The sequence below is a fragment of the Anastrepha obliqua genome, chromosome 3, assembly GCF_027943255.1.
Source record: "Anastrepha obliqua isolate idAnaObli1 chromosome 3, idAnaObli1_1.0, whole genome shotgun sequence".
Taxonomy (NCBI): domain Eukaryota; kingdom Metazoa; phylum Arthropoda; class Insecta; order Diptera; family Tephritidae; genus Anastrepha; species Anastrepha obliqua.
Genome location: NC_072894.1, coordinates 93,501,396 through 93,573,484, shown reverse-complemented (window position 1 = coordinate 93,573,484; position 72,089 = coordinate 93,501,396). Strand labels below are relative to the sequence as shown.

General features: G+C 35.5%; 1 protein-coding gene across 1 annotated transcript; it reads right to left on the bottom strand.

Moving 5' to 3' along the window:
• Positions 1-50,975: 50,975 nt before the first annotated feature.
• Positions 50,976-71,393, bottom strand: LOC129242114 (protein lin-28 homolog). The gene is made up of 4 exons (XM_054878672.1): positions 71,186-71,393; positions 51,517-51,635; positions 51,141-51,434; positions 50,976-51,050 (listed from the first exon to the last, which is right to left on the bottom strand). Exons 1-4 carry the CDS (start codon positions 71,391-71,393, stop codon positions 50,976-50,978), a joined length of 696 nt encoding a protein of 231 aa, XP_054734647.1.
• Between the last annotated feature and the right edge of the window lie 696 nt (positions 71,394-72,089).

Sequence of the window (72,089 nt, the reverse complement as noted above, 5' to 3'; positions counted from 1 at the left end):
AGTCAGTGCTACAGCTATCGTTCGTCTGGTATTCTTAAACATATGCCTTTGCAAATAAACTAGACAAAACTTTTATTGCGAAATAAAATGTATAGAAATGCAAGAAGGAACAGATAAAATGCACTGACTTGTCATACACTTAGGAGCACATTTGTCATAAATTTTATGAGCTGCACATTTTTACTATGTGTGCATTATATACATATACATATACTCATATACTTCACTCTGCTTTTTTTATTGAAAATATTGTTTTAGTTTATATATGCTTTTGTGCGTTTGTGCCCCTATAAATGCGCAATAAAATATGCGCCAGCTGTCCTCACTATATTTCGCTTCGTTTGCATTGTTCGCAACCGCAGCGGCCTCGCAATTTGTCAACGGAAATCTCGTCTACTATATTATTTTTATACCCGCGCACATGTGCACACCAGTATAATAATTTTGTTCATATAACGGTTGCAATAAGTGTAGCCGATTTAGCTGTGCCTGTCCGTCCACCTGTACGTGTGCACGATGGATCAGGCAAAATTAATACATTATAATATATATTACCCTTTTTCCAAGGAAAAATTTGCGTTGAAAGTGGCCGAAACGTGATATTTCATTAAAAATTAAGCAAAATAACTTAATTTTACAAATGCCGAACGAAATGATGAAGGTAAGGTTTTTGAAATTGGGCGATGTCAAACCCATTTTCGGATAAATTCGTGTCATAACTTATAACTGTCATTGTCTGTGAGTTTGTTTGTTTCCAAATATTTACAGCCAGGCCTAATTAAATTGTGCGCGGGTATACAAAGTTCGCTCCGGCCTGAATTTAGCACTTCCTTACTTGTTCATTTCTATGTTTTTCTATTGCAGGTTTTTGTTGTATTTGGTTGCACATGTACCAGGGTTTATTTTTTAGTACGTACTTTGTTGGTTGACCTGCTTTTCACAGCGGTTTATTTTTGTTATTTTGTCTTAAATCATTATATTCCTTGAAGCTCTGCAAAAGTAATAAAAAGTAACTTTTGTTTACCTTGGACTTATTTAAATAAAAGCAGATTTATACGTACATAAATACATAAAATGCATGAAACTAAGATTTTCTGTATTTGTGTTTGTTCACAAACTTAAAAAAAAAATAGCATAATACTGTGAGATGGCCTCTGACAGTTAATAAACAATTGGTGTTGTGCTGGTATAACATTCGAGAGGATTCTAATTATATATTATTAAAATGCATACATCAATTGAATAAAAATTCTGAGATTTCAGTATAACAGACTCTTAAAAAGATTAAAGCTATTTAAGGGGTTACATGGGTCTCGTCGGGTAAAAAAATGCCTATTTTCAATATATTTTTTTTATGTAAAAAATTATTTATTTAATTCAAACTTTTTTCTGTCTTATAGACACATATTTAAAGAATAATTTCTGAAATTATCAAAAACAAAATTAAAACTCCTCCATTGTGACGTCATTTCCGGTGACCCCTCGAAAGAAAGGTGCGTCCGCGTTGTCAGCATAACTCTTGACAGGATCATCAAAAATGAAAAAACAAAAATAAGTGTTTTAGTTAAGACCATAAACTCGTGCTTGAAGGAAGGAAAGAAAAAAAAGTAAAAATTGAAATTTTTCCAAGCAAATGAAAATTTCAGTCAAATTTGCTTGACATTTTGTTTTTTTTTTAAATAGTTGTAATTGAAAAAAAAAACAAAATCCTTCATCCAAGCACGAGTAAATTGTATCTCGAACACCTGTGTGAAATTTCATCACGATCAGTTGAGTAGTTCGAGAACATTTGACAACCGACTTTGAAAACACGGTTACGAGAAAAAGGCTTGGAGCGCACACTTTTCAAAGACTGTATCTCCGAAACTATTATTCGGATCGACTTGAAAATTTAGAATAATATTCTTGAGGTGTTGTAAAAATTAATAAGCCAAAATAAAACGATTTTTGAACCCACGAAACCCATGTAACCCCTTAAAGAGAAAAGTATTCTTGCCTAAATGAGAAGAGGGAAAGAAAAATAAGTACGAGTACATACGTCAGTATGGAAGATACTAGTCGGCAGAGAAAGCGCCCATAAATTTACCTAATTATTTAGACTGACTAGACATTCAGCATGCAGTAAGCTGATTGACAGGTTCAAACTTTTTATAGATTTTTGTTACGAACCAGAAGAAGCATGAGAGGGTCTAACTTCCAATAGTGTAGACCTCTGAAAATATATACAGGGTGCGCCATCCTTTATGTCGGTATGTAAACGACTTCAACATACAGTTTGACGAGGTACATTTTAACCTCTCTGGCAGCGAGAATAAACAAAATAGCCGCATTTGGGGAACGGAGAACTGCTTGGGCCGGCATTTGCGCCAAAACCATCATTGGGCCATATTCTTACCGAGAAAACAAAACGGTCGATAGAAACCGATATAGATGGATATCGGCTCATTATGTCTGCCCGCAAATGCGTGAGAAAGGTTTACACGGTTACTGGTTTCAACAAGACGGTGCGCCATGCCACACTGCGAATTGAACAATTGAATTTCTTAAAAAACAAACTATTGACCTATAGAAACCTTTATTTGGACCTTCAGCGCTCCTCTGCATGTCTGTTTCTATATTGTAGTTGCCTAATTCACTAGCAGCAAATATGATTGACGTAGGATATAATTTGCAAAAATTATAAATCTTCCGATAGGGTGTGCTGTATGTTAGGCATTGTACGATAAGAAATAAATTATTCATCTAGATAGGAGCTCCCCACATCCCAAACTTTTAATTTATCTATCTTTTAGTTTATCGATCGATTGACAGTCTTTTTGTTATAAGAAGTTGGATTTTTAGGATTCACTACGCACTGAGTGACTCCAATAAACTTTTTTACTCATCAAATCCTTTTTGTGTACATCCTTAACGTTAGATGCATTCTTATTTAATAAAATAAATTGTTTTACAATTGCTGCATTTCTAGTTTCTCTCGAACAAGTTTGGCTTGCTCGATTAAATACTAGCACATGAACTTGAGTCTTTGCTGACTAGTGCAGCTTTTCATTCCAGCAACACTGTGGAAAAAAGCACTTAAATGTCTGTATTAACTTGCAAATCCAAACAACTCTGTTATACTTCATTAGATATATTTACTTATACATACACGCATACTTCGTATTAAATTCAGAACAAGGTGAAACTCCTTTACTTGGCTTCGAACTAGTAATATTGCGGTTGTTGCTGGACATTTTTCATATTATTTTCGCACAATAATAAACACAATCACAACGTTCACAATGCACTCCCATTTCCATGACCAGACAACATTTAGCTAAATTCAATTACAATCAGTAGTTATTTTAAACTAATAACAATAAGAAGCACAATAACATTCGCTGTCTGTAGTCTTCCAATAGCAGAGTTAATATTGCAGAGCTAATATTGCTCCCACTACGAATTTATCTTGCTTATTATATCTGTCGTCCCTGTCATGTTGCCTACACACACCTGCACAACAGTGTAATATTAAAGAAAGCTGAAGCCGCAAAGTTTGTGCTAAACTGTGAATGAATCTCTTTGCTATGTTGATGGGTGGGTGTATGTGAAAGAATAGGTTGGGAATATTCTAACGGAAGCGTACGCTGTTCAGCACAAGCATTGTCATGGCGTCTAACCTCTAGGCTAACAGATGCACACTCACACTCAAAGCGCTAGTGAACTGAAGCCTAGCCCTCTTTTTTATTCCGGGCTAAGGATTTGCAGCATTTTCTTAATACTTTCTCATCAGTATAGAGATATGTACCCAGCAGAAAACTGTAGCAGAATAGATGTGATTATAATTAATTTTATTTTATAATTATTTTTAATTATTTTTATTTTATAATTATTTTTAATTATTTTTATTTTATAATTATAATTATTTGGAAAGCTCTTACGAATAATACGTCTTTGAAGAAGAACAAAATAATTGTATCCTCCTAAGATATTTAACACCTGCTGTAGTTTTTCACCAAAAAACTTTACATGATTATTTGAATAAATAGAACACACACCGATAAAATGGAACGTATCTTCAACAACATTTAAATTGCAAATAGTACAAGTTGACCATGTAGCATTGGTAAAGGCTCTCGCATTAAGCTTTAATAAGCCGCCTCTAGCTCTAAAAATCAAGCTTGTAGGATAGAATACGCCGAGCCTCCAGAAAAATTGGACCTGGACGGTGTTGTCCATTTTGGTTCTTCTATTTATCTGAAACACAAAAACTGAAAGAAATTATTTATCAGTAAGACTGTAGCTATGTCCCGCTACTAGAATAAAAATAAAATTTGACAAAATGGAGCGGCTTTGAATTTGACACTTTAAAAATCGGGTATTTTTCAGTTTTTTAATTTAAAAAACACGAAATAATTGAAATAATAATATGATTCTAGTACCGGCGATAGCCATTAATGTTGTGAACAACATATTAAAATTTCAGACGATTCGGTTGAATAGTTTTTTTTTTTTGTTTTGACAACACCAGGCCGACTTTTTTCGGTTCAGTTTTGAGATAACTGAGTTTAAAATTTTGACCATTTAAATGCGACCATTGATGTCGCCGCGTGGCAAATCTGACTCTAAATGCTAAGACGGCTGTAGGATCGAAAATACTGGGCATATTCTTCCAAAAATTTCACAGTATACTCTTAAAGGCCTATACTTTCGAAGTATTAAAAAAAAAATTTTGAAAATTCTAGATCACCGGGAACCCTTAAGATACAAGGAAAAAAGGGTTGGACTCAGCGAAAAACCTTTTTGTTTTTAATAAAACCGATTTTTTTAAATTCTAGACCACCTTAAAATGCAAGGAAAAAGGGGTAGGACTCAGCAAAAAACCTTGCCGTACACCCTGTATAACAAGAAAAGGGTCAGAGGGTCTGGTTCTGTTATAGCGAATCTGATTTGCAGTGTCGGAATAAATAAGTCGTATAGTCTCAATTATATGGCTGGAAAGGCCGATACGTGATAGCTTACAAAAAAAGCATATTACGCGGAACTGTGTCATAGACATATGAAAAATCTACAAAGAACGCAAAAGTTTTCTTTTTTGCATTTTTGCAATTGAGCGGGACGATACTAGTCAGATTGAACAAATTATCAGCAGAAGAGTAATTCTTACGAAAACCTGCTTGAAATTCTCTAAAGACATTATTACATTCTATCCACGCATTTGTACGGTTTGACAAAATGCCAGCAAAAATTGCATAACTGGTATTAAGCAATGAAAGTCCGCGACAATTTGAAAGCAAGGAAAAATAAGTTTCCTTAAAAATATACGTAATAATGGGGTTAGAAATCTATTTCCTGAGGGAAATCACATTAAATAAACGCAGCACCTCAGTTAGAAAATACTCCGGGGTGTACTTGTAGAATTCGTAAGTAATCTGGTCTTTGTCAGGTTATTTTTGGCTTTGAGCCCTCTGAATACAACATTCAATTAGCGCATTTCAAACAATGAGTCGAGAAAGGGTCTAACACCATAGGCTGGACCCAATGCATACAAAGTTCATCATACATCATCTTTTCTTTATAACTAAGGCAGCCTATATAATTACCGATTTAATTTAAAATTACTGATCGTAAGCGGCCGCCGTAGCCGAATAGGTAGTTGCGTGACTACCATTTGAAAGTGCGTAAGTTCGAATCTCCGTGCATGAAACACCAAAAGGATAGAACAAATTTTTCCTAATAATGGTCGCCCTTGGCAGGCAATGGCAAACCTCAGAGTGTATTTCTGCCATGAAAAAGCTCCTCATACAAAATATCTGTCATTTGAAGTCGGCTTAAAACAGTAGGTCCCTCTATTTGTTGAACAACATCAAGACGCATGCCACAAATAGGAAGGGGAGCTCGGCCGAACACCCAAAAAGCGCCAATTATATATATATATACATATACATGTTAGGCCGGGTCGATTTGTGGGGAGGCAAAAAAATCGCCCATTGCTCTGTGAAAATCATATTCTAGGGATCAAAATAAGAAACTTTGCCGAATGAACCATACCTCTAAAACGAGTTCTGATGTCTCCCAATTTGGGTCGAACTTTTTAGTTTCTTTTCTCATGTAAAGGCCAAAAATGGTGATATTTTGAAATGATTGTATGGGGAACCCCCCAGAGGAGTGCCAAGGGGTCTGCCACTGGCATGGGTGGATCAGCCGTACAAAGTTAATGGGGGTCGGTCATACATTTGGACTCGATTGGAGCACTCTAAATGGGTCAAAGTGGGATTTTTCGTTACACGCAAATTGGGGACATCAGAATTCGTTTTAGAGGTATGGTTCCTTCGGCAACGTTTCTTATTTTGATTCCTAGAATATGATTTTCACAGAGCAATGAGCGATTTTTAAATCGACCCGCCCTAATATATGTATATTTTGTGCCTTAACAGCGTAACATATGAAATCGTCCATATACGTATGACGAAAGTGTCTCAACAAATTGACTCAAAAACTAATAACAATTTTATGTTTCATTAGTTATTGAAATGCAAGCTCTTCACAATCACCGTCTAAACCAAAATCTTAGTAAATTGTCTCCGCCTACAAGTTTTTGACTATAAGAGAAAAGGTGACGAACTTGCCCTAGTTTACTGTACCATAATAAAGGGTATTGGATTTACCCACTGGTTACAGATTTTTTACAAAAGTAGAATCTAATTCAAGCTGATCGTTATTGATAATTTCAATTAGTGCTATTAATATTTACAGTGTTGTTGTTAAATAATTAAATTATTAGGCGATACAAAATTTTGCCATGATCTAACAGAAAACCAAAAATACCGAACATAATTAGAAATGGTTAATTTTTGTGTTTGAAGGCGTTGTTAAATTAAACAATTAAAAAAAACCGAGATGAGAGATGGTGAAAGCCTGGAAAGAAACGTATAAAATACCTCAATTCCAAAAATGTCATTTATTTGTTTGCTTTGAGAATTACATATGGGCACTTGCTTTAGGAGATTATTCGTTTTACTGGGTATGAAAAATTGCACCTTTGCCTAAGCGCACTTTTGTGGTTTGTAGTTTTTTAATGCAATTCCTATATTAAATACCTATTTGAACTTCTTTACGTCCACTTGCCTCCAGTAGACTTTATTCCCTATGCTACTACATACAACATTTTTATTCCTTCACTTTGTTACAAATTTGCTATGACTTTACAGTCCTCAGATTTTTTTTCTTGTTTGTTGTTTGTCCACTTACATTTTCTATTCACATGTCTTGTTGTTGTATTTTCACATAACCTCAATTTGTACTAGCAGGTTAACTCAGAGTGGCAGCTATTTATAAACACATGTTCTCTTTAAAAACACATACATATTCATGTTCACATACACTATATGCGTGTGTGCGTGCACTGGACAGTCATTTTCTAATGCCTATCCCTTACAAACGTCTATGTACTTGTATGTGAACGTCCTTCTGAAAAATCCTCTGTTTACCCATAATCTCATTTTCATTAACATTTCCACCTTTTACGCTCCTAAATTGGAACAGTAAATGTAAGTAATTGTGTTTACGAGCTAGCCATTAGTTCACTAAAACCTTTATTGAATCAATTTCCTTAGCAGCATGCTGCTGGTAAATGTTGTCAATAGTTTTCAAGTCAGCCGCATGTTGGCTTGTGGTTAAGCTTCTGGTTTCTGGTTTCTGGTTAACTAATTGGAATCGTTTCAAAATATTTAGAGAAAAAGCTCAAGTTCTACGACTCGGCTAAGTTGAATAGAATAATAATAATAATACAGCTTAATAAAAATGACACTTTAACCGATGATGGACTGGCTGAGCTGCACAAAGTCGGCCACAAGGAGTTGAACAGGCGCATTGTACCAGCTGTATACGCAAATTCTATCGGGAAAGCATACTATAGGAATCCATATTAACAATAGCGATTTTAAGGTTTGGATTGGTAAGGTAAGGCAGAATTGTGTGGAACAATGAAATCCATCGTTAATATATTGATAGGCCCTTATTAATTGGCTTCTGTATATCCCAGGCTTTCACAATACATCATGTCTTGGAAAATACTCCGAATACTTAGAATGGCGTTGAACATGATCATCTCTATGAATGTTGAAACGGACCTCTCGGAACACACAGCATATGCAATTAAAATGCGATGCCTCTAACATACGCAAACGGCATTAAAACAAAATTTGTTTCTCTACCAGGGTCATCACTTCCAAGGCTAGCGAGCCCGCAGCTTTCGATTAATGTGGTTGTCTTTTTGGAACTGCTGATTGGGAAAGTTCGCATCCTTCTTTCACCGATTAAACTATTGTGCGGCATCAATGGAGGTTCTTCTAAAGCTCACACCTCTTCACATTCATATACAATCCCAAGCGATGAGAGCTCAGGCGTTCATAAAAATTGAAGGAAGTTTGATATTCTTGCTGAACTTGCTCCTAAGATTTCAATGCCGTGAGATATGATGCTACCGATGTTCAGATTTGTCAAATGCCTAAAGATTGAACTGACTTATCTTAAATTAGAAAAATTAACCAGAATATTATAACATACATAGTATACGGACGGATCCCTTACCGATGAAGGTATACGAGCAAGTGTGTGCAGATGAGGAAAAAAATTGTCCAAAGCGATAGGCCAGAATATAAATATATTTTAAGTGTAAGTTTATGCAAAAAAAGATGGGTTCACTTTACAACTATAATAACAGAAGTGGAGCTATGCTTACCGATACCCAGTGATAGGCTTGATAAACAAGCAAGACATTCTTTGGCTACGTATCCTATGGATTCCAGCGTACATAGGAATCACTGGGAACGAAATGGCAGATAAATAAGCCAGGAAAGAAGTGGTCTCCCTATTTATAGGTCTTAAGCCCTTTTATGGCTTACGAAAGGGTAACTTTTCCCCTCTTATACAGGAAGTAATAGAAAACCAAGAATAAACATGGGTTTAATGCAACCAAAATGAATGATAGGTAGATTAAACCTCAACCAATTTCAATATTGTATGAAATTAAATAAAAATAATTTTACACTTATCACAGGAACTCTATTAGTTTGTAGATTGAATCGTCATCTTACTAACCTGGGAATATACTCTAATGTGGTTTCCAGGTTTTGTAAGGACGAAGATGAGACTGCCAAGCAGTTGGCGGTATTTCGCCTCCACTGATGCGTAAACGAGACGAACACCTGGGTAAACACACAATATTTTTTCTGAGGAGGAAATAGAACTCAATAAATTAAGAAAAATATTAAAATTTATTGAGGAAGTTGGGCTGAGAGAAATACTCTGAATCCACTCATGATAATCAATATTAAATTGAGAAAAGAACGTTCTAATTTTTTTGGTGATTAAGCTACCACAAATAGGCGCAGGAGTATTTGTAGTGTGCGCCTTGATATTTTTCGACAAACCAAAAAAATATGGAAAACCCATTATTGCCAAATTCACTCAATTGCCGTCGACACGAATTTATTTTTGTTAAAAATTATAAAAGCATTGATAAGTCTTTTAAACTTAGAACTGACATATTATAGTTATTATTCTTGAAGCTCAAAGAAAATGTGTCATATTATAACAAAGAGTTGATCTGCAATTAATTACTGGTACTGTCGAAACTTTCGCGGTGGCCGCGTTGAGTGGCCTTTACTAAGTTTTCGCCAATTAACTTTTAATGCAATTCATGACTTGCGAGCGAGCGAAAAGTTTCATTTTAATAAAACTTGTGGAGTTCACGAGCAGAGGCAGTGACAAGCATTCTGTTAATCTTAATATTTTTTATAAAAATTCTGCAGAGGAAGAAAAGTAATTTTCATACTTTCTATGTTTGTATGCCAGTGACACCAAAGGCAGCATTAAAGACAATTACGAAGTTGGCTGAAGTGTAAAACTAAGAAAAAGAAATTTTTAATATGAAATTATGTATGTATTTGTGCGTACATAGGGACATTAGGGATATATTAGGCCTGAAAGAATTTTCAGTTTTTTAAACGCTTCTGGCAGACCTGCAGAAAGTTGGCTTTCCATTCCAGAAATAAGAGTGCGAAATACGATTCGCCTTATTGCATCCTAAGAATTGCGACCCCATTGTATAGTTGAGGAAAAACTCGAAATTTACCCTTTCCATTTTCACTTCGAAAAATGATATACGTACGTATGCAATTGTATGTTATTTTGGTTGCTGGTGTTTAGATTGATTTCAAAGCATCTTCACGACCTTCTGAGTAACATACCTATAACGCTATTAAGTGTAGCACCAGAAGACTTTCAGTGAGTGATAAGATGTGTATTTTTTATTATTTATTATTTAAATTACTATTACTAATATTTTACTTCAGTACTGCAGTTACAAATTAAAACACAAAACCTTTGATACATTAAGTTTGTTAATAGTTGTGTAGATATTCGTTTTCTTTCCCAAATTTGCTTACGTAAAAACGTTATTGCTATGACATTACAAAAAAAAAAAAGTGTTCATATATTGTACTATCGCTCCACCTTAATGTCTACTTGTACATATATAAAGAGTTATCTACAACTTGCGAGTTTACTCTCGCTTCACTTTGACAGCAACGGGAGTGTATAAGTATTTACTCCGGTTGGTTGAAATGTAAGAAAGCAAAATGAAATTTGTTTCTTTACTCAACATAATCTTACTCAACTTCTATACAATTCAATAATCCTCTAATAATTTTATACCATCTCTGTAATCATGTTCCGGAAGCTCTGCAAAATATTGCTCCACAGCTTTTTAAGGAATGTGGCATTAACTTTCCGAACAGCTCTTCTATATGGCGTTGGCAGCTGAGGTGCCTATGATATGAGTAATTTCTCGCTTAGTCAAACTTGGACTTCACAAACAATTTTATACACTTGTTCAATATATCATTATTTTTGCGTAAAATGTTTGCTAAAATGATTTGGAACTTGTTTATGGTCGATCTTTAACTCATAGACGATGCTACGACTACAGTATTCCGATCAACTTCAACGAAACCAAAATTGCACGTAATTAACTATTACAGTATCGACACTATAAACATCATTCACAATTTCAGCGGTCTGGCTTGCATTTTCGCCTTTATCAAAGAAAACGAATGAACGAATTTTCTCTTTGTTGATTTCCACGGTTAACATTCTCTAACTCACGACTAAATGGAACAAACATAAAATATAAAATTATTTAGTGTGAAATGTCGCCTTGACAACGAACATAAACTTTAATTTGTTTGACCGATACTTTACGATATATCGATCACTACGGCCATCTACCGAGATGATAATGGGTTTCTTTTTTCTCCAATTAATATTTGCACACAAAAGATTGTTTATTTTCTCACTAAATTGTCAAATTCGCCAAAAATTTTTAAATCAGCGGAAGACGCCACCTTCTCTATTCTATACATCGAGGTTTTTGACTAATATTGTTCGTGTTTTCAATTGAAGGATGCTCTATTCAAGTGGCGTGTAAATTTTTATTCCTTTTCTGGTCAAATAGGTGTCGCTTTCAATACTTTTCAACCAACCTGCAAAATGCACGCTTTGACTGCAAGTCTAGTGAGATGTAAATTAGATATAAGTTGCATAACAACAAAATTATATATTAAAATGAGATTAAGTTTACGAAACAGTTTTAACTTGATGCCTGTTTCTCCCAGCTTTTCTAGAATGTCTTGCGAAAAGCGCAGACAGTTTTGTTTGCTGCTGATAAGATTTTCGGAAAAATTCTTCGTAAAGAAATTCCATGTAAAGCAAATGTGTCGCTTTTCATGACATCAATGACCAGACAACGCACTTCTTGTCATACCAAGAAAATCGTTCGTCCAATTGTCCCTAGCTACAGGAGAAGACAAAGAATTGCTTAAATTGCAAAGAATACTACCTTACGCTAGTCGGTGCAAAAGTAGCAAACGAGGTACTAGCAAGACTTGGCACCAAGTTGAATATGAACATTCACAAGCCAGAAAGAATGAACAAACAAAAGAATTGTATTTATAATTAATAAAATTTCAGGCTGGTTAAAAATTTTCGATAATTTTCTTTATTTATTTCGGGGTATCATTTTCAGAACTCCATTCCATTAAAGGAGGAAAATCTTGCCAACTTACGGAAAATCACTCCAAGGAATGTAAGTTTTAGCAAATATAAAAAAATCGTATGCAATCAAGTTGCATGGGGTTGTAAAAATCGTCTTCATTTGAAATTTAATAAATGCTTTCCTATGTCTTTCTTTTAATTTCGTCCCTTAATAGCCATCACTTTATACTGGTAATTCATATCTAACTACTCATAACGAAAAGATCAATTGGTGTTGTTTTAGACTCGAAATTTTTATTCACAGCCATTTAAGTTACATATGGAGTTTCCTAATACGAACTTCTATACGAACTATTTTTCGAAAGTTTGGTTCAGACATTAATGAGACTTATCAGAGATTAATGATACTTTACAGATACTATATAAATATATTCCTTGTCGGTAAATGCAGTATTCATATCGAGACGATATTCCGACTGCCACGTTTGACTTTTGTTCGTTTTAGGTTAGGTTAGGTTGAAGCGGTTGTCCTGTGGGACACACTCAGGCTCATAGCGGCTTGATGCCGCGTGGGGAGCTAGTCCCTATATCTCCTAAAACCAGTGTGTGCTTTTCAAAAATTTTAAAATATCTCTGATTTCTGTGGAACTGAGATCTTCCAACTCATCAAAAAATTGTTCACCTAGAATAGTAAACCTGCGTCTGGATAGAGCAGGACAGTGGCACAGTAGGTGCGATATTGTCTCTTCCTCGTCCTCATCTAGACAACTTCTACAGAAGTCATGTGTTTGCACACCCATCTTTTGGGCGTGTCTACCTATTAGGCAGTGCCCCCTTATGACTGAGATCAATGTGACTGTGTTATTTTGGCTTAGCAGAGATTCTGTGCGTTTCATATTGAGAGAAGGCCACAATTGTCGGGTGATTTTGCAGGTGGCTTCATTGCGCCATCTTTCGTTTGTTTCTTTACAATTTCTTCAAGGATGAGTAGCTTATATGTTTGTAAGGGTATCCCTATGTCATTATCTATGTACTCATCAGTCAATTTAGTGCCGAGTCTCGCTAGTTCATCGGCTCTACAGTTACCCCCAATGTCGCGATGGCCAGGAACCCATGTTACCTTTAGGTGAAATGACTCAGCCATCTCGTTGAGAGATGTGCGGCATTTCATGGCTACCTTGGAGGTTGTCGACTGTTTTTTGAGGGATTTTATCGCCGCTTGGCTATCAGTGAAAATGTAGATATCATTTCCGGATATCGCATCACACTGTATCAGTGTCGCGGCTTTTATTATTGCCATCAGTTCAGCCTGAAAGACACTACAGTAGTCGGGGAGCCGAAAACTGAAGGAGATCCCCAGATGCTCGGAATATACACCTCCGCACACCCTGCCCTTGAGCTTTGAGCCATCTGTTTAGACATAGATGGACTCGCCCTGTATCACATCGTCCCGTTCCCACTTTTCTCTTGAGGGTAGGAGGGTCATAAGCAATGCAATGGCAAGTATAGGCGGGAGTGCATAGTCCACCAGTCCGGGAAGCCTCAAAGTGCCAGCCAGGATTTTACCGTGACCATAATCCGTGTTTGTCCCCTTATTTAGAGTGTTCAGCCTTATTGCCACACTGCGTGCGTTATATATTGCCTGCCTGCTCTGTCAGCGACTGTGAGCCCCCAATTTAGCTTCCTATCTAGTACAAGTCCTAGATATTTTGCCTTTTCTGTTACTCTAAGTGGTTCCCCTTCTAGGGATATTTGTTGAAGAGCAGGTGTTTTGTGTTTCCTACTAAACAGTATCAGATCCGTTTTTTCCGGATTTACTTCTAGTCCTCGACTGTTACACCAAAGTGATGATCTTTGTTGGAGATCGCATAATGTTGGAAGATGCTTCCCCGAGATTGCTATTACAAAATCATCGGCATATGGTATTATTTTACTCCTATTTTTTCAAGTTCTTGTAGAAGATTATTGATTTTATATTATTATTATATTAGGTTCCACAGAAGTGGAGATATTACCCCATCTTGGGGTGTACCCCTGATCGACAATTTTTTATGGATGCGTCACCCAAATTTACGTTTATCGTTCGCCCAGTTATCATTCGTTCTATAAACGAGACTAGTGCACTGCTTACTCCCATTTCCGTTAATGAAGTGGTAATTGCTTCCGGATATACATTATTGAAGGCACCTTCGATGTCTAGAAAGGCAGCGAGGGTATATTCTTTGTAGTGAAGTGATTTCTCGACTGTGTGAACTAGCTCATGGAGCGCTGTTTCCACTGATTTGCCTTTGCTGTATGCATGTTGGGAAGGTGATAGTTTGTCGCTAATCCTTCCTTTGATATGTACATCTAGCAACCGTTCTAAAGACTTTAACAAAAAGGATGATAGGCTAATTGGCCTGAAGCCCTTCGGTTTCGTATGTGTTGTTTTCCCTCCTTTGGGAATGAATACCACTTTTACTTCTACACATTTCTCGGGGATATAGATAAGACGTATCGCTGCCTCAAAAATTAAGGCGAGTGTAAGTGCAATCATATCTTTTGTGTGTTGCAAATCAGCGGGGATCATTCCATTAGGTCCCGGTTATTTGTAAGGCAAATTTTATATTATCCTCTGTTATAAAATCTCTTGGGGGATTCTCGTAGTGAACTATAGGGTGGGTTCTACCGTCTCCGTTGCAGAGACAACCTGGGAAGTGCGTCTGCATTAGTAATTCTAGTGTTTCTTCACTGCTGTTTGTTCAATTGTCATTCTTTTTTATGAGGTAGCTAGGGTTGCTGGGACTTGTTGATACTACTTTCTGGAGTCTACTGGTCTCCGAAACACTTTCTATCTTTTGACAGAAGTCTCCCCAAGACGCCGTTTTTGCTGTACATAATACTGTTATGGTTTATCGATCGTCCCTCGTATCTATTTATGAACACCAAAAACACTCAATAAGTTTAAATTAAATCAAATAAATCAGGCGTGCTGCTCTTATTTAGCAGCCGACTATATTTTTTTGTCATAAATAGGCTTTTCAGACATTTCACACTTTCTAAAAGTTAGTTCTCGCATTAATTTCCGGACATGTCACATCCACTTACACATCCACATTCATTGCCATCAGCAATGAATGCAGCGACAACTGCCATCTTTGTCTCTTTCATGTTGCTTTGATTATTCATGTTCCTCAGCAGCCAACTTTACATACGCACGAGTATATGTATGTATGTACACAGGAATTGCACTGTGAGAAGAATAAGCATACCTATACAATGCACATACATATCCTCATCTACATATCTATAAGGGGTGCCCTACTTAGCTGACATTTGAGTCGCTGCCCCATTTTCGTGAATGACATCGAATGGCAGCGCACGTATAGTTGGCATAACTTTAGGTGCACAATCACTCACGACATCTACTTTGGCATTTGCTTGCAACAATACTCGTATGTGTCATCCGATTTTACTTTTCCGCTTCCTACCTACATGCAAGTAAATATATTTGCAAACAATCTTAATATGCCTGGAGTGTTCAATTCTTGTAGAAATGTTTGTGTTTTTTATGGTGTGCAGGATTTTGCTGTTCTTGCTTGTTTCCAAATTCCTTCAATTTATTCTTTTAGCTACATTCTTTCTCAAAAAGATTCTCATAATTTTATTGTAATTTGTTTACATGCAAATGCCTGATTGAGTGATACAATAGAGTGGTTCACAATTAAGCCGACATTACTTCTCGCACTTGAAAATTACCATGACAACACGACAACTAAATTCATACATATAATATTTTGCCACAGTAACTTGTAAATGTCATAATTCCAGATCATTTGCATTTTATCTCAAATTTCACTAATAAACATACATAGATAATATTAAAATTATCGTTATATAATATTAGGTTTGAAAAGATCTAAGTAATGGAAAATTTCTTCATATTGAATGCCTGTAGTGTATTCACTCATGCAGGTTAGGGAGGCCAAACTATAACATTTTAACGTATTTTGGTATTGTAAATACTTGTAAAGTCTTCCAAAAGTAAACTTCAAGCAAAATAAAGTTGTGTTTCAAATTATATTCATTTAGTTGGAAAATATATAAATAAAAAATTTTAATTCCTTGAATTAATTTAGAGCTCATAATAAATCACAAATTAATACAAGCTATCAACTACACTTAGTTGAGAAAAAAGGCTGATGCCGCTATAGAAGAAATGCGCATGCGTCAAATCCCAGTGACCACGCGCTGTTTGGCGAGAAGCCTTCACTGTTGATTCTACGTTTCTCGCTTCTTACTTGCCAGTTTGGTGTTCCTATTGCCATAAATACAATTTAGCTTACACAATTACTAATTGGTTACTGAAAGTGTTTTGATTTTGCCCGTGAAAATTTCGGTATAAGGAGAATCTGGAAAAGCTTAACTTTAGAATGAATTTTATGAGTTTATAATATATAGATGCAGATGAGATAGTCTAGTTTTGTTCAAAGAAGGACTAAAAAAAAAGATGGCTCGCTTGTTCTTCAAAGTTTAAGAAGATAACAGCTGTTGTTTCTTGCAGCATTGGAAAAAAATTTAACTCAAATGTCGCAGAGGAAACTGGTAAATTAAATTAACCGCTAAAAGCCTTAAAAATCCAATTATTTCAATTCCTACTTGAATTGGCCCAGGAATATCAATCGCTATTCGATTTGAAAAAGGTGTTACCCCTAGAGCGTTTTTCGGAATGTCACACGCACACATGGACACACTTCTTTGTATTGTCAAGAAAAATGCTACAATATTATTATTTTTATTTTTAAATGTTTATTTGTTTAAGTGGTTAAAATACATGAAAACTCATTTTTTCAGTAAATAAGACGTAAATATATATGAAATAAAAATTGCTCTCTTCAAATTCATATAAACTAAAATAAATAAAGACACAAATGGTACTTGAAATATAAAAAACATGTCTAACCAATTTTATTCATTTGATACATAATAAAAGTCCCTGAAGAAATTTATTGGCCTATTAGAAATTCACACGAAAGCATCACATTTAGAGCATTTGCATCTGGTTTTGCATCTATCTTTATTTATTCGTGTGTTCCGGCCAATGTTGGTTTCTGTCGAATACTCTATAAGTAAATCAGTAAAAGTAGTCACTGGCTCTCTACAACATCAAATTCCCTAGAACCCTCATCGTTTTCAACATCTATATCCTGTATGTTCACCTCGTATGAACCAACTCGAAAGAGCTCTTCTAATAAAAAACTTTCATTGTTCTGAAGCGCATCTAATAAATTGTTAGCCAGGTCTTATTCGTCAGATTCATCTCCTTATTCAGAAATATCGGAATCGACGACAATTGTTAAAAGTTGTTCAATTTCATGATGATTTTGAACAGCGCTCGCGTGCAGTGGACATACTTTAACGCACCTACCCTAATATTGCTCGCAGGTTTTGAGATGTTTGCATTACATACATACGACACATGAACGAAGCGTACTTGCCAATCGCTACTTGACATTAGTCCCGCTTCTACATACATATGTGTGGTTTCTTTTCCCATATTTTATAAAACTTTTTAAAATTTTTTGTAAGTGATTTTTGAGACGCATGAAATATTTAATTTCAATCAATTTCAATGCAAAATTGTGAAGTTATTTTATGTTTGGCACCATCCTTTTATATATAACGTACAAAATCAAATTACTAATTTTTATTAGTTATTTTATGTATATTTTTTATATGTAATATTGAAGAATGAAGAATGAATTATCCATGAGGAGTTCCAAGGAGGATGGTTCCATATGTGGAAGTCCACGCAAGTGGGGAAAGTTACAGATCGCCATTCACTTGTTAGTGGTCAGAACGATTCTTTTGCATATGACTCAACCAGTTCACAACTCCCGCAATTAGCACAAGTATCCTCTGGGTAGTTTCCGAATACCCGTTCGGGAGTGAGCTAAAGTGAGAAGGCAAAGCATTCCAGGATAGCTGGTTGTGCGATGGGTTTGGAACCCGCCACTTAAAAATCCCCCCAATGAAAATATACACAAAGCCTCGAGTGAGAACTTCCAACACTGATAACGACCCCTGCAAACGAACTAAGGACTACGGGAAGATGCCTCTACCCGGCTGGCTGATGTCCTTGTGAGAGTAAAGGCTGACATCTCTGCCATTCAAGAGTTGCGATGAACGGGGCAAGGCAAGAAAACCATATGACCTTGCGACGTCTACTACACCTGCCATGTAAAGGAGCGCAAATTCGGTGTCGGATTTGTTGTGGGAGAGAGACTTCGTCGCCAAGTACTGTCGTTCACTCCGGTGGACGAGCGTCTCGCAATAATCCGCATTAAAGCGCTATTTTTAAACATCTCGCTCATTGACGCCCACGAATCGACGGAAGAGAAGGACGATGCGACCAAAGACTCCTTCTATGAGCGCATGTAACGTTCCTGTGAGCGCTGCCCCCGCCACGATATAAAAATCGTGCTTGGCGACTTCAACGCCAGGGTGGGCAAGGAGGGAATGTTTGGTCCCACAGTCGGAAAATTCAGCCTGCACAACGAAACATCCGTGGCTGGGTTTTCTTTGGATTTTTATTTAGTCTGTAAGAAAATAGGACACCAGTGTTGTGAATGGCTATACAATTTTTGAACAAAAGAATTTAAAGAAATGTTCGGCCAAAATGTAGCTTTATTTTTTCCGAAGCGCGCAGAGCTTTTATGACCGAGGCCTAAGGCGAAACCGAAGTTCCGACGTTCCTGAAAATAAGGAAAAATGTGCATTCTTTCACTTTTTCTGATACACCACTTGCATCCATCATATTGCATATTTTCAGCTCAAGTCAGAATGCGAATGCAATATAAAATGTGGAATGTGGAAGTCACATTCATATCTCTTTACACACATTTTTTCATCCGAATAGTTTACAAGTAAATACTTATAAATGCAATGCTATCACCATGACTTTTGTCACAAATACCGTTTTATAAGCCGTACAAGTAAAGTGTACTTGACATTTCTGCAATCATGGTCGTTGTTGTTGCTCAAGCTCTTTGCATAGCAGCCATTCTTGTCTTGGAAATGGGTCGTGAAATTTTGAGCACCTAAATATAGTACATATATATATTTCGCGTATACAAAGTAAAATTGTGCACGTACACTATTGTTAAAAATAGTACTATTTCCAACTTACACACAAAAAACTTATGACTGGACTGTGAAGGATTAAAAATTTATCATTATGATGACTATTAATGATTTGTACCTATCGCATAGCAAACAATAGTTTCCAATAACTTCGTTAGTATTCGAAATTATTTTGACTTGTATTAGTAAGCGATTTAAATGGTAAACTCTACTAATCATTATATACATATATATATAATTGGCGCGTACACTCTTTTTGGGTGTTTGGCCGAGCTTCTCCTCCTATGTGTGGTGTGCGTCTTGATGTTGTTCCACAAATGGAAATCGGCCGCCGTAGCCGAATGGGTTGGTGCGTGATTACCATTCAAAATTCACAGATAGAACGTTGGTTCGGATCTCGGTGAAACCAAAATTAATAAAAACATTTTTCTAATAGCGGTCGCCCCTCGGCAGGCAATGGCAAACCTCCGAGTGTACTTCTGCCATGAAAAAGCTTCTCATAATCATTACCAATTTATTTAATAAGGCAGGCTTAGATATCTTGTAAATTTCAATGCCCTACCTGCAACCGATTTCAGTGGTTTATCCAAATACAAGAGCGTAATTACTTAAGTACAAACTCGTATTTATTACTACTAGACATTTGTGTCCTAGTTTTTAAAATAAGTTTGAAATGTTAAAAAAAAATTACGAATCGAGACCATATGTTTTCAAAGTATACAGACCCACCCTTCAGCCCTTCCGCTACAATTAATAATGTAAAACAGTGGATGAAATAGGCATGAAATAACGGGTTTATGAGAAACACAAACTACTCTCTCCAGGTGGCCCTCAACCGTCTCAGAAGCGACAAAAGAAACACAAAATAGGCAATTTCGGGCAGCCTTCCGCGACTTTCGGCGAGCAAGTATATAACCCATTAGTAGTATACTCGTATAACGCCACTTGCAAACTTCTACTTAAAAACTTGCTGAGAGAAGATATTTCTTCTGTCATTGGACATTTCCTAGGTTGGGCGTGCCTTTCCGTAGCTGCCAAAAATGATCAGGTAAAATAAACGATTCGTTATATTCTCTGTTACTGCTCGTATTGTTCAAAAACAGGTACATCTGGATAACATTTTTAGGCACTATGAAATAGGTGTGGGATATTGAATTGAGAGAGGGAGGATAAATAGTTTAGCCAAATATATTATTAAAGGACAGGCTAATGAAAGGAAAATGCACAATGTGCCTTTTATACAATTTATTATTTCGAATGAGCAAAGTTATGGCGAAAATCATCAGCTGGATTACATCTACGTCTGTCACGCAATATGGGCAACTAATTAAATGTTACCGGGTAATTTTTATTTATTCAATGTATAAAATCGAATATTATGTGCACAGTAGTTTGGACGATCAAATTGCTATATGTATAAGTATGTATTTTCCCAGAAGGGTTAGATATAATGCACTAATAAGAAATGTAATAAACGTTGCATTATCATTGCCTCCTCAGTAGTAGCTAAAACTCGAATTGCATTATCGCCAATGCAAAAGTGAGTTTCATCCGGAAAGCAGGCAATGCCTCGCTTGTGAAACTAACGGATTTTAGGTTTATAAATCGCATCCTCTTTCCACTACAAAATTAGTTTGATGTGCATGTGACATGACATGTGTAATTAACAGATTTTGGGGCTGTAAACCTCATTTCAAAAGGAGTGTAAACGCCAATTTTATTGGGTTGGGGAATAAGTTTGTAGTCTTTTTATATTTTATTTTATTTTACAACGATTTGTTTGCTGTTTGGTGGTTTTGCTTTCTGCACTACAAAATATGTTAATTGCATTTTTGAGTTATTTAATTTATTATTAGTTTCGAGGCTTAAAAATAGTATACCCAGGAGGTAAAAATCAACATTTTCAACACCTGCTCTTCTTCATCGAGGTCAAAAAGCTGCCGAAGCAACCCGGGACATTTGCGACATGTATGGAGAAAGTGTCTTAGGTGAGTCTACAGCACGGAAATGATTTGGAAAGTTCGAAAATGATGACTTTGACGTCGATGACACGTCCCGCGGCGAAAGGCCTTCTGAGTTCGATGAAGAACGTCTCAAATCACTTTTGAAGGAGAACGGTCGCCAAACCAGTCGTGAATTGGCGGAAAAAATGAACTGCGATCTTCAGTAAAAACGCTACGAACTTATTCCTCAACCTAATATATATATAATGTGTCTCCAGGCTTAAGTGGCTCGTCTACATCCTCATGAAGAGTACCAACCCCTGTAGGTTCTTCGATATAGCAGAGCTGCTATATTCTTTAGACTAACATGCGGGTGTTGGACTTGGGGAACTAATATTTTTCAGGAATAAGCCGTTTCGGAAATGTTTTGTCATTCAAGTGCAAGAAGCACCATTTTTAGACATTTATGGTTCTAGTTAAAACTACTATTATCATCCTTCAAAATCTCGTTCGAATTTCTTATTCACTCATTCACAACATTTAACAAGAATTACAAAAAAAAATCAGTTAATCGTACTATGTATGTTATGTCTTTCGATCTCTTTCGATCAAAGTAACCAAGATACGAGTGCTTGTGTTACCCATTTTTAATTATCTTAGTGAAACGCTTTGTTACCAAGAAACATTTTTATCAAAAAAGTGGTTGGTAACTTAAGTGGTGTACTGTATTTTTCGGTATGCAATTTCAGGTAACATCGTATTACTTCACGGGGACATTTTGTGGCAGCTATTGTCAATAATAAAGAAATAAAAATAGAGAGAATCAAAACTGGAAGAAATAATTAAATAAATAAATCACTATTGAACGAAGCTACTTGCATAGCGAATGCAGAAATTACGGAATTTTTGACTGCCGTGACTAAAGCAATGATATGCTGCAAAGTAGGGCATCCATCCACCCGAGAAAGAAAATTAAAAGAACGTTTTGAAAATAATGTAAGTTCCATTATTTTTTTAATATATTTACGTATCGTTATATAGAGTATTCTTAAATTTGTAGTTCGATTACCTCGTTGAGAGTGAGCCACGCTTTATTTGAGTTTTAGTCATTTCCATTATTCACGCATTCCTTTATTAAAGGAAAGAATTGTGGTAATAAATCAAACAAGTCTAATCAAACACACTTTGTAGACAAATTTTAAAAAGTTTACAAATTTTTGCAGAATTTCTATTTGATCAAAATTTTTAAATTCATGAACAATCATTTTTCGTGGACGTTTAAATAGCAAATTCAATTTAAACAGCGATGAAAAATGTTGCTAGCATCATGTTGCCAACATGTTGAAGAGCTTTTTCTCAACATAAACAGAGCAGAACTTTTAAAATTTCCCTGCCAAGAATTTTATATGGATATTGACCGCTCATTTCGCGTGAAATGCTATGCTTTAATGTGGACTTAAAATATAAATTGAAATTTACTTAATTAAAAATTAAGTTTTACCAAAGGTTTAGGGATAATAAATTTTTGTTTAAATTTGGACTAAATTTTCCATGATAATAAAATTGGTTTCTTCATAACCACTGAAGAAACAGCGGTAATGCAATTTAGTGGCAGTGCAAAAATGTCCAACCCAGGTGCAGCACATAATGGCAAAGGGGCTGGCTTATATTGGAAGCGGGGGCTGTTATCGGCAATATCTTTATTATAACATGACTGCTTACCTAGTGAAATAATAAGCAAACGATGATTTAAACTACGAGTTGCGGATGACAGGGAAAACAAGTCTAAGAAATATTTTCCCGACATTACATTAAATTCACCATATTAAAAATGTACTTCACGCGATGTATTTGTATATTGGAAAAATAGAATATATGTCTAAAGGCATATGTTTCATTGATTAAGTACCTTAAAACCGTGAACTTCTCACCCCCTCCTCCTCTCAGCTTATGGTATGCAATAAGTATACTGGCGCACATGAAGGTCGATAGATTACAAGGTTTGGGTTTTTGGAATCAGAATTGTGAGTATGCTGCTACATCACCGGGAATTCGCCAACTCAATTCTGCCCGCTCATTTCACACGTTTTCACACACTCGTCTAATCTGTCGTTGTTCAGCGAGCAACGAAACAACAAGAGCGATTGCGGTTGCGTTGATTTTTTTCGTATATCACCAAAACTGTCTCAGTTTTTTTGCAACCTGGTTTATGCCAGCAAATCAGGTGATTCCTTCAAAACCGCTCATATCCAGTTAATTGTATGATGCCTGCCACACTTCTGCACTCTGTACAACGTGGGCATACACACCTTTTCTTAGGTGTTTGACCAATCTTCTTTTTCTATTTGTGATCTACGTTTTGTCAATGCCCCACAAAATGTAGGGGTCTACAATTTTATTCTGAATCTCCGACATTAGTTTTTATTAGAAGCTTTTTCAAGAAGTCAATGCAACCGCTATAAGAAGATAATTTTGTCAACACTCGTTATTTAGCCTCCACAATATGTATCGAACCCAAGACCAATCGAACGCTAGTCACGTACAAACCATTCGGCTACGACACTCAAATAAAATAAAATAAAATATAGAAATGAATATATGAATGTTCCAAAGCTGTAAATACTTATTCTTCAATTTCGGATATCGGCTTATTTAAGAAGTTAAAAGAGTAAGAAATAGGATATTTTTCACAGTACTGTAAGTGCTGCATACTTGCATAGAAGAAGGCAATCCCGTACAATGTATACATAGATAGTTTTAAGAATCAGTTTCTGATTTTTTTTTCTTTAATCTATTGTATGCTTGTATTATAGACAGGAGCTCTTGCTATTTTTATAATGCTACTAGCATTGCGGTATTGTTGTACGTTAAGTTATTGCTTTTTTAATATCACCATGACAGTTGCATTATTACATTTTCAGCATGATCCACATATGGGTCTCCCTCAACTAAAGCGTCGATATGCATATACGAGTGCATATAAATATATGAGTACTCTAAGCGAATGCATCTTTGCACACAGATTTATGTGTACGCTAGGCATTTATATACTTACATATATAGTATGATACATGTGTAGGTATACTCCATACAAGACACATATACTAAGTACAATACGTGCCTAGGTATACTGTATTACTAGGCCAATGATGTAATTCGCTCAATGTAGGTACGATGTGTGTTCAAAGAGTAAGGTGACTTTTCTAATTTCGCGGGCAACTTCAATTCGACTTTCGATTTTATTTTTACAGCTTAAACCAAATGGCTAAAACTATTTTGACAGATACAAGGGTGAGTCGTGTATTAGTGTGCTCAGCGATTTTCTGCTATCGAAAAAAAGTTATAAAAAATCGTGTATTTTTGCAAAAAATATCACCGTAATCTTGGCTCAACTACCGTACTCACCAGACTTGGACCCATACGAATTTGCTTGTTCTCAAAGCAGAAAATAGAGATAAACAGAAAATAGAGATAAAAGAAAATGAAAATTCCATCATGTCGGAAGCGCTCTTGCCATATCAAAGATCTTCTTGGTTCGAAGATTAGAAAAAGGATTGGTACAAATGCATTTTTCCTGATGGGGACCTTTAAGGAGACAAAATATAACCTAATAAGTAAATAAATATTTTTCGTTACTTTAATTTTTGAACACACGTACTAAGGTGCCATTTACCTTTTCCCATATTTTATATTCCAAGGGCGTTTTATATTTGGTTGCTTAAAAAGTGGCAACCTGGGCACTTACTCATATCGTATTTATACACAGTTAGCGACGTTACTTACCTGTACCATATGTCCCAAGTCGACGGTAGACCACGATGTTCTCAAAAAGTATTCAGAGCTGGCACGTCAAGGCACGCGTGCGGAACCTACTTCCTACTGAGGCACAAAAGAGCGTGAGACCGAAGTGCAAGCCTCAAATCAATCTATCTCTACTTATATTTCATTTATGTAGCTGGGAGTCAGTTGGATGTGTTTTCTCATCAGTTATAGGCGCCGACTTGCTATTCCTTTGTGTCTCGGCATCCAGCCAGCAACCACAAAGGCAAAGTAAGTGTATCTGTTTCTGCACTCCCGCACACATTAATGATTGTTAAGCTATCAATAGAGATATATACAAGTATTAACATGTCGGCTACTTCTCTTTGGTAGATCTCAGATTTTTACTTTTTACCGATAATATCAGGTCTGTCCATAAGTTCGTGTGTTTTTTAAAGGTGATTTTAAAATTAATAAAAAGATGCTTAAAGTATTTATTAATCAGTAATATATTTTCCTTCATTATTTACAATGTCTTCCCAACGTTTAGGCAAATTTTTAATTCCCTGCTCAAAAATGTGTTTGTCCTTGGAGCTTCGATATCCCTTTTTATAACTTCTTTTGAGGAGAAGTTCTTGTTACTCATATGGGATTGAAGTCCACAGAAAAAGTAATAATCACAAGGTGCAATAGCCGGAGACTATGGTGTATGCGGCATTAGCTCCCATCCGAGCTCGTTCAGCTTGCCTAATGTTTGCCTTACGGTATGAGGTCTTGCGTTGTCGTGGTGAAACAAAACTTTGCGTCTATTCACTAAAGACGGTCGATTTTTTTAAATGCCTCATTCAGGTTTGATAGCTAATGGGAATAATAATTAGCAGTTATCATCTGGTCCAGAAGTTCCAGAAGTTCATAATAAACAATACCGGCCATATCCCATCAAATAGACAGGAGAATCTTCTTGGGGTGAAGGCCATCTCGGGGTCGGTTCTGGTGTTTCACCTTTATCTAACCATTGGCGGCCGCCGTAGCCGAATGGGTTGGTGCGTGATTACCATTCGGAATTCACAGAGACGTCGTTGGTTCGAATCTCGGCGAAAGCAAAATTAATAAAAACATTTTTCTAATAGAGGTCGCCCCTCGGCAGGCAATGGCAAACCTCCGAGTGTATTTCTGCCATTAAAAAGCTCCTCATAAAAATATCTGCCGTTCGGAGTCGGCTTGAAACTGTAGGCCCCTCCATTTGTGGAACAACATCAAGACGCACACCACAAATAGGAGGAGGAGCTCGGCCAAACACCTAACAGAAGTGTACGCGCCAATTATTTTTTTATTTTTTTTAACCATTGGCGTTTACGGACAGGATTATTATATTTTCAAGCCGTTGCAGCAGCTGAGAACACACATTCACTATCTGCTGAAGGTTGGCGACGGAAAGTCTATGCGGAACCCATTTTCCCAGCTTTGAAACCTTTCCCAACTGAACGAGGTGCCTGTGAACTGTTACCTTACCTTACACTCCTGGTATTCTCTCCCTGAACAGTGTTTATTTCTGCAGCAGCAGTTGTTGCATTTTTACCACTTTTATAAAAAAAATAAAAATATGCCTCTTATACGAGTTCAAAGATTCCATTTTATTTTTTAACAACACGTGCTTCTTTCCGCGATTAAAATCACTTGTTGAATGCACAATATATTAAAGAAAATATAAATAGTTCCGTTATATTCCGCGAACAATTTTTGGTATGCAAAAATCATACAAAAGTGAAATTATGACCTGACTGACCTGATACCTCGAGCCTTGACGATAATGCTGTACTAAATTTGAAAACATTTCATATTTTCTATAGTGATTACTTAGAAGGAGATTTTGAAGAAGCTTAGAGTGAACTAAATCTTTGTAAAAAATAACAATAAGAAAACAATATGCAATATGGAGTCAGAGGAAAGGCGAGCAATAAATTTCAAAACCATTCAACTGTGCCGAAAATATCGTATACGCTGCTGAAAGCAGCTGTGTCCCCGATTTCTTTAAACTGCCTTATATCACTTTATGACTACATTAAATCCACTTGTTTTTGTCTTTTTTTTTAATATTTCGCCTTAATCAATGGAGAGGTAGTTTATTTAAGAAGTACGACGTTACATGGACTGTTGAACGGGGCACCACAAGTTTATATGTAAGTATCTATAGACACTAAAACTCCCACGGTGGACAAAGTTTGAAGAAAACGTGCTGAAAACAAGCGATAAGTCGAAATCAAATTATAGTTATTTTATTTGCTTGCGACTAAATATCTTTTGGTGGTTCTCGTTAAAAAAATGTTTTGTTTTTGGTTTTTTATAATTTTTTTTTTAGAACAAAGAACGGATTTTCCGCAAAACAATGTAGGTAAATATAGGAGCAATGCGATTTTCTGTGCATCGTTCAATACCTGTATTAGTTATCCGTAATATAAGATAGGAGGCGAACTGCCATATCCTAGATATTATCCATATAATTTTATAAAAAGCCGCATATGTGTATAAATGCATTACCCCATAAATATTTATTGGTCAATACTTTTCTTTGAACCTCAAATCGTTTACAAATGCATTAAGAGCTAAAACACAGTTTAATCGCCAACTATGAATCAAGTATTATAATTCCGCACAGATTTTCTTACATTCGGATTTGATGAGGTGCAATATTTAGCAAGTTATAGTAGATTACATTCAAATTACCTTCACTGGTACATACTCATATTGAGTTACAGATAGTCAATGTTTGTATAATGCTATATTTGTATTATATGCATTTATACATAAATTTTGACGGGCTCCTCCTTTAGATTTTGTTGTCGTTGTGGTGCATTCAAAACCGCTTGTTTATTCGCATTCTACTACATATTGCTTATGTATAAGTATATGGGAAAATTGTACGAGTTGTATTTTACATTTTAGTAATTTCTGCCAAGTATTTCAAAGCATTTGCCAACTATGCGACCTAATTTTTCACTTTACGATTCTTTTGTTTTTTATACCCATCCATTTAAACACAACGGTCTTTTAATTTGGTTAACATAACGGTTTTATGTACAATGACAGAGGAATCGGGCTGGATGTAGACCTATGTATGTACATATACATATCATATATAACCCTTTGGGCCGAGCTTCTACTCCTCTTTGTGGCATGCGTCTTGATGTTGTTCCACAAATGGAGGGGCCTACAGTTTTAAGCCGATTCCGAACGGTAGTTATTTTTTGTGAAATGCTTTTCGATGGCAGAAATACACTGGGAGGTTTGCCATTGCTTGCCGAGAATCCACCGCTAATAGAAAACCTTTTTTTTCATTTCGGTGTTTCACGGAGGTTCGAACCTACGTACTCCGAATTCCAAATGGTAGTTACGCACCAACCTATCCGGCTGCGGCTGCCATATATGTATATATACTAAAATACTTTGAGTAATGGGAGAAGTCGATTTAGCTAAGCGTATCCGCCCATGCATATGACAAATCGAACAGAAATTAATATATTTCAATGAAAATTGGTACATATGTTACTCCTTATCCTTATCTTTACCGATCAATAACCAATTCTGCTTCCCATATCTCTGTAATTTTCGAAAAAATGTACATATATCTTTTTTATAAATTATGCAAAATTACAAAAAGTTAGTAGAAGTTATAAATCCAAGAAAATAAATTTATTGCAAGCAAAATTTTGAAAAACGCCAGGTACTGCGCTGCCTTCAGGGTAAATGTATTTATATGTATTTCGATAAAGACATAATAAAACTCACCTCATTTAGAGCCAACATAAGTATTTTTGAGATAGGATTGAAACCACGAACTTACCTTATATTAGTAGTCCTTGTTAAGTTTTACAAAAATATGTCAACTTTTTCTCGAGTTACAGTGTGTAACATCAGTCGAACGGACAGAGAGTGTGCGGGGGCGAATTTAATCATTGTGTGTTGCTCGCATTTACCGAAAAGTGGTCGTTTCAGCACGCATTTTTCAAAATTGTACTTCTGTGGTTTTGCTTACTTCGGTTTTTAAGTAATTTTGCTTTGTTTATAATTCATATAGCTATTTGTTTTTCTTTTTTTGGAAAATCAATGCATTATGGGAAGTGGGTGTGGGGTAAATTTTGCAGGTTTTCAATGCCAAACTACATTAGATAAAAGGGAATTGTACCAAGTATTTATTCATTGCACTTTTGTTCAAGTTGCGGAAAGACGGACGAACGAATATTCTCTTACATGACTACAACGAATTCTATCCTCATTCTGAGCAGCTTCTTTTATATTATATTAGGTGTGTAACTTAGTTCCCGTTTTGTCAATAGATGTCGCCAGCAGTGTGTGCTAGTCGATTCTAACATCATAAACCAAGCTTAGACATATGGTAAACAAACTGTTTCGACTTTTGGTTTTGTGAAAATGTTTGATTTTGTGCCGAATAATCAACATTTGGGGGAAGTGTTGATTTTCCTCTTTCATTTGAAAAAAACAGCGGCTGAAGTGCATCTAGAGCTACAAAAAGTTTATCGAGATGCTGCTTTAAGTAAACAACGTGCCGAGATTGGTTCCTTCGCTTCAAAGACTGCACCTATATATAATACATTATGTCTTTATCTATCTTCTGAATCGAGATGATGCTGTTACATAGAACTGTTTCGTGAAGAAAATTATAATACCGTTGCACCCAAGTGCATACTATATGCAGTGGAGTGGAGTACCGTACCTCATTGCCAACCATGCCGCATTGTATGCATGTACGAACCATCTTATTTTAGTGGATCATTTCGTTTGAGGCGTGAAGCGAAAGCGTTTGAGTCCTGCGCCAATATTATCGAAAGTACTGTTCATGATACAAAGAAACAATAATTTCACTTACAATATATATAGAAATGTTTGAAGTTTAATAATTTGTTTATATTGCCAACAGCGTTGCCACATTGTTCATAGTTATAAATAAATTATACTAATTATACTAAATTTTAATTTCCAACTCTGAAGCACTTCGAAGAGTTAATAGCGAAAGAGTACTTCTAAGCTGCATTAAACGCAGAAAAATATATATGCACAAATTATAGGTATTTTTGAGTTAACCAGATACAGACATACTTTTTCAAATTTTGTAAATAATGTATAGATTTGTATTTTTACGTTTTGTTGTAAACATTCTTTTGTAACCATTTTATTGCATACATTTCATTTTTATGCATTGGATTTTATATATTTTATTTTATACAGAATCGCTTGCATTCGATTATGAATTGCAAATAAAGAAGAAGTATACCGCTATCAGCGAGATTGAAGACAGTGCAGACATCGGGGACATTCAATGCCTACACGTAGGGAACTCTACCTAAGCCGTAAACTATTTACAGTGAAGAAAGCTGAATGGGCGATCTCCACTTTTAATCCATTTAATTCGCCAGATGGTGATAACATAAAGTCGTGTCTACTTCGGCACGGCGTGAATGTATTAGCACCGGTCTTAACATATATTATATTTTCGAGATAAACCTGGAATGACGCAAAGTGCCTGAGAATAGGAGTAAAGCTATGGCAGCTTTCATTCCTAAATCTGTCAAAAAAGCCATACAGTTAACTTCTTTCCTGCTCAAATCTATGGAATTGATCAATACATTACAGACCATTATCGTAGGGATTCGCCTCTCCACGTTGATCAATACGCTTACCAGTCAGGCAACTCGACCGAGACTGCTACATATAGCCTTACGACTAAGATCAAAAAGGCGTTGGCTGGTAAAGAAATTGTTCTCTGTATATCAGTTGACATTACGGGGGCTTTTGGTAGTGCTTCTTTCAGTTTTACTGAGGAAGGAATGGTTAGGAAGAAAATATATAGACTAATCATAACCTGGGTTCTCAAAATGCTGAAGAATAAGACAATCATGTTTGAAACTGGGGCGAAACGATTTTGTATTATGTCAACCAAAGGATGCCCCAAGGAGATGTTTTATAACCGCTCCTTTGGCCTCTCTATGATCTCGGACACGAAGTTCAGGGTTTTGGTCAGGGGCAAGCCGATCGAATGCAACTAGCTCTCGACATTACGCAAGATTAGTGTCAAGAGAAAGAACTCTCGATAAATCCGGATAAAACATTCACCCGAAAAAGGAAGCTAGGTTTAGGGACCTTAAAGCTAGAGGGCGCAAACTTAACTCTAACCGAGGATATGAACTATCTGGGAGTAATCCTTGATAAAACCTTGATCTGGAGAAATCATTTATTGTAAATCACAAAAAAAGTTTTGGGAGCAACACACATGTGCCAAAGGCTTTACGATAAAGCATTGGGTATACGACCAAAGGTAATGGGATGGTCTTATAAGGGAATAATATAGCCAATGATCACCTAGGCATCTTCGGCATGGCGGCCAAAAGTAGACAAATTAAGACTCAAATGACACCTAACAAAGTACGGAGAATAGTCTGTCTGAACGTAACGGGACCAATGCAAGCTTGCCCCACAACGGCTTTAGGAATAGTCACTGGACACATTCGACTCCACCTTGTAGCCAAACGGTCGGCAGTTTTTGAACGTGTTTTAAGATTTCTTAATATATTTCACCCTAAAATAGGCAATCTTACAGGGCATATAAGTATTCTGGGTTCAATCCTGAACTCCCCGTGCCTGACGCTCTGTGACAAGATGTGAAGAAAACTAGAATTCTTAAAAGTGGTAATCAGTGATGGAGAAATAATGAAATATTATGAAAACAGAGCGCACAGGAGAGGTTTACTGATGGGCCCAAAATGAAAGATGGCAGTGCCGGGGCTCGAATTTTGGAACCACATTTCAAGAAGGCAATTGCAATGGAAACAACGACTTCTATTTTTCAGGTCGAGGTCCACGCCTTAGAACTATGTGCCAGGAAATGTCGTCAAACACATATAGACACATATGATGCCAATATCCACATTCTCTCTGAAAGTTAGCCAATCTTAAATCATTAATCAAAATTGGTATGGGAATATTTTCCTCGGAAGCGGATTTAAATATCCAAACCTCCTGGTAGAAATTAAGCCCACATCAGTTTTCGGATTTATTGATAGCCTGCAACTGTAAATGTAAATGCTTGTAAATGTGCAACTCGTTTTTTCTTTCTACTATTTTACAAAATTGAATTTGAGTTGAGTTGAAGATAGTCTGAAAAAAATTGATTACAATTTTCAATCAGATAGGTGATGAAGATAGTACCAAAAAAAGTTGAATGACTAAAATGCTTTCTAATGTCCTTAAGTGGAACTATCTATTTTATTCATCATGATGCTCTGGCTATTTATTTATTATCAGTATTTAGGATTAAATTATCAAAAGTAACTGCCACATTGTCATTACATTTAGTCCGAAAGTGCCCCTAAAAGCTGTTGAGGCAATAAATAAATTACGTAATAGTAAGAATTTCAAAGTATGAACATTGCAAGAGCTTAAATTAAATTTAGCAAAAATTGTATGCTTAAAAACTAAGTGCCCGTTATCAGTTGTCTCTTTCTTGAGTTTACTTTCTCAACAGGCTGGTAAAGTGGACTTAATTACCGTTTGGAGTAACTGGACGGATAAGGGCTTTGCTTGCACACTTCCGACTTCATTAGAGGAAACAGAATGAGATACAATACAGTGAGAGTTAAAAGTGAACGTGAATAATCATGAAGGAACAAATTAATTTTAGTTGAGGAAATATTGTATTTAAATTTTTGCATATGCAATTTGAATGGGTTACTAGATATAAGCCAAATTAAAAAAAAATGTACCTTTAAAAATAAGTTATACAAATTAACATCGGTAAGTTTGTATATATATATACAATTAGCACGTACACCATTTATTGGTGTTTGGCCGAGCTCCTCCTCCGCTTTGTGGCGTGCGTCTTGATTTTGTTCCACAAATGAAGAAACCTACAGTTTTAAGCCGACTCCGAACGGCAAATATATTTTATGAGGAGCTTTTTCATGGCAGAACTACACTCGGAAGTTTACCATTGCCTGCCGAGGGGCGACATTTTGCTGTTTCATGCACGGAGACTCGAACTTATGCACTCCTGAATGGTAGTCACGCGTCGCAGTATTACGTAAACATAATTATATGTACTGACCAGAATGGGAATAATATCCATCTGGTCCTTAAAAAACGTATGTCTGCTATCCCCATGTGCCATTTTCATCGCATACGGCATATCTGAGTATTTTCGCTATACTAGAAAGTGTAAAATGAAAAAAAATTGAATCCCACAGAGAAGCGAAAGTCATTCTCATATCTTTAATCGCTTTCCGAAAACCCTTGATACAGTTTTAATGAAGTTATCTTCGATACACTTGGACATATACTTCGATTATATTATTTTTTACATGCAGGTTTGTGTAAAAGCAGCAATTATACAAGTAAGAGTGCATGTTGCTTTTCAGATCAAAATTTCTGATTCGTGAAGGTACGCTTTATGTCCTTTTCGGTTTATAGTAAAATCTGATGAGATGAAACATCATGTAAAGCTAGTGATGACTTGATCTCGGCTTAATGGAGTTCTATTTGTCATATATGGTTTTGAAAAGGATAAACTAAGTTCTCGAAAAAATTTCAACTTTACAGGTAGTCGATTTTTGCGTTACTTATCAATTCTGGTTAGTAATATTGAAAATAATTAACGCATTAAAAGCAGACATGCGATAATATGAGCCCATGCGGCCATTGCCCATCTGTTAGTTTTCATTTTGCATTTTTTGTAAGTGATCTTCTCAACTGTGTCAACACACTCCATACTGAAATTATATGATTCAATAAATAAAAATATGTAAATATAAATTTCAGTTTTGAACAAACCATTAGTTTTGCTATTGTAATCTATTATTTTCGGCAGACCCGTTTAACCCCGACCCGGTGTCTTTAAAGTTGTGCAATCACTTTGTAATATTTTTCACATATCTTTTTTTCCAATGCATTGCCACATTGAGGCCCTTTAATTCATCCAAGATAGTACGTTCTCCCAGTTTGTCTCTTTTGATATAGCACCGACTAACTTTTTCGATGACGGCTGAAATTTCAACACGTAACAAGTTTCATACCAAACTATAATACATTTTTCTGGCTTCTGGTAAAAAAGCTATACATTTACTGCAACACATCAAATTCACACATCATAACATCGAAAATTTACTAAACACGTGCGGAGCGAAAAATGAAAGATACAAATATCCGATATCAATAACCAGACTTTTCCAAATCGGGTGGCACTTCTAAATCTACCACTTTGAGACTGAAATGACTATGACTGCCATACTATATAAGTAAAACTAATAGACATAATTGGCGCGTACACTTCTGTTAGGTGTTTGGCCGAGCTCCTCTTCCTGTTTGTGGTGTGCGTCTTGATTTTGTTCCACAAATGGAGGGAGCTACAGTTTTAAGTCGACTCCAAACGGCAGATGGTTTTTTATAGCAGAAATACACTTAACCAAAAAAAAAAGACTTGTTCTTTTATTTGATGTTCATGCACGGAAATTCGAACCTACACACGCCCGAATGCTAGTTACGCTCTAACCACATAGGCTACGGCGACTACTGCCATGCTATACCATATTTTAAAATGTTTAATGGGTCGCTATTATTCCCATCCCTGAAACCACGTTGCCCGAATACACTTCGCCAGATATTTCTTCCACAGATACTTCCCCACCAATATCAGATAAACTACAAGCATCGTTTTCACCGCTTTCATTGAGAAGAGTTCCTTTATCATCTTCTTTACTTCTTTTTACCTGTTATAGAATATGTATTTTATTCACTAATCAGTCAACTGGAGAATATTTTCCCACCAAAAAACATGTTTTTTCATATGTGTCGAAAACGGCGGGGTATCTAAAACCCATGCATATTATTTTTATCCAACCAAACGTACTTTAAATTGAAAAAATTAAAGGTTTGAGCTAAGTCAAAGAAATTGATTCTTTTCTGGCCAATGGCTTTAATCGTTTTCGACGCAAAAGCCAGATACAGATTTAGGATTTATTTCCCCAGAAGTAATAAGGTCTTATGAAAAGTCCGTGCAAAGTCAACGAGATATCACTATTGTCACGCATTGAGGTTATGTTTCGTTAGTAGCATCTCTTGGAACAACATACACCAAGTTTCAACAAGATCGGTATAATTATTCGTGCTTGGCATTCGTTGGAATCGGGGAAGTCGAGTGATTTTCCATCATGACAACGCACCAGCTCACGCTTCAGCCGTTGTGGTCGCAGAATTAATGGGAGTAGAGTTCCAACTTGTTTCACCTCCCCACTATTCTGTCGCGCCTTTCGGTCTACAATTTGTTTCCCAATTTGAAAATAAAAACTATTAACTATTACAAGGCAGACATGGCTGATTAGAAAAAGTACAGATTTGATTGGAAAGGTAAATTTTATAAATAAATAAATAGTAACCCACTTTACGTAGGGATGGAGAAATTAAGAACTTGAACACTAAGGAGAAAAAATTATTTGAGAGGTAAGGAGGTAAACCAACTTACTTGGCCCGTTACTGATCCATGGTACCATAAACTGTTTTGTTTTAAGAGCAAACACATTGATCTGGCTGACATTTATATCCTTAAGGCCAACAGTATCATTCCAGAACTATGAGCCAGAGTATCTAAACCTAATGGCATGCCACGATGGACAGTGGCTGGGAAAATGTGTGACAGATATCCTCCTCATAATTTTTAGCTTCTGCAATAGTCGAAATGAAGTACGTTCAATCTTTGAGCATGTTGACATAGGAGACAGTGGTCTGTGGCCAAATACACTAACATAGAGACGTTTCTCCTTTAATGAAGACATATTTGTGGAAAATAATTTGAGCATCTGTAGGATTATAAGTATTTCAACGATGAGAAAGGAACCGTAGGATGATAAGTGGAAACGAAATGAAATTTGCTTAAAACATTTATGGCAACAGCCACTGCCGCATCCTTCAACGCGCACAAAATGCCGCATGCCAGCATTCGCACCATTGTACATAGACTACACCAAGCATGGACTAGAGTAAATGGCATTCTCTAACCGAGGCAGTGGTACAATTCGTAGACCGTACATAGAGAGGCTGCACAAAGGCCGCTGAGAATGACTGAGTGGTTTTGTAACGGGCAAGCAAGAAAACACAGACAAATAAAACAAAAACACATTCGCTTTATTGTAAAGTGGAGTAGGAAGTTATACTTATAGTTGCGACGCCACTAAAGCGTAGACGAGTGGTAAGAAAAGTGAAAACTACAAAATGGCGGATGAGTGTTGAGTGTTTTCTTTGAAGATTTGAAAAAAGCGTTCACTACTTGAAAAGAAAGCAAACACTTAGTTTTGAAAAACGCACGGATATACAAATATATTAACCAATGCAACTGCACTTTTCTACTTCGCCATCGAATCACTTTCGATAAGTATGTAGTTTTTGAAGTAAATAAAATGCTGTAATCAAACTCGTATACACATACATATATTATAACATGCACATACATAAATTTTCTTTTTTGTATATATTTGAATATATGTACATATATATATATATGCCTTTTGTAAGGCCGGTTGACAGAGACTCACTTTGACCTCTCAGGTTGCAAAAAACACAACTTTTGAGCAAACGGAGATAATCAAGAAATTTAAAATTATTAATAGAAAAAGAAAGCTTCGAGTTTTTAATCTATTTTAGAATGATACGAAATAGAGGATTAGAGTTGAAATCATTAACCTCTTGAAATCTTTAATGAAGACCGAACTAAAATCTACATCACACAGCAACTTTTTGACAGTGCAGAAGAACCTGATGAATATCTTCTTTTGCTTCTCCAAATCCAGAAATTGCTTCTATTTACGAAGCTAAAAATGAGAAATGAGACCATAAATTGGACGCAAATCATAGGTTCAGAGCACGGCTCTTGAAACCAGGATATCCAAGCGGCTACATTCTTTTAAAGAGACAACATTCTCTCAAAGAGGACATTGAAACTCATCTAACTTCTACAGGGAAATAAAATTATTAAGGTAGATATTTTTGATGGTAAATGCAATTATAAAAATCAAAAATTCAATAAATTAAAGAAAGTACTTTTTTTGTACATAAGGAGGCAAATACTCTAAATATTGTTTATATATCTACAGAAATATGTGCTTGTATGATATATGTATATGACAATATGAAAATGTTTGTAGTAAACTTGAATGATAAAATTGGAATTCGAAGAATAAGTTAGAAATAGAGGAAAAAATTTCATTAATGCGAAATCCCAGATTAAAATCTTATATAAAACTTCACTCACATGATCTGAAATGTGAAAATGATAATCTGAATCCTAATTCAATTTTCGACGGTCACCCTACAAACGGATTAACTGCACAAGTTCCGAACGTTAGATGTCTTTTAAAACGCGTATTTTCATGGAAAAAATTTAGTTATTCTATTGAAATCAACGAAAATTAAGAGAAAGCTATAAGTTAAAAATTTGTTTGTTTCATTAATGAATTGGCTTATATAAAAAAATGGAAAAGTTGAATCTATAGTTTTAAAATAAATATTTTTTATTAATGAAGTGGATTCATTTTAATTCATAATCAATTCCTACATAATCATTTATTATACTCGTATGGATGTATATGCACTGCGACAAGGCCATGGTACATCAACATTTATACCAGTTTAAGTATTTTTCGTTTTAATTTAAAGAAACATTGCTTGTATCCAATTTTGCAGTTTATTAAATTTTATTACTAAAGTATAAGTTTGAAGTTGCTGAAAAATACCTCTGATTTTTTATAACCTTTTTTCCATATAAAAAAACGTGTGCATTACAGAAAATCTCTTTAAAAACTATGAAGTTGTGAAGAAAAGTTTATGGATCTTTTATACTTTTTGTATAAAGTTTGAAACTTGGATTTATTTGGTTTTTATTAAACAATTAGCTATATTATAAAAAAATAACGAAAATTGAAAAACAAAACAGATATATAGTCAGCACTGGTTAAAGTGTTGGTGTGCTATTGCTTCTCGTGGCTGTGCATACATATAAGTTGGTAGTCACATGCAATTTCACAATACAAAAAACAAATATTCATGGAATGGAGAACATTTAGTAAAGTGTAGCAAAAGTTGTATATGAAGTTGTTTTCATGGAGTTGAGATTTCCACTTTGTACGTGTAAACATACATACATACACATACAGGTGGATATGCACTGTGGGCAAAGAAAGCCCACAATGCAAGAGAAGTTGAGTGCGTGCATCCTCGTGCCGCACTTTCAACAATTCAGACATACGAATGTGTGCTTAAGCTCTTAAGTATTTTAAGTATTTCATAAAAGTTTAAGTGCAAATGTTCCTTATGGTGCATCTACTAACTTGGATATTTGCATAACAACATACATAGGTATGTAGTTGTATACTTATGTATATACTTATATGCAGTAAGCGTAAGTAAGTTAGCTTACTTTTATTTTTCCAACTGAATATCTCACATAATCTTATTAACAGTTATTTTAATGCCAGCCACATTCACACGTCAACAAACTGTAATGCTCACCCGCCTTCGTTTGGGTCACACACGAGAATAATCTTTTTGCAGCAGAACTGTACTGGATAACAGTCAATTACATGTTTTAGAATAACTTTGAACACTGAAAATCAACCGATGTAAAATCGGTTTAGAAATTGCAGTTCGCATGGTTTTGTTTTGGGTGTTCTGTTTTTGTTCGATTTCAATTAAATTCGGATTTGAGCTCGAACAGCTAATTCCTTCTTGCCAAACTCATATTAAAAGAGTCTGTTTACGTAGAGACCATTCTAATACTTTCAGTGCATACGATTCGTCTAAGGGTTTAACACATGGGCTGAAAAGTCCCGGGCCTAATACATACATAGATGCCACAGTTAGTACTAACCTTAAACAGACAGCGGTTAAAATTTCATGATATTCTATACTTAGTACAAGAGTTATTGTGTTAAGAGTGACGCTACTTTTGCTATTTACAAAATCATGGATCAAAAAGAATTTCGTGTTTTAATTTTACACTGCTTCATGATGAGGAAAAATACAGTGCAAGCGATGAAATGGCTTAAAAAGTGTTATGGGGATTCTGCTCAATCAGAAACAACAATAAAACGATATTTTTCTGACTTCAAACGTGGTTGTAGAAACACCGATGATGCGCAACGTAGTGGACGTCCAAATGAGGCGGTAATACCAGAAAACATCAAACGAATCATAAAAGTCGTTTTGAATGATCGAAAAGTGAAGTTGTGTGAGTTAGCTGACATCGCAAAAATATCAAAAGAACGGGTTGGTTTTATATTGCATGAGCATTTAACTATGAGCAAGCTCTGTTCCAAGTGGGTGCCACGTTTGCTCACTATTGACCAAAACGCACCTTGTCACAAGTCAATCAAAACAATGGCAAAACTACATGAATTGCGCTTTAAAATAAGGGGTTTTATTGATAGAAATTTAATAATATAGAAAGGCTTTCCGTACTAACACTTATTTCTAGTGTTTCATGTTTCGGCAGCCATAGCCGCCGAATGTATATATTTCATGTCGGTAGTGAGACCTACTTTTCTCTTCCATACTTAGTCTATTCCAACTGTTCTGCTCTGCCAACAATGAATTTGGTCATCGGACATTATCCCTTTCCTCTTTTGACGATACCACAGGCCCTTGCAACACATTATTCGTTGCTCATTAAAATGGACCTTAGGACCCACCTTCTGCTGATCTCGATTCCAAGTTGTTATGCGGAGGCAGCCCCTTCAGTCAAACCATATCATATACAAGGGCAATTCAAAATACATTGGTTATATTATTGTTTCTAAGGTAGCCCTTTGCCATACCGCTTTTAACCAAATCTGTATTGGATTTCATAAACTGGACTGAAGCTTGTTCTTGCTTGGAGTACTCGTGTTTCCCCAGAAATTTTTTTGAATAAATGATTGTGCTTATAAATTTGCAACTATTTTGAGAAAATTTTGTCATTGCAATAATTGCTATTTTAACCCTCGAGAACACGCGCCTCGTAAGATAGCACGGATTCTCGCGCATGAGCATTTTGCTCACTTCATGTAAGAATGTAACTTTTTAATGGATTACGATTTTTAAACATTTCATTTTTAACATAGTTATAATACCAAGTCATTTTTTTGCAATTATGTGTTTATTTAAGAAATTCACACTGTAAAATTATATAAATTCATTCAATCAAGACATAACCAAAAATTTTACATTCATACTTTAGTATATTAACAAAAAAAAACTCCTTGTAACAAAATAAATAAATAAAAGACGAAAATCAGTCTTCGGTAAGATTGACATTTACGTTGCTTTCGAAGCAAGATGGGCACATATACTTAACGTGTTCCGTGCAAAGTAATTTTTCACATAAAGTGCAACCGTTTTTCGAACATCTGTTTTTACTCCTGGGGCAAAGCTTGCAAAAGCCAGGTTGTAGGTGTTGGCTTTCAGGTTCTTTTGCTGGTACAATGCGATCCATAGTATTTCTTAAATCACGAGGTAAAGTTTTTATGGCCTGCCGATTAGAAATATGTGGCTTTATTAGCAGTGCAATTTCCTTTAGAAACGTGGGGTTAAATTGCCTGTATTTGATTTGTAAATAATTTGTAAGTAATGTCAATAAGCGTGAAAAAGAGGCGCATTGGCCACCTGCAGGTTATCCTGGAAACTGAATATGTGCCTTTCATTTGATCAACAGTGTCTACACCCCCTTTCGTCTGGTTGTAAAAGGTTATTACTTCGGGTTTGTTCTCAGATGTTTCATCATTAGCTTGGCCATCGGCATGAAGTAGTACAACTTTTTTCTTTTTTTTCACTGGAACGTAAGAGACAAGAACCTTATTTTCGGCAAATGCAGTCATTGTATGTGGTTGCGGCCTTCCTTTTGCTGAAATAAATTGAGGTGGAATTTCCTTTTTATTTTTTCGTATTGTACCCACAATGGTCGTTTCTATATTGTTTGTATAGTTCATCTGCTAAAGGTACTGAAGTAAAATAATTATCCAAGGTAATGTTTCTGCCACTATACAAAATTGGGGCAGCAACCCTTTTCACAACCCGAGGTTTTCAACAAAAAAGATAAATCAAGAAATACTTACATTGTTTCTCGCGCAATGAGCAAAATGCCGCTCTCAAAAATCAAGCGTCTGCCTGCACGTCCGATCGTGCACTAATCAAAAGAAATGCTCGTCAAAGTACGAAGCACAACTACTAGCGAAGGTACTCACCACAATTAGTGCCAGAATTACATAGAACATAAAAATTTCGCGAAATGAAAAATTGCTTGAGCAAAATGCTCATAGCGCGTGTTCTCGAGGGTTAATAAATCGTTTTATTGGAAGATAATCCCTTTCAAATGTTGGACGCAACTGCGCCGTAATTCGGCCATTCGAAAACACCAATTTTGAATGACTCACTGCAAGTCTTCGGTCGGTATCTCGTGAATGCTTCCAATATTTCAATTGATGCTGGTTTATACACAAAGCATTTAGACTTTACATTGCCCCACAAACAAAAGTCCAAAGGTGTAATATCACACGATCTTGGTGGTCAATCCACTGCTTCGATACGAGAGATAAATTGCTCACCAAAACGACGACGCAGGAAATCCGTTGTTTCACGGGCTGTACGGAAAGTATAGCTGTCTGGTTAGAATCAAATGTTACGGAGATCACGCGCTTCAATTTCCGGCATCAAAAAGTCATTTATTATGACGCGATAGCGTTCGCCATTCACTGTTATATTGGCACAAACCTCATCTTTGAAGAAATAGACCGCACCAAACGCTTGTTTTCAATGGATGTAATATAATGACTGTTCTTGAATGGCTGCGGGTTGCTCTTCAGCCCAAATATGGCAATTTTGATTATTGACGTAGCCTTTATGCTAAAAATGGGTCTCATCGCTGGACACCATAAGTTGGCCTGAGCGCGCGATGAACACTTTTCACTTTCATATACCGTAAATTTTCGTAATAAAATTGTACGATTTGTAAATTTGAATACTTAATTTATCAATTTTAATTCAGAATTAAGTGAAAATAAATGTTTCTGAATTAAAGCTACGTTGTTGTAACAGAATAGGAATTTTCATTTGCTACGCTACAAGCCAACCCGTTCGGTATAAGTAAATTTTACTGATGTGTATTTACACAGTCACATTCACTTTCTTACAATTAGATTCATACATACATAGGAACCCACTAACCGATATTTCCATTTTCATGAGTACATTCAGTGCAAACTCGTTTGTATTGGCAACCATGAAGTAGCAGTAAACCGCTGCTCGAAAATATATAACTATACTGTATATATGTATAAGTACATATACTTGTACAAGTATAATTGGCGTGAGCATCCTTCCTCGTGTATTCGACCGAACTTCTGCGTCAATTTTGTTGTGTGCGGCTTGAGTTTATACCGCACACGATAACTTGGATACACGCTTATTAGGTATATGCATATGCATATGTGCATATTACACATGATATTGCTACATACATGTCGACCAATACATACATTGTGTTACAGCTAAGATTATTTGGCTTCAATTTGCCTAGAAATGTTACCATTTGGGATGAATTCGATATATGTATGAACATTTCTGTAAATATTGTGAAAAATAACTTATAACCACCACGGTGGTATTTTGGTGGCAAAAATTTATTTTTCTATTATTGAATTTCAAAAATCTAAAAATCACAATTTTTCAGCCCCTAAGGATATATCTTGTTTCAGAAAAATTTTAGTGACATTACTAAAAGATTGTGAAATGAAAACAAATAAATTGTCTTATACATTTCAATAATACATTCCCTATATTAAAGATCTTGATTTTGTTCGTACATTTTCGATCAGCCCGGGCGTATGAGCAACGAGTACCCGCACGAAAATGTTCGAGCTCGAGTATATCCATGATTCAACTATTAAAGGTTTGTTTGTTCACTTGTGACCTTAGAGTTTTGAACCCCCTTACAAAAGTTTGCATTTTTTAAGTATAATTTTTGACTGAAATGGAAAAAACTACGAACGGTTTAAAACATATATTAAAATTAATATTTGAGTATAATAATTTATGGATAATGGAAATGGATATATGTACATATTTATGTGTATAAATAAATGTACGGTATAACAGAAGTTACAACAAATGGTTTGACTTAATCCAAAAATTAATTAGTCCTGCCATATTTTCTGTTAAGTCCGTTATAGATATGAAATTATAATACTTTTTTTAATGAAGTTAGTAATCATATAAATATTAAAATTTTTTTGTTTGTTTGTTTGCCTCCTTTATTAATTACACCTGCCGTATGACACTAAGTAATTCTTTCTACAGCTTGGATTTCATTAATGATTATCAATATTACATGTTGGTTAAGTTTTTGTGTGAGTTTACAAGTGTAGCTTTAAATTATTCTAGTTATCAGCTGAATTGGGGTTGGTAGCTTGAGTCCCCTGGAGTTTGCCCTTTTTTCTGATGGGAGTTGTCGCATGCCAGTATTTGTATGGTTCATTAAACGAGCAATATGGTTTGTGCTGCGTTTCCGGATGATTTCTGCTACTGTATCGATGTATGTTGAGGTCGCGATAAATATCTTCGTTTGGGACGTACCAAGGTGCATTGGTTATAGTTCTGAGCATTTTTGATTGTAGTCGTTGAATAATGTCAATGTTACTTTTACTAGCAGTTCCCCAGATTTCTATGCCGTATGCCTAGATTGGCACAATCACAGTTTTGTAATTATATAAGGGTTTTGTTTAGCAATGACAGTTTCGAGCGCCTGCCAAGTAGCCAGTATAGTTGTCGGAATCTGTTTTTTACCTCATTTCTTTTCAACGTGATATGTTCTTTCCAGAGAAGTTTAGAGTCAATAGTCATTCTAAGGTATAGTGCTTTGGTGTATATCGGGATTTGTGAATTGTTTGTAGTCAGATTCTTGTGTCCTACTTTTTTTGTTAGAATAAACTACATGAATTGTTTTGCCACTATTGATTTGTATACCCCAAGCATTAAACCATGTTAGTGATTTGTTCAAAATCTGTTGAAACTTGTTTGTTGCTGCTTCTAAGGTTTTATCAGTTGACAATAGGACGGTGTCATCTGCAAAAGTTGCTATCATGTCGATACTTGCAGGCAGGGGAATATCAGCTGTGTACAGCACATATAGTACAGGCCCTAGTACACTGTCCTGAGGTACACCGGCTTCCATGAGTTGAATGTTAGAGTATTTGTCTCTATATTTCACGTAAAAATATCTATTTGCTAAATAGCTTTGGGCCACACGCTGTCGAAAGCTTTCGCTACATCAAGATACAGAGCAACGCATGTACATATTTCATTTATCAATTTCTGACAATATTTTATTTCTTACTCTATGTACCTGCTCTATTGTTGAATGTTTTCTACGAAATCCGAATTGGTGTCGCGCCTGTAGTATGGAGTCAAGGCGGTCAAGTATAAGCTTCTTAAAAAGTTTGGATAATGGCGGTAATAAACTAATTGGTCTGCATGAAGAAGCTTAAGAGGCGTTCTTATTAGGTTTGGGTATTGCGATGATTTCAGCAACCTTCCAAGCCAGTGCAAAATATTTCATTCGTAATGCTGAGTTAAATATATTTCTTAAGTAGAGAGTGGCTTTGTCAAGTAACTCCTTTAGAATCCTTCCTGTGATTCCGTCATATCCTGGGGATTTATTTACGTCAATTTTTGTCTCAATTGCTATTCGTATTTCTTTCGAAGTTATTTTCTTGATTGGTATATTTATGTTATTTGTGAGGTGAGCATGAAATTCAGAATTGTCAACGTCTTGGTTATTATGTTGATTTGTTAATGTTTTTTTTAAATGATCAGCGAGTATTTTTGCTTTTTCTTTTGGTGTTTTCGCCAAAGAATTTGTCCTAGTCCTTAGAGGGGGTTGCTGCATAACTGCGTTGTCGATTTTTCTGCAGGCCTTCCATAGTGTATAGTTTGTAGCTCTAGTAGCTCCCAGTGATGAGAAAAATATTTCAAAGTTTTCCTCCTTGTCCACTTTTAATATATCTTTAATTTCTTTTGTTGCTATATTTAGCCTTTTTTTAATATCCGGTGAACGTGTATTGCCATTGGTACCTTAGTTTTCGTTTTTCTCTGATTTTTTCCAAGATCTTATGGGGTAATTTGTATTTGTTGTTACTCACCTTGATTATAGGTGTTGTTATGTTGTTGTTGCATACACTATACTGTCATTGAAGTATGCGATTGCGAAGTCAATTTCCTTTCCGCTCTTTAGGGGGACTTTAATGTTAGTGCTTTGCTCCATAATTTCACGAAAATAGTCCCAGTTCGTATAATTATTGTAAAATTTATGTGTCTTGTAGTTTAGGATAGGACTGGTTTCATAGCTTAATAACATTGGAGAATGATCAGATGAGAGGTCAAAGCTTGGAGTTATTTTCAGTAGCTCACTTTTAATATCTTTCGTAATGAAAAAGTCAATTAAAGCAGGTTGTTTCCGTATATCAGTTGGCCAATAAGTTGGTTCTCCGGAGCTTAAAAAGTTACTTTTATTTTCTATTATTGCATCGTAAAGATTTTTTCCTTTCGTGTTTTTTATTCTGAATCCCCATAAGGTATTCTTTGCATTGAAATCTCCGCCTGCAATAAAACGGCCTTCAGGAGTTTTAAGAAAGTCAAAGTATAGTGTCTTAGAATTTTTATGTTTAGGAGGGCAGTATATGGCAGAAAGAGTTAAATGTCCAACAAAGTCCTCAATTTGTATAGATGTCGCTTGCAAGTAGTCCTGTCTATAGTGGTTCACATCAATGCATTTAATATATTTGTTTATAATTACTGCCGTTCCACCATGTGCCTTGTCATCAGGGTGATTGGTGTGATAAATAGTATAGTTAGGAAGGTTTAAATAATTTCTATCTGTGAAATGTGTTTCAGATATTAGAGCTGCGTCTATGCTATTGTTTTTTAGGAATGTTTTTAGTTCCAGTGCATGTTGGCTTAGACCATTAGCGGTCCACAGGACAATTCTTAATTTATCTAGTTTGCTCATTAAATTTAGCGAAAAGTAACGTGATCATGTTTATCATTGCAGACATTTGTGAGATTAATTGTTTCATCATATCTTTCAACTCTGAAATTTCTTTGTTTTCCGTTATAGTTTCTCAAATAGATTGAGCATCATTTTTAGCGTTTACGGCTGTTATTTGGGCATAAGATAAATTTGGTGTGTTGAGTTGTCACATTGTCTAGTGTAGTTTGTGATGCAACTTTTTTTCTGTGTTTGTAATTGTGGTGGGATTTTTCTGTCTGAGACTTGGAAATTGCTGTATTTTTAATGATTTATAAATCATACAGCCCTTGTAATTGGCTGTGGGGTTTTTACTACAGAGAGCACATTTTTTTTCGTTAATGTCCTTTACTGGACATTCTACGGCTTTATGACTTCTAGCACATTTGACACACACAGGTGTTTTAAAAAAAATTTTTTGTATGACCGTATTTTTGGCAGTTTGTGCATTGAGGTAAAATGCGTTTTTGATGTCGAGGCTCAAATTTAATTTTGCAATGCAGTAGATGTGTAATAGTGTATATATCTTTGTTGTTGGGTTTGGCTTTTAATTCAAGTGTAAACAGTGGCAAAGGTGCTTTGGTAGTAGCGTGTAAGATATTATGAATATTTGTAACCTCATGTCCAAGTTCACCTAATTCTTTTACAATTTCATCTTTATATAATATTAAAATAAAAATTTAATTTTCATTCGAAATGGTAACCATTTACTTTTACACAAGCCTTCAAACGATTAGGCCCTTTCAGCTATTGCAGCACGCATGGTTTGTATGGATTTTGACGTCGCTGCTCGATCCAAAGAGGGTTTGAGATTCTCCAAATTTCAGGGAGGCCTTCGATAGGCCATGTTCTCCAATTTTGACTAAAAATTATAGTGCAATGGATTCAGATATAATTCTAGACGGCCAATCTTCTGCGGCTATGAACCCAGGAATATTATTTTCTAACTAGTGCCGGGTGGTTTTTGCCCGATAGGATGTAGCGAAATTTTGCTTCACCACGCCTTCTAAGACATCCTCTTGTTACACTTTTGCCCCGGCCTTAACCACTTTTTCGCAGAAAACTATTACGGGGCTGGATGATGGCCACGCTGAACCCTTCGAATAACATTTCTTGCGTCTTTTGAATTTTATCATGGCTGTTGACCGCGTGCCACCGGAAAAGCTGCTTGCATCTGTCGAGTCTAATTTTCTTCACGAGTAGCCTATATTAATTCAAATTAATAATAGTTAACTTAGAGGAAGTAATAACTAACTTGGAAGAACAAAATCATTGGCAGAACAAGTTCATCTTGTGCAGAAAGCAGTTACAACTATTCAAGTGTGCAGCGTGAGATTGGGCAACAAAAACAAAGAAAGCAAACTTTGAATATACTTGCACCTAACTTCATTACGCTTTAATCACGTGTGTTTGGAATTTTGACGTAAGTCACGATTATTCTTGCATTACTAACTACTTTCAATTATTCGTTATTAAATTTAAGGTCTTTCTTAATTTTTTCTAATTGTGTTCTGTAAATTTTTAATTAATTGATAAATTCTTGGGTTGATAACTATGCATTGACATCGGTGCTGGCATTTACGTGTTTTAGCTTTCTTTTCCAAACTTTCTTATATTCAAGCCTGAAAAGTATTCGATCCCGTCCTCATGGAGGCTATCCAATTCTTCTCTATGTTGTAGCGCGTTGGCAATTACTAGGACTTCCTTCAAAATTACCTCATTATCAGAAAGAAAGCTTTCTAAATTCTCCATTAATGTGTCACTTAGACGAGGTCATCCAGTTTTATCAGTTCGCAGCAAAACTTGAGGTGTCGTAAGCTACGATTAGTTAATACTGCCTATTGATAACTTATACATTTTTAAAGCAACTTTACCTAGTAAATATTTCCGCAACCTATAATTAAAATATATTCAGCTCGGATTATAAAAAGTGCAGATGGAAGCCAATTTCTTTTTAATATTTTAACTGAAACATATCAATGTATGCAAGTATGCATGTAAATGTATTGGAACTTTACGAAGACTTTGCGCAATTGTCCCTTAGAAAAACACATTTTATATAGTACATATAGTACATCATTGTTGGCTGGTCGGGTCGTCGCCTGCTGTGGTATATGCCTCGAATTGTCTCGGTTTCGTGCCTGTGTCCTCCATGCCCAAGATGACAGTAAACCTGCGTCTTCTTCTACACCGGACAACCTAGCAGTTATGACTGCAATTCGAACAAGCCCTGTTCATATACATATATTTCGTACCAATCATTAAAGTTTTTCCCTTACTGGTTACTGGCATAACTTTTCTCACGATCCTGTTAACTGCTATTATATGATGTTGTAGATTAGATCTAAGATTATAAAATATATGCTATATATATAAATATGAAGCTTTCATTTAATATATACAAATTTGTCTGGGTTGACACAGATAGAGACGGGCAGACGAACGGACGAAAATAAAAGCAACATTCATTTGAGGAATTCAGGTGGTGGTGGCGGTTGCAAATTGTTTCTTTTATTCAATATACTTACATTTAATTTCCTCGAGTTTTTGGGCCATAAAATATTACAATTCACGTACACTGGTGCAATACTATAACATAGTATAATACTTCTAATTTCAACAACCGCTCTTTTACCAAGATTTAATAAATCACATTTCTGTTCGATGATTTATTGATCACCCACGATGTAGAGAATGCATAGTTGTGCCGAACATCAAAATGTTAATCGGCTCTGCAAATTTGAAGGAACAGCTGATTTTCTAACATTAAAAGAGCTATGACAACGATTTATTTACAAAAAAGTTTAGAGATTTGTCGTATTTGAGACTGTGTTGGTTATACGACAAAATCAAAGCAGTCAATGCCCCTGTTAACTAGGTTCATAATGATGGCTGGGCAAATTGAATTGTTATAGTCTCGAATTTAAACCAACTTTGCTCCAACACTTCATTTGGTACATTTGGATGCTTTTCATGATTTAAAGTATTTTCACAAATAATCAATTAGATTCGTGTCTGAAAATGATAGAGTCTACTCTATTCTACTCTACTGGCCTTTCTGCAGCTAGTTTTTGACAACGTGCGCTGTGTGCTTAAGGCCTATATTATCCTTATGTACCTGCCAGATTTTATAAAGGACAGACAGCTTCAAATCGTTGATACCCACTGGCATGACATGAAGTTCATTTAATATGTTTTTTAGTTTGATAAGCAACCACATTCCTTGGTGCTTCACTTGTTGAATATATTACAATTACGAAATATCTCTCTTGCTTCAAAATAATGAAAATAGTTCTTTTTATACTTTGCACCCAATAATGAAAACACAGTAAAAAATAACGCAAATGGCTTAATCGATTATGAGTCGATAGAATTCTGCATTCACTTAAACCAATTTTTAAAAAACTTTTCCAACTCAGTGGAATCTCCAAAACGAGCTATTTAAAGGCTTCGGCAGCTCTTTCAGGCGTTCAAAAACGTTGATTCCGCATTTTTTTGTGATGTTCGAGAACAAAAAGGAGTTATTAGATGCCAAGTTAGAACTGTAAGGCGGATGACTCATTAATATAGGCCCTTATTATGAGCAACATTCCATCTTCGACTGTAGTCGAAAGTGCTGATCGAACGAGGTTTCATTTGGTATTATGGTGCTCATTCGTTGAAGAATAGGACTATTATGAATTTCGATCGCTCGACGCATTTACAATAGATAATTTTTTCTCGGCTGATACAGCAAATCAAAATAAAAGAAAAAGCGATTGTCTTGATATTCTTTGTGAACAACATTTTTAAAAGTGAAAAAAAAGTATTTTTTGTGAAAATGATTACAACGGGAGGTAATAGATACCCTGGAAAATTATATTTGCCAAAGATGGATACAATTTAGTAGTACAGAGGCTGAGCATTTTATAGCAAATACCGGATTCCAGGAATAATTGGATGTGTTGATGGCACGCATATTAAAATTGTCGCTCCCAGAAAAGAAGTTCAACATTTGTACTACAACAGGAAGGGATTCTACAACATTAATGCTATGATTGTAAGTAAACATTTGCATATATGTAAATATGAGTCATAAATTCTAAATACGAACAATGTAAATTTTAGGTTTGTGATCATATAATGAAAATAACTTATATAAATGCGAAAAATCCAGGAGCTACTCATGATTCTACGGCTTTCAATATGTCGCCGTTGAAAGCGCATTTAGAGGAGCAACATCTCAATGGACGTCGTAATACTTGACTCCTCGGTATGTAATAAACGCCAATTGAAATTCCGATTTTAATAATTTTTGTCTGTCTCAGGTGGTGTTGGATACGCTCTAAACCCATATTTAATGACGTAGTTCAGAAGCTTTGAGGAAGGGTATCCACAAAGGACATACAACAAACAACAGGCTAAGGCGAGAAGTATCATTGGGAGAACAATTGGAGTCTTTAAAAACCGATTTAGATGTTTGTTGCTGGTAAGAGCTCTCCACTATTCTCCGAAACAAGCAACACAACAATTGATCGATCGCTAATGTAAATACTTACTTACTTAAAATATGGATTTCATAATTAAGTAGACATTATTGAGGTAGTAAGTTGTGTAGTTTAATTTAAAATCTAAGTAGCTTCTCAATAATAAAAAATGGCAATGCGATTGTACCTTAAATTGCATGAAAATATTTGTACATGAATACTTATATGTATGTATTGTATATGCTTACATAAATAATGATTTTTTAAGTAAAATATTTTGGCCTTCAAGCTATTCCAAAATTAGTATGAACTATAAATAAAAAATGTCTTTTAAACTAATCGTGTATGAATTTTTTCAAAAAATACATCTTAAATATATGAAAAATGTAGTATTTTTTAGGTTTGTACTAAATATTCATCCGCCAAAGTTATGCAGGTAAATTTAAATGCAGAAAGTTTGCTTGAAATTTCCCAAGAGAAACGTTAGCGTAAATGTTTGCCACCTATTGCAATCCCACGGCCACTGCCCCCCGTTTCCCATTCTCACGTTGCTGCATCACCACTCTGGCTTTTATCGTCATGTGAAGTTCCCTCTGCTTCAGCAGTAGTAGTTAATCCCTTCAAAAAAGGCACAAATTGAAAACAAGTTATTAAATCTGGTATTCTAGTCTATCTGTATAGTATCTTTGCTATTCTTGATCCACTCACCAGCCGCATTGGACAATCGGCAAAGAAATGTGATTCGGATTTGCATATGTGGCAGCGTTTCGGTTGTGGCTCCTGCGGGCACAAAGATGCGATGTGGTTAGCGAATTTACCGCAATTATAGCAACGTACGCGCCGCCGTTTTTTTGTTCGCGGTCGAAAGGTACTACCAGTGCAGTCAAGTCCTTTGCTGCCGCTGACACGTGTCGCTTCCAGGCCTCGTTCAGTTAGTTGGCACTCAAATTCCACTTCCTCTTGCTCACCCAACGACCGAAAGCCGGCCATTTTTATGACACTCTGTGTCAAGTTAAGAAAATAAAGAAATCAGCATGAAGTTAAAACTAAACTATTGAAAGGCTTTGAAATGCATAAACTTTACCTGATGGACAAATACCTCCTGCCCGCCATCGTTTGGTGTAATGAAACCCCAACCTTTGGCTACATTGAACCATTTGCACTTGCCGTAACGCACGCAGCCAGTTTCCGCTAGGTTATCATCTGTTAAAAATAAGAACAATTTATTAAAAAATGACTACATATATTATTTAAAACGCGATTGAAGCTATAGTAATTAATACTGAACCTATCGACAATTATAAATTTTAAATGCAATGTTTAAAATACTTTATGGCAAATATGTTTGTATGAATATCTCAAGTTTCAACTGTAATCGTATTTCGATATTTACTCAGAATATTCGCAGGAGTAGTAAAATTAGCTAATGGGTAGTAAGAGACCAGCGTTGACAATAATAATAACATTGCGAGTTGTCGAGAATAATGCAAGTCTTACAACCCAAAGGAGAATCTCCCTTGCCAACAAATACTACTTTGAACCAAGTAAGCAAACGTGTTGGCGATTGCGAAAATCGCAGTCGATGGAATAATGGACTGAATGATCTTTACGGCGAAAGGACATAGTACGTGAATGAAGATCCAACTAAGTCATTCTGTCCAAATGAAAACAAATGCTTCACCTCCAAAAGTATTTGATGCGGTACAAGTTGGTGGCAGCAGAGGAACAGGCCTCCTTTGCATTGAAAAAAATCAGGTAGAGAAGAGCTTGGCTTGCAGGGCTTGGCATGGTGTTTCTTGTCACTATGAGCAGAGTTTAGTAAGCTATTATGGTACAAAAAAACTAAAAAATATTTTCAGTACCTCTTCCAGTGGCAAACGTAAGTAAATTTTAAAAAATTCAACTTAAAATCAGGCCTGAAAACGCGATCTGAACCTAAATAGAACTTCATTATAGGACAGCCCCTTTCGAAAAATAGAAAGCTAAAAGTTCAATGGTTAACTAAAACAAATTACTCCTAATAAATCAGTTATAATTCTAATAAGAACTTTTGTTACACACATTGTGTTTTCGTATCTAAAAAAGCAACTTGAAATATTTCCTCCTCGGCTTTTAACAAGGATAAGCATGTGGGATATCATAAAGATACGGCGATCCTCTTTGTGGAGTTTTCTCGCTCTAACTTCTTTACTAATTCGAACCTATTTATTGACAATTAGTCTATCTTCGAATTGGTCGTCGCTTTTGGTTCGTTCACTCTATCTACTTTGTAGGGGGCATCAAACCCTTGAAATCACCTAAAAAATTTCATGAGAGATAGTATTTCGGCTATTATTTTTGAACCTTGTTCTCCACTTCTTGAACATTTAAAATAATTTTTTATAATTTTTTTATCATCTGTTGAGTTTAAGTTTGCTGATTATAGACCGGTTTCGAAATTGCACGTCTTTATCAGAGGTAGATCAACAGTTACCAGTTTTTGTTGAAGATTTTTTTGCTGTCTTTCAAGAAGCTTAGGGAACTTCGATACAATATAAAGCAAGCAACAAAATAATCTCGACTTTAATTATATTTTCCTTGAGTGGGGATAGAGTCTTATCCTAGCGATGGGCATTGGGTAGTTTCGTTCGACTATATTTTACGATAAATAAACTAGAACAGCGTTGAACGAAGTGCATAAGCCTAAAAGGAGGCAAAGGCGAAAATAAAATAGGTTTACCCGAATGAATTAAGTTTAAGTTTTTTTTATACATGCACAGACTTTCTAAACAACCCTCGTACTAAAATTTAATGGGCTATAAAACTGCGTATCCAAACAGAACGAATTAAAAAACTACTCATTAGTTTTTATCTCCGCTCGCTGAACTTTAGTGAACCCTAGTTGTCTGACAAATGACGTCGTCAGCTATTAAATTTAAAACCTCTGCATTGTATTCCTTTCTTGCCTGGAGTTTTGCACATCGCCTTCTCAATAATACCGTAAACTGTACAACTATTTTGGTAAGATTAACTTCCAATGCTGACATACTTAACCTAGTTGCTTATCCATATTTTGTGTTGGATTCCAAACTACAATTATGTCAAATTTTGCCCTTTGACTGGAATCCTACCTGAGTTAAATGATGTTTCTGATTGGTGTGAGTTTTGTTCATTTGGCTAAGGAAATATATAAATATATACCAAAAAAAACGTATAAAATTTGCAGTATTCTTCACAGACGGCTCAAAACATGCAAACCAAACAAGCTTCAGTGTTATATAGAACGATAAAATATTAATTGCCAACATCCTTCCATATTACATCTCAAAAATTTTGCTACACAAACCATAGCTATTCTTGAAGGAATGCAATAGCTAGCCAAATACCTGGAAAATTTACAATTCGTTCCGATTTCTTAGCCTCATTACAAATGGTAAGCAACATAATCAATAATAATTATTATATAAATTCCATTAAAAACGGCTAAATACAATACAAATAAAAAATCGAACTTATATGGATACCAGCGCATGTGAAAATCAAGGACAACGAACTAGCAGATTTAGCAGCAAAAGAAGCTCAAACCGCCCCCTAACTATGTATGTACAAATGTCTCACAAATATAAAAAATTTGCTAGCCCATTGAAGCAACCAATCAATGAACAGACATTTGCGCATAATACTGGCATAACTAAAAGAAAAATATGAAAAACAATTAGACTACGACTCGGGCACACAAGACTAACACACGAATATCGAATAAAAAAATATGAATGTCTGCAAATACTGCAAAACTTCAGCTACAAGCAAAAAACATATCCTCGATGACTGTGCACATTTTATAAATAACAGGAAATAACTAAACAACAAAAAACGAGTACATCCGCTCTTTAACTACTCCAAAGACAATATGATTAAACTAATAAGCTATTTAAAATATTGTTATGTCATAAATTAAATTTAACTAGTACTCTACACATACACATACATATATATAAGACATATACAGAAGTTGACCATTGCTCAGTGTAGCTTAAGGCCACAGTAGTCAAAGTCAAAGTAGTTAAAGTAACAACCGCGCTGTTCTCTAGTTCTGCCTTTTCCAAACTGGCTAAAGAAGCAAAGTGAATGGGTCTGGTGGTGAATGAGGACAAAACGAAGTACCTTCTGTCATCAACAAACAGTCGGGGCACTCGCGTATTGGCACCTAAGTCACTGTTGACAGTCATAACGAGGTTGTAAGAGACATCGTTTATTTAGGAACCAGCATTAAGGGGGGAGCCTGGTTTATGAGGTCTAAAAATTGCATTTCTTTGCAATTTTTTTTTTTTTAAGGAAAAAATTAATTTAGCACTGCAAAGTTTTTTCTATCTTTTAATGAACATTTAAAAAGTATAAAAAAATTTTGTACTGATTAAAATAAGTGGAAAAAAATGTTTAACTGGCGTACAAGATACAGCTCGTAATTATTATTTAAAGCAAAAAATTCGAATGAATTTCTAATTATCATGATTTTTTTTTCTAGATGAACTAAGAAAACTAAGAGAAATTCCAAAATTTCAACTTTTTGGAGGTTTTAAAGAAAAAAATGCCTTTCTATAAAAAAAAATTCACTTCAACTTGGTATAAAAATCTTGAAAAATTTTTTTTATCTATTTTGTTAGTTCAAATAGAAGAGAATTTAATACTCTACAATTCTCTCGTCATGCCCTTCTTAACGTATCGTGCAGAAGCTTGAACCATGACAATATCCGATGAGTGATGGAATGTTTGAGAGGAAGATTTTGCAAACGATTTTTGGACCTTTGCACGTTGGTGATGGCATGTATCTCAGGCGATGGACATAGACATAGAGCAGCGAATAAAGATCCAGTAAATAAATTTTGCTTTCGTCAATAGTTAGCTGTTCACTGACCAAACAATTTTTCTACACTAACATAGTTGTATTTGTAGCATTTGAATACACAACCATGGGCATTTATGTAAACTTTACATTTTGATGAAAAAATGGAAAATACAATAATTGTAAATTTATATTTATATTATTCAACTGCAATTGAAGCTAAACTAGTGATATTCCTGGAAAAAAAATGTTAAAGCTCCAAGTGAAAGTTCCCAGACGTGCCGAAGCTTAAGTAACCTCATTTGGGTAGACTGTTTCATGCTGTTTTTGGCCTTGTGATGGCATGTATCTCAGGCGATGGACATAGACATAGAGCAGCGAATAAAGATCCAGTAAATAAATTTTGCTTTCGTCAATAGTTAGCTGTTCACTGACCAAACAATTTTTCTACACTAACATAGTTGTATTTGTAGCATTTGAATACACAACCATGGGCATTTATGTAAACTTTACATTTTGATGAAAAAATGGAAAATACAATAATTGTAAATTTATATTTATATTATTCAACTGCAATTGAAGCTAAACTAGTGATATTCCTGGAAAAAAAAATGTTAAAGCTCCAAGTGAAAGTTCCCAGACGTGCCGAAGCTTAAGTAACCTCATTTGGGTAGACTGTTTCATGCTGTTTTTGGCCTTTCAGGAAAACACATATGTTCTCCACTGATGTTTTAAAATACTTATTCGATAGGGTTTGAGGCTATGCAAATCACTATAATTGAAAGGATTCGAATTATTTTGGCATCCGGGATTTTGAATGTTCTTATTCGAAAAAGCCTTTGCGCATATTAATTTATATATATATATGTATATATAATTGGCGCGTACACCCTTTTTGGGTGTTTGGCCAAGCTGCTCCTCCTATTTGTGGTGTGCGTCTTGATGTTGTTCCACAAATGGAGGGATTTTTATGATGAAATACACTCGGAGGTTTACCATTGCCTGCCGAGGGGCGACCGCTATTAGAAAAATGTTTTTATTAATTTTGGTGTTTCACCGAGATTCGAACCAACGTTCTCTCTGTGAATTACGAATGGTAATCACGCACCCAGTGTTGCCAACGTCAATAAATCTGAGTCGCTAGGGCCCATATCAAAAGTCGCTAGAAAGTCGCTAACTCCATCAGGGGCGGATCCTAAATTTCATTCTGAGAGATAGATTTAAATATTTATATTTACTTAAAATGAATTAAAAAGTAAGTAAGCTAGAGGATAGTAAACAATCAACAGAGCCGATATTAATTCAATTGTTTCACGTACAGAACATAGTAAAATCAGTGCTAAAAATAATTTGATTACTTATTACAATTGTGTGAAACAAGGTGTAATTGAATTGGATATATTTTATTATTTCTTAATACAACGTATGATTTTTGTTAATTTTATAAAAAAAATTTAAAGTAAAAAAAATTTAAAATTTCAATTACAGATTGATAATTTATCAACGATAACACACCAATAGGTAGTGCGTTATTTTACCTATAGTCAGTAAATTGTTACTCTAGAGTATGGAAGGTAAAGGGCATTCACGGGTAATAAAGTTGACAGAAAAGTATCTATTGCTTAAAACGGTTTTGATTTGCTCTCCAAAAGTCGCCAGATAAGTCGCTTAATTTTTTTTGTCGTCAAAACTTTTTTTTTTGTCGCCAAGACTCAAGCAAAAGTCGTCAATTCAAGCGAGAAAGTCGCTAAATTGGCAACACTGCACGCACCAACCCATTCGGCTACGGCGGCCGCCGTTTAATGTTGCTCTTGAGTCACGTGAATACAAATTTGTCTATTTCAAAACATGTCTTAAGTTTTTCGCTCTGCTAAAAAAATCCGATTGAAAACGTTTAAACATTTTATGAAGGGTAGATCCAATAAAACAAGATTTTTTTTTAATGCTAACAATAATATTTTTAAATATCATTGGATGTAAAAGCGCACATTTTACAACAATAGTAATAAAAAGAGTGTGAATCGAACAATGACAATGGCAATAAGTATTTGAAATGAATTCGTATTATCCTTGCACATTTTTCCCTTAATTATTCTACTGTCGGCTACCTGACGTCGAGCACTGGCCTGACCGACAATAAAAGAAAACATGTTTAGCAAAGAGAGAGAATCTTGTTTTCCAAGTAGAAAGAGAATGTGTAGTATTTCGGTTTGTTTGGGATAGTTGAGTAAGTTCTTAGAAATTGTAGGCTTTGATTTTGAATTTTTCAGCTGCCAACCGGTTTAGAAGGCGAAAAAATGCAAATCAAGTAGAAGGGTGGAAATAGTGTAAGAAGGGTAAATATAATATTTAGTTCTTTGTTTGCATTTCCGATGCAAGATATGTACCGTCGAGCGCAAATGTTTTTCGTGAAATGCAGTCCGTTGTCTTATTAGAGATCGGAAGAACCTAAAATAAATGGCACAGTGCCAATTTGGGTTGCGGTGATGGCATCACTAACCCAATATTTTCAAATGCTGCTGGAAATTCTAACTCGATCAACGTTACCGGCGCTGAGTGTTTGCTATCGAATTTCTTTGAAATGAAATATTTGGACTTGAGCAATATGGGATTGGGTTTGAGTGATTTTGCGCGCCATGCCACACGGCTAACCTAATAATTGAACTCCTTGCGCGCCACTTTCCGATAATCCTGTTATCTGGAAGCAAGTATCCTAAAAGATAATCATGAGGCTCACGGAAAACTTTGTTGAAAGGTTGTGTCACCAGGAAACTAGCCGAACTTATAATATTTGTTCTGTAAATGAAGGGATGTTCATTTATTGCCGCCGCCGGATAGCACTGTTAAGTTTATCATGCAGGTTTTGAACGTATAACTAAACAACAATTTAAAAAGCCTCATATCGAAGCACCCTTTATTGTATTTTCATATTCATTATTATTCAACTCAAATTGAAAATACTTATAAACTACCACCCATAAGTATTTGCCCAATCTATTACCCTCGTTTGTATTTTTGAAGGTTTACGACAGACCTATTGAAGAGGTGGACGGATTAACGTATTTGTGATGCCTGATAGCACCTGATGGAAGAGCAAAGATCGACATCGACGTAAATAAGTTGGAAAGCAAAGGGTGTATTTGCAAGCCTAAAATGCATTTGGTATTCGAAACAATTGAGCAATGTCAAACCTTGCGTTAGCTTTGGTAAAACGCAGATGTTTTGATCCCAGTTAGAGATGAATGGTTAAGTCCAGAGAACCTATTAACGGGATTTCAGCACACTTTCGACACCAACGGATCCAAAAGCAATGATGGTAGTGGATCTGGACTGTACTTAGACGAAGCCACTAAATACTCCTACGCTACAGGACAGATGGCTACGTTATACTTAACGGAAGTCATAGCGAATTGAGAAAAAGTGGCGGGGTAATATTGGAATTCGTAGTGACGGTCAAGCTGAAATAATTGCTAATCTAAGCTGATCTTTGAAATTAGTTTGTGGATGTATGTCAAAACTGAACAGGGTTGCAAAACACAACAAAGTTTGATTTCTTTGAGTGCCAGGACATGGTGGTATTACAGGGAATGGCCAATGAAGGCTCTGAAAGCATACCAATAGGCCCTTCACCTTTTCTAAGTTTCAATTCTGCATTGATTCAACTATAGATTGACGATTTCATGAGGTCCTAGCGAAGACCGTCTGTGTGGGCTCTTGCAGAGTAGCCAAGTGCTTTCCGAAGGAACCAAACTGAAAATTAACGACTTTTCTCTTAAAATTTAGTAGGAAGGACCTGAGAATACTGGTGGATGTAATCACAGCACACAACGCCTGCTGTCAGGATATGGCTACCCAATGTGCCTATCCTGTCTGGAGAATGAGGACACTATAAAGTATTGTAGCTGTCCGGCGTTTTCTAGAATCAGACTTAGGCTGATGTACTGAGTATGAATAAAGTTTATACTCTGCCTCTTCCGGATATCTTAGTATTCATCAATGAATCCTTTTGTGACTTCAAATATATTTTCCATCTTACCATCTATATTGTATCTATCCTGCTTCTCTATTCTTTCCAATTGAATATATCCGGGTTTAGTACAATGGTCTTCCTGACTGAATGCTTGGACTTATCCAACCCCCAAAATATCTAATCTAAACTTAATGTCAAATCTGGGCTGCTCTATGACCGTGAAATATGGTTGGATAAACGGATAAACTGCAGTTCTTTGTCAACAGATGCCTGTGTACATTCTTGCGAATCTTCTGGCCAGAAAATTTCATCACCAACGAAGAACTTATGAAGCGGGGTAAGTAAAAACCAACCTGTATTAAAACTAGAGAAAGAAAGTGGAGATGGCTGGGATACATCTAAATTCCAAGTACTTGACAGCGCTCTAGCATGGACGGAAACTTGACATATATTTGGGGCATTCTTCGCCAACCGGACACCTTCATCTGCCCAGAACAGTTTTTATAAAACAAATTTTTCCCTATGCCGAAATAAAAGCTTATGTCATGTACTTTAATTTGTCATGTGGCACTTTTTAAATATTCAAGATGGACCTACTTTTCTAAAGGGATTAATGCATCGATCTCTTCTCGATTTTCCCGACATTTTTTAGGCGATAATAGTTCTAAAAAGAACTGTTTGACAGATTTATTTTTAATAGTTTATTCGTTTAGACTTTTCTATAATTTGTTCAAATTATTTCTGTACCGTTTGACATGTGAAATACATCAAGAACTAGTGCTGTTAATGAAACAGTCGAACGTTGCACCAGAATCTCTCTCTCTACTTTTCTTAACAAACTACTTCATTTTTTTTGGTGTTTTCCAACATATTTGTCAATGTTCGTCGTCCATCTTGAATATTTAAAAAGTGCCACATGAAAATTAAAGTACATGACATAAGCTTTTATTTCGGCATAGCGAAAATTTTTTTTTATAAAAACTGTTCTGGGCAGATGGGGGTGTCCGGTTGGCGAAGAATGCCCCATTTATATTTTGGTATTAATTACGCCCACTTCCAAAAAACTTTAATTTAAAAATGCAAAACATAAGTAATTTCTCATACTAAATCAAGTTCGCTCTTAATAGAGGGTTTGTTGAAATCTGTAAAAGGGAATCGAATAGTTACCATGTAAAGTCTAACGCTGATAGAAAAGTTTTTACTAATAGCGGTCGCTCCTCGGGAGGCAATGCCAAACCTCCGAATGTACTTCTGCCATGAAAAAGTTAATCAGTCGGAGTCGGTTTAAAACTGTAGGTCTCTCCGTTTGTGAAACAACATAAAGGTGCACGCCACAAGTAGGAGGAGAAGCTTGGCCAAACACTCATAAAAGGTGTAAGCGCAAGTTTGGTTTGGAAGGGAGCCAATAATTGAGTTACCTTAAAGAATCTTGGTGGATATATTTACCTAGCTAAGAGGTCTCTATACAAAATTACCAGAAAGGTTGTCATAGATACTTAAGAAAATTTTCACTTTTATCGATTCTGATTAATTTGGTTATATACATAAATCATAACCAGAACTTATCCCTTTCCAAGATATTTGATTTTAAAAATAAATATTTTTTGCTCGTAAGACCAGTTTTTTATTTTAGTTCGTTCATAGGTCCGCTGCTACATACACATATTTGTATCAACACCAATATGTTTTTATGAATGAAAAGTGAACACTAAAGTTTGTGTTTACTTTATACAGTTTTGACTGGTACATTTGATAATATAAGCATAAACATGTGTACCTCCCTACATACATATATACGAGCTCCAGCATACATATTCCGTTTGTAGAGCGAGCAAAGCGCTTTTATTTGTATTCGTATTTGAGTGCGGATGTACTACTCCTATCTTATCTACTAACCCACAAAAGAGGCGGTTGAACGACTTCACAAATTTGGCGCCTTATTTCTTTTTTAGTTTAAAATCAATTTCACTCTGCTCGAATATTTCGTTCTACTCGAGCGTCATTCAAATATACGAATTTGGGAATTCAGATGAAAACTGAAGTATGTCAGTATTCACACGGTCCCTAAATCATACCTATCGCACACGTATACACGTACATACATATGTATGTATATATGCAAATATACATATGTGTACAAACAATATTTGTAAATGACTATTGGAACGTCCCATCCACTTTCGCGCCGTTCATCCATCGCCATGTACTTTCCTTCGAATTCCCCTCTTCCCTATATTTCTCACATTCACAATACTCAACATCGTTTCATAACCTTTACGCACTTAAATATGGCGAATGTATGTAAGTATGTCCTCTGAGTGCTTTTGACATTAGGCTTGAACCTGTACAGCCTACTTCAAAAGCGTACATAATTTCGTGCACATGTATGTATGTAAGCGTACACATTTTACTTGTTTATCCTTAGAGACAATACTCTAATTTGTATGAACCAATTTTGCTGCGCGTTGCTTGTTGCGAAGACATATATATGTACGTATGTATGCTCGTTTAACGAGTACTTCCTTTTTTATTGCCAAGCGATTTATTTTTAGCTGTAGTTGAAGCACTTGTGACCCAGGGATATCACTTTACATTACTTTAAGAATTTGTATGCTATTGTAGACATAGATGTGGCATGATTGTAGAGCACACATACACATAAGAATACGAATTTTTATAAGATGAATATTCGGGAGCTTATACATATGTACATATATTTAGTGACTGCGTATAAATATGGTGATTATACTTATATGTACATATACATATGCGGCCGCTGTAGCTGAATGGGTTGGTGCGTGACTACCATTCGGTAGTGCGTAGGTTGGAATCTCCGTGCGTGAAACACCAAATGATAGAAACAGTTTTTTCGAATAGGGGTCCTCCTGCGGCAGGCAATGGCAAGCCTCCGAGTGTATTTCTGCCATGAAAAAGCTCCTCACAAAAATCAATTGCCGTTCGGGGACGGCTTAAAACTTTTGGTCATTGGTCACGCCATTCGTGGAACCAAATCACGAAACACACCACAAATCGGAGGAGAAGCTCTTCCAGACTCTCAATAAAAGATGTAAGCGCCAATTATATATATGTATATATATATAACAATGATAATATAAATAAATATATATATGTATATATACCGTATATTTATGTAATATAAAAAATATTAAAAAAATATATATTTTTTTCAAACATAACTCATATAATATTCATTGATATTAATCCTTTTTAAAATGAGTGTTTAAAAAAAATGAAAGGCTAAGTACTTGCTTAATATTAAGTGGCGCAAAATAATTATCCTATTTTGTTTTGAATAACTGTTTTACTAAATAAAAAGAAAATGATTGTGAGTGATAGAAACCTTTATTTTGACCTTTATCTTTGTCTATTTGTATACTGCAGCTATTAATTTAGAATTGTGAAAACTATTGCCGTACGACACAAATTGCAAAAATTATACATCTTCCTATAGGATCACTAATTTTGTGCCACTTTATAGTATAGAGGGTGAATATGGTAGCTGAGCTGTGGCTATAACTTCCCAAGAACCATTATCAAATAAGGCATGGAGGACTACAGCTTAACCCAAGAAATGAAGACACATACCGTTATCGTCGCTATATATGCAAATCACACCAATTTAGAAACCTCTAATTTTCTTCAGTGCGCCCATTCATTCATTCATAAGGTTCACGTGGCAGGATGTGTTGCAAAACGCAAAAAACTCGAGGAGCGTGTTTCTGTCCGATCTGCAGAAATTATCCAAAAATACAAGCGGTTATCGATGAGGACTCTTTAAAATCTATAAGAATTTCTTTCATATACAAAAAAATTGTTGATGGTGGAAGAAAATATTTGGGACATTTTTAAAACGTATACAGTTACCTTTAAAATGCTTTACGATTTAGCTACGACAGGTTTTTCACAATTCTCCCATTCTATCTGAAGCTATTATATATAATTTTTAATTTTTTTTTAATTAATTTTTATTAATTTTGTGTTATATATTAAATTACTTTCATTTGGATTCTAAGCACTAGAATGTATTTTAAGGCTTGGACTCTTCTTCTTCTTCTTAATTGGCGCGATAACCGCTTACGCGATTTTGGCCGAGCTTAATAAAGCGCGCCAGTCGTTTCTTTCTCGTGCTAACCGGCGCCAATTGGACACACCAAGTGAAGCCAAGTCCTTCTCCACCTGATCTTTCCAACGCAGAGGAGGCCTTCCTCTTCCTCTGCTACCACCAGCTGGTACCACATCGAATACTTTCAAAACCGGAGCGTTTGTATCCATTCGGACGACATGACCCAGCCAACGTAGCCGCTGGATCTTTATTCGCTGCGCTATGTCTGTGTCGTCGTAAAGCTCATACAGCTCATCGTTCCATCGTCTGCGATATTCGCCGTTGCCAACGTGCAAAGGTCCAAAAATCTTGCGCAGAATCTTTCTCTCGAACACTCCAAGCGTCACTTCATCGGATGTTGTCATCGTCCAAGCTTCTGCGCCATACGTCATGACGGGCATGATGAGAGTCTTGTAGAGTGTTAGTTTTGTTCGTCGAGAGAGGACTTTACTGCTCAGTTGCCTACTTAGTCCAAAGTAGCACTTGTTGGCAAGAGAGATTCTATGTTGAATTTCAAGGCTTGGACTCACTGATTTAAATAATCAATGTAGTTATTATAGAATTTTTTTTAGTTATCGTTAAATTCATTTTAATATTTCAATATTTAAATATAATAATAAATAAAAATATTTCGTTTTATCCTATCGGAGATCGAATTCCTTACAACTAGCTGTATTCAAATTTCCTCCCCGCATTTTATGGTTTTTAATTTGAGTTCTAAAATAATTAAGACTAGTATGTAACCCCCCGAAAATCGGGTGGGCTTTTTTCCCACGGAAAGTAAACAGCATATATGACACTTTTATATATTAAAAGTTATGGTGATTAGAAAAGTGTATATTTTTATCCATATGTAATATGTAAGAAGTTATGCATATAACATTTTTAAATTTTTTTTCAGTTGGATCAGTAATTTTTTTTTTTAATTACTTCATTATAAATTACATTCAACGTCAAGTTTTCGTTATGGCCCATTTGAACTCGTATATTTTCCCAGAATCTAACCCGGCTTAACGCAACATAAAGTTGGCCGTGAGCAAAGCAATCCTCCTTTAAATGAAGCCCCACCCTTGATAATGTTTGCCCCTGGGCCTTATTTATTGTTATGGCGAAGGCTATTGTAATGGGAAATTGGCGGCGCTTCAACGTAAAAGGAAGTGTGGTTTCGCTCGGCTGCAAATTTATACGAGGCAATAGAAATTGCCTTCCCTGAGCCTCTCCGCATAACACTTCCGCGTGCAAACAATTCGGATGCATTTGTTTTATGATAAGTCGTGTGCCATTCACCAACACAATTATACAATTTTTGTTTTTTTTGCCATTCGTAAAATTTCTTGGATTTGCAAAAGTAAACATTTTTTTCACAGATCTTTACGTTTTAAAAAATTTTAAGAAGAATGGTAAAAAAATGTTCAAAGTTCATATTCATATATGATTTGATAATGGCTGCATACATAAAAATATACATGTACACACATAGAATACAATACAAAGAAAAAAAAAAATACTTAAAAATGTATATCTGTGTCAAAAAGTTCGTTGATTTGATGGGTAATAGTGTTCTTTTAAATAGCGTTGGGCATCGTCTATTACTATAAAATTTGTCTGAGAATAGCCCAAATACAGTTTACCTTTGAAATAGTATCAAATAAATAACTAATTTGTCTCTCTCTCCTCATTTTTTAAAACTATTTAAAATTTTGAGTTTTGCAAAAATGATCAAACGCACACAAAATTTTTAAATACATACATACGTTTATATATTGTAGTTCAATTGTACCATATATGAACGAAAACAAAAGTGGATGCTTTTACCAATCATATCCAATACGTGACGTTTCAAACATTTATCACTTACTTACCTGCTCTATTCCTCCACTTAAAGTAGGAACTCTTCTACGAACTCTTCTTGGTCGTCCTCTAGGCATATTTTAAAATTAAATATGGATGTACCTTTTTCTAAAAATAATTTCTATTTTGCATCTGTCCAAAACTCTTTCTAATTTGCACTGTTACCGTTGTTTTAAGTGAATTGACAAATTTCAAGTCAATTGTCAATTCATACCAATTATTGCCAACACAACAAAATTTTGAAAAAAGTTCGCAGCACCCGTTGGGACTATGTTCATGAATACATACATATTTATTAGTAAAGAGAACAAAACAAAACAATTATTGAGAATCCAAATGTATACAATGCTGTGCTCATTAGAAAGAGAGCTAAACAAAGCAAACGTACTCATATATATTTGCGTATATTTGTGTGTTATCCCGCTTTGCATAGACATCGCTGTTATCAATATGAAAATTTTGATAACTTTACACGAAAATATTTCATGAGCAAATTAACCAATTTTAATTTTTATAATTTTCCGGAAATATGCTCATCAAAACCTTTCTTTTGATATATATTTCATATCTGTACATATTGTAGTTTAGTCAGAATAAGCGCCATGTTTTAAAATAATTTGAGTTCTAAAATAATTAAGATAACTTCTGTGACACAAATATTCTGGAACTTTATTTAAAGAACTCAATTGTGGAAAAGAGATGCTGGACAATAAGCAAGCAAGAGACAAAATTCGAATGCAGGATATTCAAAAAACTTACATGGTAAGGACATTTGGGTTGTAATAAAAAAATATTACTTCAATGGTTTGTAAAGCTAATAGCAATTTCGCAATATGTATATATGCAAAGAAGTGTACCAAGGACGCTGCCTTGCGGTACTTCAGTACTTCAGCTCTAACTGTGTAAATGTAGAAGTAAGAAAAAATGCAACTCCAATTACAGGAAATTTATGGAAGCTTGAACACAATTGGTAATAATGCCTGCAGCAAAATTTAGCCCAGATAATATTTTGCACTTATTGCTGCTCCGCCAAATTTGCAGGTGTTATTTGTATATAAGTAAGTAATTTTTGGTTCAGAGCATATTTAGACACTACAGTGAAGTAATCAATTTTGTAAAATATCTGCCGATTCTCCTGGAAAATCTTCGACATCCAATATTTTTATTTGTTTTCACCTTTGCGATAAAAAGTATCCTAGAAGTACAGGACAAATCTTAATGCCGCCATGATTTCAGCAATCCGAAAAAAAGGAATACAAGTACATTATCACACACATTATCTTCGATTTATGGCAAAGTTGTATTGAGATACTCCTTTAACCTCATTCATTGATGCTAGTATTCATTCTTCGGTCATCCATTGTTCGTGGTTGAAGCTTGCGATATCGGATTACCGATTAACCTTACGAGTCTTACATTTTAAGCATTTTACTTCACGCTCATGTGCAGTTTTCTTTACTCTTCTTCTGTTTCAATTTATTATTGAAAAAAAATTTTTCTATGTTAAAAATTATTTGGGGACTTTAATTGAAGTGTTGATGCAAATATTCGGAAGACTTAAAAATTTGTTTGCTAATATTTATTCGTTACTCAATCGCTGCATACCACTCAGGAGAATGGCATTACGTAAATCATATCGACTGCTGCTAATATTTTTTGATCGATAAGGGCCTGCCACTGAAATAAAGGTCTTTCTTCTGGTTCTTCTTTTGAGGTAAATAACGCAGAAAAGACGTTTGAAAAACAATGCAATCCTGCAAAAACCGTCACGTTCGTATAAAGCTTGGAATTTTGAAACCGATTTGATCCTTCATGGCTTTAATCCTTTAAAGCATAAAACTGGTTTCTGGTTGCATCTGCTGTAATTCATTGAGGAATGTAAATTTACATAATTATTAGTTTTAATTGTTCTCCTTTTTGGTGGAAAGTATTTCTCATGTGTAGGTATTTGCTCATTAAATATTCATATCTACTTATGTAACTTAGGTATGTGTGCATATATGTGTGTGTAAATGTAAATTACTGGTAATACCCTTTCAGTGCGCATCCGCCTTGAATCATATGTGGTCACACTACTTGGAGAATCAGTGGCGGTATCTATTCTCGCCCGTTGCACGTCCAATGACCTCAAGCCTGGCACTCAGAATATGCTATTAGCTAATTTACAAACTATTTTTGTGCACTTATATGGTGAAAAGGTTGAAGTACCACTCTGGCTCACCAAGTAGCACTAAAGCCAACTTAAAATGAATTTTTTTAACTTTAAAATAAGTAAAACGTGATTTTAGAATGTTAAACAAAAATTTGAAGTTGAAGTTTTGCCGTCAAAGTTGTGAAAAATTTTAAGTAATTGGCACCGGCCGGCATTATTCTGGCTCTGAATAGAAACTCTCCGGTTGATTTTTCTCTATTTCTTCCTTTCCTCTTATCATAAACGCACAGCTCTCAAGTTAGACTGAACACTTTACATACTGAAGTGATAAACAATCCGCTCCGAATGCATGAACTGTCAAGTGCAGACAATCATCAAACACACCGACTTATTGAAATAATGTTTTATATTGGCCCTTCATCAAATAATCGTGATCCTACATCGTGATCCAACATCAAACCGCTAAAAAATGTTAAAGCACTCGGAAATGATACTACTCGTATTTTCCCGCACTATAAAAAGTATGAGATGATGAAGTTTGGGTGAAATGGGTGAATTATGAAATTTACCTAGTCAAAACTTTACTGCCCTGCTTTCTCCTTGGAGAAAATCAGCATGTCGACTTATAAACACCAATCACATCATATTAGAACAATGCAACGTCATGTGCTCTTTATTGACTTTAAAGAGCTTTCGATAGTGTTTAAAGGAACTATGTGTGGGAAGACTGTCTTTAAATGTCGCGTTCTACATAATGGTTTGTTGCCAAAACACTTTGGAGTTCAAACAAGTGTGTGACAGAGCTGCATTTTGTCGCCAATACTGTTTATCCTCTGCCTTGATGAAGTAATGCGTGCTTCATTGAACGAAAGGCATGGAAACAATGGACGCCGTTCTCTCACCTCGAGGATCTTGAGTACGCCGTTGTTAGAGTAAGTCAGAGACAAATCTAAATAAATTAGTAAGTCACAGCAGAGTAATAGGCTTAGAAATACAATAAATGCAAGAGAAACGAAACGCTCTTTTGGGCGACGAATGCATTAAATGCATACAGACTGTTATTTACTAGGGAATTGTTATCACAACCAAAAGTACTGACGAAGACGTAGATGCGAGGGTCAATAAAGCAAATTCAGTATTTAGTATGCTGACAAACATATGGAAATCGGGGCAAATCTGTAGCAAGACAAAGCTACGTATTTTTTAATCTAATGTAAAATCAGCGCTATTTTATGAATGCCAATGAACTAAAATTCCAACATTTATTAATAAACTTTTACAAAGAATTCTTAGTATAAGATGGCCGGAAGGAATAAGTAAAGAAGATATGTGTAGTCGTACCCAACAAGGCACTATACCGATAGTTATTATATACATATATACATATATATAATAATTGGCGCGTACACCCTTTTTGGGTGTTTGGCCGAGCTCTTCCTCGAATTTGATTTGTATCTGGAAATTACTTCCTTAATAGTTTGCTTATGTTCAAAGTATATTTGTGGTGTACGCCTTGATGTTTTTTTCACAAATAGAGGGACCTACAGTTTCAAGTCGACTTCGAACGGCAGATATTTCTATGAGGAGCTTTTTCATGGCAGAAATGCACTCGGAGGTTTGCCATTGCCTGCCGAGGGGCGACCGCTATTAGAAAAATGTTTTTCTTAATTTTGGTGTTTTCACCGAGATTCGAACCGACGTTCTCTCTGTGAATTCCGAATGGTAGTCGCGCACCAACCCATTCGGCTACGGCGGCCGTTATTAGTTACTAGTTATTAGTTATTAGATATTTTTGCATTTTATATTAAAACTTTTGAATCTGAATTCTTTGAATTAAAAAGGAAGAAAAACGTGTCATGATTTAATTATTTTAAATTATTCCCACTGACAACATATTAGTGTGGACGAGCCGACCCTGAAGTGGTTAAGGGAGATTGTTAAAATGCTCCAAGGACTATGGGAAGGTGCATCGCTGGAAGTAGTATACCGTAGCAGCATTTTGGCTCTGCCCAAAGCGAAGGTCCTTATCAGCGACAAAATCCTGATGTGCCAACGGGCGATTGGAGAGTGTTTAAAGTCATCAAGCCGGTTAAAGGCGAGGGACAAATTTACGCAGGTATATGGAAAACGGTTGAATTGCTAAGGCTTAGAAAGCTATTGTCAAAGCATCCTTACGTACCTAACCTTGTCAGGAAGGAAGATGATACATGGTCTAAAAACAGCGCAGAAACTCTAGAGGATCTCATTAGCACCCACTTTCCAGGCTGTGTCGACATAAGCAATACCGATCCAGCCAGGGTGACAGTGGGATTTACTAAAATAGAATAGGTACAATTGGGATTGGGCAATCAATTCATTTGGGTCTTTCAAATCGCCTGGACCAGATGGTATCATTCCGGCCATGATACAAAAAGTTCCCCGTTTAGTAGTCAGTAATGAACTCTAATGTAACTTTGCATTTAATTAGAGACATTTACATAATTTAGCCTAAGAGAGCTGGAGCACGAGACCTAAACTGGAGTGCCTTTATACTCCTTAGTGCACTTGCTTGCACTTGGTCGATCAAGTGTGAGCGACTCTGTCGGCCCCGACAAAAGAAGAGAAAAAAAATCACAGAGAACTACAATGGAACAAACAACCAGGTTTGAAGCCCTCCAGATAATTTTTGCTATATTACAACCGAACACGCTGTAAAGATTGCATAAGTTTAAGAATTATCACGGGCCTTTTCACTAAATCTAAAATACTTTTGAAATCAGCAAGTTTTGCAGAGTGGAAATTGCAACTGCAAGGCGCATGCCCTACACCGGTAAATAAACGCAAAATAATACTGTGTAACCATCTAATAATTAACGGTGCGATCAATTACGTGAGTGAGATCATAAAGTCTTTACTAAAGTGTCCATCTAAATTCGGGAAGGAGACACGATAGGTGTAAGAGTTGCAGTGCTCTTTCTTTAATATAATAGCAATAGTAAACCAAACAAGCCATAGCTAGGTGTGGCCGGGTATAATTAGTAACCAAATAAAAAAGAGAAATTAGAATTTCATTTTTAGAATTATTCTTTGGCGAAACGATATTGTAACTCGGTAGGAGAAGGGCTGTAACTCGAACCAAATGTCAATTGTAATTTCAACCACCACTATATCTTACCGCACTGAGTGCAGTACCTATTGCAGTGTAATTGAAGAAAATACAACCGAACATCTATCACTTTTTTACAACTAAGAAATTCCCTAACGAAATATGCTAATGTACAAATGCAGAGCACAGCTACTGAGTACTATGCATTGGAAAAAAGAGACATTCTTAATAAATCGTAGAGAAATGGAGCCTAAAATATATTTCAACTGGCTAAATAAAATTGCAGCATTTCAAGAGAAGGGGCTATTGTGCAAAAAATAAGTGGAAGAAGAGCCAGAAAATATTGAATTTTTATTTCTTTATAAAGTTTAAAATTGATCGACATTAAATACCCACTTTGATAAGAAAGCTCCGCGGAATATTGATCAATATGAATGGCTAAGAGATACATTTCAATCGACTTTCTCATCTACATCTCATTCTTCATCTTAACTACTTAATAGTAGAGAAGGAACGACTGTTAGAACTATATTGTGGTACGAGCCTAAAACTACAATTCGGTCAAAACAAATTCTGTCAATTTTACATTGAAGAATTAATTTGACTAAAGCTGATTCGTGCTAATTAGCCAACTAATAAAAGCCACATACTAAAAATATTGATTTTCGGCAGGTTCAAATTGTGTTTTGTATTTTCTATGATATCTGAAAAAACAACTGTTACAATGGCTTTAATACAAATGTTATTTACCTTTGGTTTTGTTGACATTAGGTGACGAATCGCCTTCCTCCGAATGTTGTTGTTGTGATGTCAGCATTTGCTCTTTGGGCTTCTTCCTTCTTGAACGATTATTTAGTTTTGTTGGTGCAGCTGCTGCAGCAGATGTGCCCTGTGTGACGTTGATTGTGCTTGTGGTGTTCTTAGTTGTTTGGCTTATACTGCTAGTTGTAGGTTGCATTCCGAGGAAATTGTTAATTGTGTTTTGTTTTCTTTTTTCTTGTGTAGTTTCAAAACCAACTGATGATGACTAGATTTGTAACTCAGAATGGAAATAGTTAAAAAAGTTAACACTTTACTTATCGTTCTTTCTAAATTGTTTAGACCCTATTGTTATTTATAATTTGCATTTTTACTTTTTAATTTTTTAATTTTTGAATTGATTTCACAAAATGGACAACTTCACTATTGGTTCAGAAGTTTTTAATTTTGGTATTTTTTAATTTTACTGATTGGCACTTTACTTTACTTCCTTTTTTGGTGAGTCTTTTCCCATTAACCAACTCACAATTACTTTACTCTATGAGTAATACTTATCATTTCCCCATACCTCTACCGACGCACCGACGCAACGAAAACAAACCTTTACACTGACGTGCGATATTGTTATCTGCCTACCAGGAAACTCGAAAATTTCATTCAAATATCTTGCCAAACACTTTGTCTGCAAGTGGAAGAACAAGCAAGAACAACAACACAATGAACCAACTACTACTTGAAGAACTGAATTAACCGAGAACGCCAGTACAAAAAGAATAATAAAAAACGCAATAATGACGAATTCTGATGACGCTTACTCTACGACTGACGATTCACTATAAAACACCAAACTAGAGAATCCCAATAAAACATAACTGAGTGGTTGCTGCCTTTAATG

Bases quoted from the DNA above. Each gene is read 5' to 3' on its own strand.
- LOC129242114 (XM_054878672.1), bottom strand. From the start codon at position 71,393: ATGCAACCTACAACTAGCAGTATAAGCCAAACAACTAAGAACACCACA. The intron at 51,636-71,185 runs GTAAATAACATT...TATTTTTAACAG, and splicing joins TAATGTCAACAAAACCAAAG to ATGATAACCTAGCGGAAACT. The intron at 51,435-51,516 runs GTAAAGTTTATG...AACTTGACACAG, and splicing joins AGGAGGTATTTGTCCATCAG to AGTGTCATAAAAATGGCCGG.